General features: G+C 41.5%; 2 protein-coding genes across 2 annotated transcripts; both read left to right on the forward strand.

The window, feature by feature from the left end:
* The first annotated feature begins 31,540 nt into the window (after nt 1-31,540).
* Nucleotides 31,541-33,804, forward strand: LOC134088157 (uncharacterized). Its single transcript, XM_062542083.1, has 6 exons — nt 31,541-31,589; nt 31,726-31,912; nt 32,309-32,430; nt 32,607-32,835; nt 33,307-33,453; nt 33,537-33,804. The coding sequence occupies exons 1-6, from the start codon at nt 31,545-31,547 to the stop codon at nt 33,791-33,793; spliced, it is 987 nt and encodes a 328-aa protein (XP_062398067.1). The 5' UTR covers nt 31,541-31,544; the 3' UTR covers nt 33,794-33,804.
* Nucleotides 33,805-42,998: 9,194 nt separating this feature from the next.
* Nucleotides 42,999-45,990, forward strand: LOC134086958 (uncharacterized). The gene is made up of 4 exons (XM_062540154.1): nt 42,999-43,114; nt 43,583-44,518; nt 44,728-44,761; nt 45,685-45,990. Exons 1-4 carry the CDS (start codon nt 42,999-43,001, stop codon nt 45,988-45,990), a joined length of 1,392 nt encoding a protein of 463 aa, XP_062396138.1.
* The last annotated feature ends 26,099 nt before the right edge of the window (nt 45,991-72,089 follow it).

Here is a 72,089-nt window from a genome sequence, read left to right on the forward strand (position 1 = left end):
AGAACAAAACAGGGCAGCAGATATGCTCACAAGAGGCCCCCAATCACTAGCCTGGCACCGCCTTCCAACGTACTTCCCCTCAATTTTCATTTCCCATCAGTAAGTCGTCTGGGTCTGCGGTATATTCATGGGCTAGTTTGAGAATGACATAGACCAAGATCAAGACCAAACGTTAGCGATTGGTTATGGCATATCCAGTGTGGCTCTGGGCAGATTCAATAGTTTTACCCGCATTCAAGGAAGTCAATGCTTGGCAATTGAGAGTGGCCAGACTCTCTGTACAATATGAAATATGTACCAGAGTTTGGTACCCTATCATCAGGAGTGGCGTCTTCACCCACAGGTGGTGGAGGGGGTGTGACCGAGCTCGGAAAAGCTCATGTTGATCTCTTTGCCTTGCGTGAGATGATACACTCTGTGAAGTGGTTTTCCCTGACCGAGAAGCTCTGCTGGGAGTGAATGCTCTGGCACATGAATGGCCGAGGGCTTTCTGTATGCTTTCCCCCCATGGCGAACCGTGGAGGGACCTGCTGTCCTAGGTGAGCATGGTGATTTGGCACCCAACTCCGGAGAGATGGCAGGTAACTGCACTAGCCAACAATTCTATGACCAAAGAAACCATTAATTTTCATGTGAAGCACGAGGGTCAGTGTTTGTGGCCCTGCCTTGAGGCTTTTTGAGTTTCAGCTTTGAAACTCACACTTATGTTCAACTTCACACAAACTAGAATACATTTGTCACTGTCTGAAGCTCGGGCAACAGATACAGATCAAATAGAAGTGGTCAGACAGTACTGACAGGACCAGCAAGAGCAAAAATAAACTACAAAACACAAAGACCAGAAGATGTTTGAGTATATAAATTAAAGTCAGAGTCCAATAGCAAAGGAAACCTCAGAGGTTGGCAAAACGGCATGCCTGATATAAAGCTGAAAATCACCACCTCAGAATGAGATAATATGGGTATTTATACATTTTCTGACTCCAGAGAGTCATGCCAGTATTTCAGCGTACGCATTTTGTATCTCTGATGCTCCCTGATGCCACATGATTAAAAGAAAAACTATGATTAGGCAGAAATGGCAGGAAAATGTGTGCAATTAAAAGTTTGAAGAGCTCCAGGGTCGGCTGTATTTGTCCAAAGTGTTGACTAAAGGATTTGAATGAAAGCTCAGATTGTCCTCTTTAAAATTATACCTAACATTATAAAATCAGTCTTTAACAAAGGCCAATAGCAAGATAGACACCTGCATCAAAACATTTATTTTTTTTCCAATGGGTTGGGTAACTATAACAGCTGATAACACTAATTTAGCTGTGACTCCAGAAGGGTTATTATCATAAAAAACTGACATGTATCTTTTCAAAAAGTATAAGCAACCTTTGCCACCTTCAGTGGTAGGCTACCGACATCTCATGTGGCCCATGGACTAATTATGACATGAAATCCATATTTGGTGGCCATTTTGAATTATTTTTAACATTATCTTATATTTTAAAGTTTAAAGACCTTCTATGTGAAAGTGTGCTCATATTTACATGTATTATGGTAAAATGTGTTGTTGAATTTTATGTTTCTGGCAGCTTTTAATCCATTTTCCCATTACGAAATCCATATTTGGCGGCCATTTTGGAAAATGGCTGCCATGACCCCCAGGGGTCAAATTGTGAGCGCCTACGGTCCTAAATCTGATCAGACCCCCTTTGTGAGCCTACGTACCAAATTTCATGCTTTTATCGCAAAGTGATCGATTCTGGTGAAAATCCGCGCTTAGCCGCCCCACTATCTAGCCTAGAGGTTTTCCACAATAATTAGCCTATATGAGAGTATGGTGGATGTAATGAAATCAGCTGTTTATTATAATTCAGTGTAAACACAACTATTTAAAAAAACAATTTTCAAAGGTAAAAAAGACACTATAAATATATCGAGCTAAGACTTTTGAAGTTTGAACCTTGAAAACAACGGTGTTGGCTCCATAAGTAAAAAGAACATTTACAAATGTTATGTAGTTTTAGGCCTACTACAAATTAGAAAAAAGTCAGACTAAATGGGTAATTTAGTGAGTGTCTCTTTTTATGCAAATTAAGTTGAATGGCCTTTTTGAATGGGCCTGGTGAGAGGACTGAAATCCTACCCAGTAAAATGAAAACTGTTGATTTTTCGGTGATATTTTTTCCAGTGTTGACTAGTGTTAATTAGTGTAACTTACGGAGTTAAATGAATATGCATACCCACAGTGTAATTAAAACTCGCAACCTCTAGTGTTTTAAGTGGGAGTGCATGTACGCGCACTGGGCTGGAGTTATTGAAACATCCGGTCCTTCAGTTTTTTTAAAAGAAGACGGACGCCATTGAAGTTCAGCGCGGGATATGAAAAGGTAAAGTAATTTCTCCCCACTACTTGTGAAAGCTAGCATGAAAACTACGACAAATACACAATTAAGTAATGTAACATCACAAGTACTGTATGTGTTTTCATACCAACGTGTTTTACCTACTAAGAAATATTAGTTCGCTAGCTGGAAAATTGTTTGTAAACTAGCCAACAAGCTAACATTAACTTCAGTGGGTTATAACCTAACCAATTTGAAATGGTCACGTTTGTGTTCTTTTGTAGTACTTGGGACACTATAAGCTGACATTATTATAATATTGTAGTCGACGACGACACCTTCCCGTAATTCGAAAGGTTTAAATTTTAATAGCAGCCACCGACTGTGGTAGTAGCTAACATGCTAACGTAACCGCTAGCTGGTTACCGTTAGCGGTTACGTTAGCATGTTAGCTAGCTGCTATTACCACAGTCGGTGGCTGCTATTAAAATTTCAACCTCCTTTCAATTACGGGAAGGTTTGGTCGTCGACTAATTATAAGTCTGTCGACAAATTGATGTTTAACTTAAATCAACACTACTTGTATTTAATTCGCGTTATACGTTTTAGCTGGTAGCTAACGCTAGCTGTGACCACGAGGGCATTTTTGTAGGCATTTGTAGCACACAGGTAACGGCCAGCCTGGGGTGCGTTTCTAGAAAGCGTCGTTTGCTAACTTGCGTCGCAATCTTGGGAGTTCGCTCCGTCGTTCTTGAATTTGGTGTTTCTAGAAAAGGTAGTTCAAACTCTCAATCGCAAACAAGGACGCAAAGTTTGGTCGTTTGAACTACTGCCCCTGGGCAGTCGCACCTGTGTCGTACCTTGGGAGTTCCAGGCAAGGGGGCAGCGAACGTTCTGAGAGTGTAGACAGTATGGCGGCCGCCATGCTAACGAGAAGACCGTGGCTAGCTGGCCATTCCATTGAATCCTATGGGGCGTAAGCGCCACTTTGACATCAAATAACGTTACAGCTGAACCGTTTTAAGCCTTTATATGAACATTTTCTATTGTCGGGGTACATACTACATTGTGAAATTGACATAATAATCTCGTAACTGTCTTATCGGCGGAGTAATTAACGTTTTTCGAAAGTCAATGCTAAAGTGTTAAAGGCGCATGCGTCCAGCGAGAGTAAAGCGTCGCCATAGGTCAGACTCGGTCAGACTACGTGCCTACGTCACATGTACGACATCTGAGCCTGCGCAGGAGACCTATGACGGAATAAGAAGACCTAAAAAAAACGTTGAAATTTGCTTCCTCGGTCTCTGCTGCCGTCTACGTGATAGCTCTGTCCATATCTTTTACTGTCTATGGTTCCAGGTGGTGATGTCGTCAGTGGGCTACCGCCGTTCATTCCGACATACCAGCACTCCGACATTGACGTCCAATTGTCGTAGTGGAGGCATGTCTCTTTATGGGAAAAAGTCCCACAACTCCGACATTTTTTTTTGTCATGGTCGCAGTGGCGGTATTTAACTTTTTTTTCAAACAACTTGCCATTCCGACATGAGGTCATTAATAGGCTATTAATGTCATAACTATATCCAATTGTGTAAAATAATAAAGATTCACATTTAAAATGTCATTGTGAAGACTTCTTGATATGGTTACGTGTCTGTTGCGTGCGCGACTGGGGAAGTGAAAGCAGACATGGCAAGTTTTCGTCTCATTATTCGCGGACTAAGTGGAGCCAAATTAAGTTATTATTTTGCTGTCACTTCGTCTGTTTGATGGCCTAGAAGGTTATATTTGGTATCTATGGATAGCTCTAGCTCTCCTCTTTTATCTGACATGCAAGCCTTATCTTTTTGACCACGGTTTCATGAGTAAATCAAACAGCGGTAGCCGAAGCTATATGATTCTTATTTGTTTGTCACTTCGTCTGTTTCTATAACACAAAAGGATCGATGTGTATGGTAGCAATGGAAAGCTCTGTTTCTCCTCTTTCATTTGATATGCGTGTTAGGCCTATGTCTGTGCGATGCCTGGTCCCGGATTAATTCAAGCGAGAGCAGTGGCTGCGTGGGTGAACGCAGAGCAATATAGACTGTAAATATGATATACTTTGATTTAAATTCATGATTTTATTTTATTTTCATACTTGATCGTACAGTAGCCTACAGGATTTTTTTCCAAGCAGGCCAAAACTGTGTGCTGATTGAAGGGATTGTTTTCTCCTCCAGTAAACAGGCTATAAGTTGCCTGTGCAGACATTGTTTCTATTCTCTCATCGTAGCCTATCAAACATACCATGTTTATCAAGAAACAAATGCCCCTTATGAGGAGAAAACGTAGGCTAGGCTAGCCTATATCAGATAAGGAGTGGAGTGCCTATCTATCCGCTGGACCCTTCTCTATCTATCTGCTGCCTCTTCAGAACCATGGACAGCTGTCTGAATATGTAATGGAGGGCATTCACAATATGCGTAATGCAACATAGGAGTACAATGAAAACGTATGCGGGATACCATTATGAGTGCTTGTTAATTAATGTTTAAGTCTAGCCTACTGCCGGGAGAAAAACATATATTTTCTGCTAGGCTAGGCCTACTCGAAATAAGTCAAACCTGCTTGCTTCGTCTCTCCTCACTCAGCGAGTCACGTCACTTTCACTTCTTGCAGCCTATATGAACTTTTTTTTCTATATGGATAGATGTAGGCCTATTCAAAGCTATCCATAACTTTTTTATGTGACTAAGCTGCAAAATAGGCCATATTATGACAAACGTTGTAGGCTAATAGGCTATACCTGCTATAGCAGGGGGTGCGCTGCGCAACCCTCAGCCCCTCTCAGCACCCTTCCCGCGCCATTGCCTACGTGCTTCTCAGGATGTTGGAATTTGATAGGCTTAATCGTCGAAATGGCAGTACTAAAATGTGTCGGATTGGCAGCATGTCGGAATAACACCATGTCTGAATAACGGCATGTCGGACGAAAGGGATGTCGGACTGGCAGGATGTCGGACTGCCGACATGTAACCTCGTCAGTGCAAGATCGCCTGACCAAAAATCACAAGCGCCCAACCAAAAATCACTAAGTTGTTGTTTTCTCGTGACTCAATGATTGCGCTATACTGTAGGCTAATATAAATTAAAATACCGTTGGGCTCATTCTTGCTACGTGTGTTACCTTGCGTTCATTTGCGTGTTGGTTTGCGTTTTGGTAGGTTACTGTTATGATATTTACAAACCCTCGGATCAAGCACACCGTTCAATAGTATAGTGGTTAAGGCAGGTGGCTTATCATCACAACATCGTAGGTTCTTTTCCCATATGCATCACATATGCTTTTGTTTCTGACTAGTGAAACGTGGAAATTACCCTAATAAGTAATGTCGTGGAACTAGTAAACTGATGTCGTGTTCCTGGCCACTCGATGTAAAGCAATTAAATATATTTAGGGTCTAACCTATTGTTGTGTGTGGTATGCCTGCTCTTACTCAAAAGTGACATGGAGAGGTAAGATGCGAACTTGGGCCGCGCGCGCAATGGACTGACATGCAACAGCTGAACCACCAGACACATATTTAGTATTGTGATCATTTGTAATTAGTCTAGGCCATATATATTTTGTACATATATTTTTTAGATATTTCACACAAATAAGTACATATAGCCTATTGGACAGCTTAAGCAGCTATGTGCTTGCATAGGTTTACGTTTTTTCCTGATAGCAATGATAATGCCAGCATGAATCACTTTGGGTTTAAATTAGACACATAGAGGGTGCCTCTCAACATCCCTCCTCGATCCTCGGTCCTCTATCCCATTGTTGCCGCCCCATCATTCAGTGAGGACGAGGATCGAGGAAGGAAAGGAGGATTTATAAAAGACAAGTGATAGGCATCCAGTGACAGAGAATTTCTAGTGGGTGGGGTATTATACGTTGACACTTTTTCCACCAATGAAATGTGCCGTTGCATCCTCAACTACGTTGTTGGAACAACGGTGTTCGAACAACGGAGGTAGTGAATTGCGACACAAGTACGATGCTTTCTGGAAACAGGTGTAACACTGTCGTTGTTTGATCGCAAGTTGCGTCGCACCACGGTGGTTCAACAACGCCGTTGCTAACTCTTCTAGAAACGCACCCCAGGTTGGTTAGGTGCAGTGTACATTCTCAGTATGCCACTGATATTAGGTAGCAGCTAAGTTTCTGTTGGTTTTATTTGGGTTTGATCAACTTATTGAGGGTGCAGGTAAGTCAAAGATCTTAGAAGTAAGTTAGCCAGCTGAGACTAATTTCAGATTTTGTAGAAATATGCAAGCTTAAGCATGCAAGCGCAGAAGGATATTAAGTCCATCAGTCATACAACTGAGCTGAGCAGACATGTTAATTCTGTTTTTCTTATGGATAGTTGTAGTGTGTAGACTATAGTACTGCCTAATGAAATTATCTGACTTAATACCAGTCAAGTTGCTTTAAATCAGTAGCGACTACTGTATGTCAACATACAGTGGGTACGGGTTGAGAATGCACCTTCTCCCGCGGGACTCCCGAAGAGATCCCGCAGGCCGTCAAGCCGATTTTTTTCGAGGCTAAGGCAATGTACCCAAACAACCACCAGGTGGCAGAAAGTTTCATCCCGCATTTCAAAATGATGAAGACCGCATATCCGTCAATAGTCGACTCCTTAATCTCATTTAATCATTACAATGAAGGTGATGACTGGCGAAATTATTCAAACGACGTTTCAATGAACCATTGTTGAAATGAATGAAAATGGTTATAGAAAATCGCCTACAGCCTAACGCCGACACAGCTGATTCTGTGATTGATTCTAAGCTGTTTTGATGTAGGGGATGGGTAAACTGGCGCGCTACAAACATGTTACCAATCAAATGTAATATTAGTAGGACTAGCCTACTTAGACACTTTAGTCATAGGCAACGTTGCCATGTTAATTTGGGCTAGAAGTGCTTGCTTGTGGTGGCGCTCCTGTCCGCTGCTTCTCCCGAATTGTGTGGCAAATTTGTCAGCAATCAGCTTAAATGTCAAATCATATTTATTTCTCTTTGTCGCCATGGTATTGGGGGAAACGCGGAGAAACGAGACGGTCAGTCCTCGTATTTTTTCTTCGCGTTTCGTTATAAGAAATATATAGGTAATAGTTAGGGCAGCCGTGGTGTACTGGTTAGTGCATCGGGCTTGTAACCGGAGGGTTGCCGATTTGATCCCCGACCAGTCCACCACGGCTGAAGTGTCCTTGAGCAAGGCACCTAGCCCCTCACTGCTCCCCGAGCGCCGCTGGTTGGGCAGGCAGCTCACTGCTCTGGGTTGTGTGATTCACCTCGCTGTGTGTTCACTGTGTGCTGTGTGTTCACTAATTCGGTTAAATTGGGTTAAATGCAGAGAACTGAATTTCCCTCACGGGATCAAAAAAGTATATATTCTATTCTATTCATTGGTTAGTCTTCTTCCGTATTGAACAGATAGGCTACGGGATCTGATCATTTGCTGCGCAATTGACCAAGCAACCGCGGACCGACAGAAATAGAAAGCAAACGTTGCTGCTATCGGGAGGAAATGCTTGCTAATTTTATGTGTTTAAACATAGAGCCATACAATTAGGTGTGTCTGTTATTATGATAATTTTCGAGCATAACTGCTTGTCCATAGCTCAGTGACAGGTGTTAATAGCCTTGCCATAAGCACTGCTGTGGAATGCAGGTGCTTCTTTTATTATGCGATTAGAGCATAAGCGCTTACTCATATAGACTATAACTCAGGGACAGGTGCAAAACCACCAACTGGGATGGATCGAAGGGCAAGCAAGCACTGCCACACAACGTGAAGGCCTTTGTGTTGTCAACACTAAACAGAAAGTTTCCTACGATGGGGAGAAGTGGCCGCAAGGACTGCATCGATAAGATCAACGAATGCCTTCGCAAGCCCCGAAACCCCGGTGATACATTTTCTTTCCTTTAATTCAATAAAAAATGTTTATCTGAAGAACTTTTCCGAGGTTGTCTTGTCTACCAAATCCTAAACTTAAATAGCGTAAACATTTTATCTTATGAAACTCTTAGGGGGAACAGTTAGGCAGCCCTTCCTCCATATCGTAGTAGGCCTATAGGCAATTTATTAGAGGGGTCAAAAAAACTCATAAAGTAGGCTAGCCTGCTACTTTTTCCAGACTAAATGTGTCACGTTAGTGATTGGCTCTTTCAAATGCAAATGAGGTGGATGGGCTTTTGAATGGGCCTGCTGCAGGTGAGAGGACAAATCCTAAGAATTTGTTGTTTTTACAAAGTGCCATTATCATTGGCATATTTTCTTAAAACAATACATAAGTTTAGAGCGAACGTTTCAACTATGTTTGCCATGGTAGACAAAAACACTCAAATAAAACAATAGCCTAAAAAATAACTGTAGTGCGTAATGGACTGGACACGGCTCTATATCCTAAGTAATTTTCGAGGTTCGTCATTTGGTAAAAAGCCAGGTCTATAGAGAGAGAGAGAGAGAGAGAGAGATTCATGCATTCTGCATTACCGTGACCCTATACCTTGGATGTTTTTTTTCTCATTGGAATACAGCAGGACAGGATGCCTTTTATCTATCAAACGCAAAGCTGAGATTGTTGGAAGGACTAGGCTACTCAACAAACTTGTTTTTCGTTTCTGGGAGATCTCGTTATCGTTTTGGATTGTCGGACTTTATACTTATTGTATATAGGCTATAGGATGAACAAAGTCCATGGATTTGCTATATTAAATCCAGTAGCCTAATAATTAGGCTATGTGCCACGTCCGATTTCGCAAGTGGTGTAGTAGGCCTAGGCTACATTTAGGCTAAAAATCGACAGCCGTATGTGAGATCCATTTCATGAAGAGCAATTGTCTTGTGCGATCATGCCCCCTCCCCCACACTCGTCTAACCAGTCTGAGTTCACTACATTATAGCCTACCTATATGTGGCACTGAGGACGACTGCCTGTCCCTCTTCTCTTTCGACAGACACCTGAGCCCGACACTATGTCAATGTAAAAATGTGCGTGAGTGTGCGCTGAACCACGAATTCACATAGGCTATTAACTTTTCTTTTCAGCAGACATCGCAAACATAAAAAAAATCGCAAAACAGAAAATCTTTAATTTTTTAATATAACGACAACTTTTCTCTTGATGAGTTCCGGAGAAGTTCTTCGAGTGGGTTTCGAACCCCGAACGCCGGCGTACGTTGCACATGCTCTAACCAGTTGCGCCACTGCTCGATTGTTAACACTACGATGCTTTATTCGCGCCATGGACTTGAAACGCCCATCAAAAGTTCTGACATGTTAAACTGACGTTAGTTATTAATTCACCACATGATAAAATGCTGTCATATACAGTAGCTTGACGCCCAGCAGCCTATGGTAGTCTATGCCTATCTCTGAATCAACATGAACATGCATACGATACATACGTTGCTAGAAACTTATATTGCGGAGCTAGGCCTCCTGGTCGATGGTTACAATGAATCACCCTCACTGCCCTATCGCGTATCTGACCGTCCATTGTTACAATGTTACAAAATGCGCGATCTTCTCCATGCATGTATCCTACGGTTATAAGTAAAGTGACAAGCATAGGCATGTATTAAAGAGATTTCTGTTAAATATATTTTATTTTCAGTCGTCAAAAGTGGTGAGGACAAAATCTGTGATAACAAGTGCTGGGTACATGTAGGCTACCCAGCGTCGCCGGTTAAAATGAACATGCCTCCGTTTTAAAATAGCCTATAGGCCTACACATTTCTAAGTATTCCTAGCATGTAAATGTAGCCAAAATGTCCATCTTGTCCATCTCTTTCGTCTTCGCCTTGACATTGACAATAATAGCCTATTCACGGAAATGCGGTCTTGTAACCGTAGCCTAATGAATTCATGAATTAATCTAAGGTTGCCTTTCGAGTAGCCTATTTCAGGTTGAATTGAAGGCTATTTCCTTCTGATAGGCCTATAGGTTTCTAAAACCATTTTCATTCATTTCAACAATGGTTTATTGAAACGTCGTTTGATTAATTTCGCCAGTCATCACTTTCATTTTAATGATTAAATGAGACGGATATGCGGAGCATTTCTCTCCCTCTCCATTGACCAAAACGTTGCTCTGGCATCTCTGCTGGACTGACTGAGTTATAGGCTACGTCGAGTGAGAGAGCTGTGAGGTAGGCTGTAAACATTCGAAAACTCTGCAACTGCAATCTAACATGCCGAGCGTCATGTCTCTTTTCTCCGCTTGTCACCAGCGCGGTGTCCTCGGGTTTTTCCATGAGCCGAACCTTCATATTATTAGGGCGGTCTATGTTGCCCCCTTGCGGTTGCAGTTTTCCCGATGCTTCGGGAGTCCCGATGTGCGGGAAAGAAAGGAGCATTCTCAACCCGTACCATCTGTATTTGAACACAAAACACTGCTGTTTATCATGGTGAATGATATTAGAAGTCTGTTCCTAGTTAGTTGATATACTGTTGATAGTCAAATCATTGTGGTTGTTGTATTGATGTAATCATGGATTTTGTTTGTTTTAACAGGGTCGGCACCGTGGACTTAAAAAGTATCTCAAACTGCAGCCTGTTCTTTTGAAAGTTTCATTGAAGGTGAGGCTTTATGTGAAACTTAGCTTAGTATTCAATTTCCTGAACATGCTTTTATTCACCCATTGATGGTAATGACACTGAGATGATACAAAGATTTACACTCACCCTTTTGTTGAATGGAATGAACTCAAATCAGAGAATAGATTTTATTGAATCAGGGTTCCCGCGGGGTCTTAAAAAGTCTTAAAAGCATTGAATTCATGAATTTGGAAATAATACCTTAAAAAGACTTGAAAAAATCTTGAATTTTGATATCTGGGTCTTAAAATTTGCGCAGTGACTTCTCCGTATTGCATTATTGTCAAAAGTTTCATTTGTTAACCACTATTATTTTGATTAGCCTAAATAAAGAGTGGCGGAACCTGTGGAGTGGAGAACGCAACGCCGCCCCGAGACCGAACACATCACTTTGCTACAGCACTAGGCTACAACACACAGACGCATCGCACAAGCAACAAGCCAAGCTGAAGCGCGAAATTAAAGAAAGTCAATGTAGAACACAAGAAAGTTTGACTAACACGTTATGTTGTGTTATGCTTTGCTTGTTAACGTTAGCTACCCATTTCACATTCCGCAGTAGACTTCTCCGTTCTCTAGTGGCCATCATTGAACGTAAAAGCAGAGTCTGCGCGTGTGTAAACTAAGCAAACTGTGCTTGAAGTTAGCTGTGGCAGACTAGCTTACTGGTTTTAATCGTTTTAACCACAAAGCCTATGTATCTTAGACCTGCTAAATTGTTTAGTTAACACCTTCATTTCGCATTTGTCCAGCCGTTCACCTCCGTGAACCTTAATTGTGCCCATGTCATTCAAAACATATTTCTCACCATGAGAAAACGTATGGTGATGGTGTTAAGACTAAGATTATGCGTTGGCATGCTTGATAAGTCTGGCACATAATATTAAGCTGAAATTTTTAGTAGCATTGTGCTGATAGATGGAAAAAAAAACAGAACAGCCTACCATTTATTTTTAGAAGGAGAGGTGTGGGACTTGCCATGTTACTTTGGGAGGAGAGGGAGCCGTTGCAACTTCTTCAGTCAGCATCAATATCAATAGGCCTATGGTTCACTATATTCAATATTGTACATAGTTTAGAGGACTGTAATGGGGCAGGCTAAACCATCAAGTAGGCCTATACTAAATAATGTAGTCAAAGTTATAACTTTATGTTGGAAGTTATAAACAAAAACATATTACTAACTGAAAAAATCCATGGTTCTACGTCGTTGACAAAATTATCATGATAGCCTATATATTTCAGCCATATCTGGTTTAGTCTTGTGTAGACCTAGGCTACTTTGCTCTATTATAAATTAGTTTTCTATAGGCCTTATAGACTACATTGTAATATGTTACAATGTTTGAAATATATGTATTTCAATTCATCATCTCATAAAAGTCATCAGATGTCATCATTTAAGGGGTTATTTTTCAAAATTTTCATCCAGGAGGAGGGGGCCTAGTAAATTCAATTTTGTGATGTACTGTAAATGTACAGTAACCAATGCTATAGTACCTTAACTATACACCAGAGGGAGGGGGCAGGGTATATTTTCCCTTTTTTTGTCCTTAACCAATCACATCCCTCAAAGACTTGAATTTGACCTAGCGTTTCTAGTTGGTCGACACAGCAGACGCTCATCAGAAGACCGTAGTGGGCGGTTGGGAACATACATCTTGATCATTGAATTAAAATAGCAGGGAGCAGATCCAGTCAGTATAGGCCAAAGTGAGAGATTTAAATTTAATTCTGGCCACTAGTTATGACCGCAAATACAGTGGATCTGCGCACAACTTTTGGGTCCAGTAGGTCCGTGAAATAGGTATTCTTTTTTTTATAAATGGTCTTAAAAAGGTCTTAAAAAGCCTTGAATTTGACTTGAAGAAACCTGTAGGAACCCTGTTGAATTCTAAAAGCAACCCCTTAAGATTCCAATGTTGTGTTTTTGCATAATTTGTGCTAGTAGATTCTTCTACTTCAAATTCTTCACTTTTGAGTGGAGTGGTATGGGGTGATATGGACTCTTCAAACAAGGCACATCAATCCACTGGTGCAGGAGGCGAGAACACCTGCCATAGGAGATGCAGCAGAGAAGGCCAAACGAGTGAGTATTTGAAATTAAAATCTCACCAGGTGAAATCCTTGTCCTGTCTCTAAAATGCGGAAGCCTGGCTTCTTGTTCTGTTCACTGTCAAATCAGCGGGCACGTTGTGTCACTAGAGACCAGTGTTGGTAGTAACGGCGTTTAAGTATAACGGCGTTACTAACGGCGTTAATTTGTCAGTAACGAAGTAATCTAATTAATTACTTTTCTCATCGTTGCAACGCCGTTATCGTTACTGAAAATTTAAAGCGTCGCGTTACTACAATTTGGCTGAATGAAGCGCGTTCACTGGATAGGATCATATAGGATGGAATACCCTCCCCTGAGCTAATAAATAAATGTATATTAGCCTAATCACCCTTGACAGACTAGGCATAGCTACCAAGATACTGTACATCAGAGTGGAATCTGGAAATAATTTCATTATAGGCCCACTTCCAACTTCAGGAGGGGAAAAAAGACTTGAATAGGCTACTCACCAAATCCAAGCCATTTCATTTTGCACATATGTAGCAAACTTGCCGCGATAGCTTATAGGCATAATAGTGACAAGTAAATGTGCACTTTCTCTGTCTGTCGGATTTCTATAGTTTCTCACAGGGCTACTTCACTGAAACTGAACGTTATCTTCAAAGGAGGAACCTATACATTTTAAAGATAGCCTATTTTATTTTTGAGGGCTTTTGAAATCGGGGGTTACCTTACAGTAAAATGAATTATTAGCCTATTACACGTCTCTGCTGCATAGCCTACATTTCGTCAGGGCCGTTCAACTGGAGAAGGGGTTGTTCATTTACTCCTGTAGATTGCAAATATAGACTTGGTTGCGACTTCCGAACAGTGTTGTGAGTGCTACTTTGTTAATATTTGGGAAACTGCGAGTAAGGGGCCGCGACCGCACAGCCCTGGCTGATGAAGTGCAGCAAATCGTCAGAAAAAAATTTAAGCTCACAATAATCAGACCGGCCCAAAACGTTAACGGCCCACCGGGAATCCTCCGCATCTCCCGATGGCCACCCCTGGGCTGGGTGGGCGGATGCCATGCGCACGTTCTGACTTCCACCCACTAATTGTACCGAATAATTGTTTTTATTCTTCAATCAGTAAGGCTATAATAAATATGTTTGACGTTAAAGATGTTATAGAACGTAATAGCGTTATAGAACATAAAAATTCACGTCAGTTACTTTGCTGAGTAACTAATTACTTTTACAGTGTGGTAACTGAGTTATTAACGCAAAAAAACGGTCTGGCTCAAAACTCCACCAAATAATGTAATTTTGCTACTACCATAAATAGACCCTAGGTTGTTTGTATTGTGGAGTTAGGTGCTGGTATGTTTTCTGTTTGCAAGTGTATCACTGTTGTTGTTTCTCTTTTATGTGTGAACAGGTGTAACTAACTAAATCCGAATGAACTGGCAATAGAGGCTGTTCTATCAAAAATAACAATTTTATTAATACACATGGATGGCAGAAAATAAACACAATGAAATGACTAATGCGAATGGGTTTGTACTACGCTAGGGAGATCATGGAGGCAAACTATCTCAAGACAGGCAAATCACTCCAAAAGGTTTTTAGCACATCACCAGTATCATGGCTATTCAGCCCACAGCAACAGTAACACACTTTAAGGGCCACAGCAGGCCAAGGTGACTCAATACAAGCACACGTGGACTAACCTACCAGATCCCCGTTATTGTAAGCACAGTACCCACCTACACCTAAAGAAATAAAACAAAATGGCCCATGCACACTATACAAACAATCTTCTTAATTAACCATAAAAGTTGACAATGGGAAAAACAGTGGTTGGCTCCTTCTCTGGTGAGACTAAAAGAGACAAAAGCACATGACTATACAATAAAACATTACAGATAATCACAGATAATATTTTGTATGTTTGCAATGTGTCATGGCAAATCTACCTTTTGTTTGCGGGTAGGACAGTTCCCTTCCCTGGCCACATGCAGGTGACTGGCATCTATGTTTTTTAAGCAGCATGTTAATATGACAGGAGGACCAACCATGCTTTGACAATTTACATTTTAACCATCATTTCATTACTCTTTTCTTTCAATAAAATAGTTATCCAAACTAGCCCAATTCTATCTCCAATATGTTCCCCACATTACACATACATATACACATACATAGTTTAACAAAGAGAAACCTACCAACTCGACTGCAAACAATAGCAGGCCTCAGTTGTTCAAAGCTCAGGTGTACTCAGGAAGAGAGAGAGAGAGGCCCAGGTAAATCCCCACCCCTCTATATAGACACTGTTCCTCCCCTGGGTCCTAGCGCCATGCCCATTACCTTCCCTGTCACATATACCCCGAGTTTTGACAGGTCACCGTCCCGGTGACAAGAACCTCTATATACATAACGTGTGGAATTGTAATTTAAAGCCATGGTCTAAATGATGCATACACTTGTTGGCTGCTCACCTGATCATTATCATCAGTATTATTTCTATTGTGTTGATTGTGCCGAGATGCCGGTTGGGGTAGATGGAATAGGTTGGTGTGGTGGCCTGCATTGGTTCTCTTGGAATGCCTAACCAAGCTAGGGGGGGTAGTGGGGATCTCATGTGGTGGGGACTCTATGAGGGAAGTTATTGGGGAGTCTGGCTGTATTGAAGCTGCTGGGCCTACAGGGGGTGCATGCATAGGCCCCTGAGGAGGTTGAAGGTGATCAGGGTTCAGGGGCTGTATGTTGGCCATAATGACACTGCCCAGTTCACTTTCATCTGTAGACGTCTCATGTTCCTCTTCTTGAGGCGGGCTACACAGCTCTGTTGGAATGGGGGCTGGGATGTGCACCATCTCCGCAGAAGGAATGACTTTAAGCTCTGCCCTGTTAATGTTCTTCACTGGTCCTAGCCCGTCTCGAGGCTGAATTTTGTAGACTCTTCCCATTTCATCAAAACAGTGCACAATCTCATAAACTGTATGGTCCCACATGTCCTGGATTTTATGGCGTCCAGGGGGATGGCTCCTTCGAAAAACGAGAGTTCCTGGTGATAGTATGTTGGTCACATTTGGTGTCACTTGCTTATTTCTTCGCTCAGCGGCTAGTTGAAGGTGATCTCTGGTGTGGTCATAAGCAATCTTCAGCCTATCTTGGTGATCAACGACCCACTCCTGAATGGGCCCTGAAGTCAAGTTGTGGTCCGGAGTGCCCAACAAAAAATCAACAGGCAGCCTGGCTCTCTGCCCAAACATCAGCTCGTATGGAGAGTAATGAGTGGAAGAGTGTTCTGTGGTATTATATGCGAAAAGGATCTGAGGTAGGTACTGTGGCCATTTCCTCTTTTTTTCAGGTGGAAGGCTGCGAAGTAGGTCGTGCAAGGTTCGATTGAACCTTTCACACTGACCGTTGCCTTCTGGATGGTATGGTGTGGTGCGACTCTTCTCAATACCATATATTTTGCATAACTGTTTTATTAAATCTCCTTCAAAATTCCTACCTTGGTCACTATGTACACGTTTGGGGACTCCATACAAGTAAAACCATTTTTCAGTTAGAATTCGAGCTGTGGTGGTGGCTTTCTGATCTGAGGTTGGGTATGCTTGGGTAAATTTGGAGAAAACATCTGTAATAACTAGGACATTCTCTCTCCCATCTCCAGCTTTCTCCAGGACTGTGAAGTCAATGGCCAGGGTCTCCAGTGGTTTTGCTGCAGTGATGTTACCAGGAAATGTTCTCACTTTGGGTTGATTTGCTTTGGCTACCAAACAGCGACCACACTTTTGGCAGTAGTTTTCAATATCTCGCCACATGTTGGGCCAAAAGCATCTCTCCCTCACCAGGTGGGTGGTCCGTTCGACCCCTTGGTGGCCATGATCATCATGAAGATGTTTGAGCACCTCACCCCTAAGACACTCAGGAAGGAGAAGCTGAAAGACCTCTTCAGTTGTTTTTGGTGGCCTAATACGACGGTACAACACTCCATCCCTCACACAGATCTTGTGCCATTGCTGGACCAGTTTGCGAACATCTTTGGGCCCTGCTGTCAGTTCTTGTTTTGAAGGGCGTGTCCCACGTTGCCAATAACGCTTAAATGCTCCTATCACCTGGTCAGCCTCCTGCAGTGCTTGTAGGTCTGCTTTTTCTCGTGCTGGAAGGGCTTGGATTGCCTGGGTGGAGACAAAGTCCGGGGCTGAAGTCTGTGGTCTGTGTGGTTGTTCCCGGATCATACAGGGTACTTCGATGCCAGGGGTCAGTGACTGACTGGACTCATACGTTGGCTGTCTGGATAGCGCATCTGCATTCTTATTCGCAGCACCAGGGCGGTATTTGACTTCAAAGTCAAACGCAGCAAGCTCTGACACCCAGCGTTGTTCCACGGCCCCCAGTCTTGCTGTTTTCAAGTAACTCAGGGGATTATTGTCAGTAAACACAGTACACTTATTCCCAAGCAAATATTCCCTAAACTTATCCGTTACTGCCCATTTAAGGGCCAATAGTTCCAGCTTCCTGGAACTATAATTGGACATGTTCCGTTCTGAGCGTCTGAGGCCCCTGCTGGCAAATGCAATAGGTCGCCGTAGGCCCTCCTGTTCTTGTGACAGTACTGCTCCAAGTCCTGCATGACTTGCATCAATCTCAAGGACAAACGGTTTAGCAAAGTCTGCATAGCCAAGAACTGGAGCACTGACTAGTCGTTCTTTCAGGGACTCAAACCCCCTCTCACATTCCTCATTCCACTTCTCCACAATAGAGCACTTGCCATGTCCTTTGGGCTTGTGTTTGCTTCCCAATACCTCTGCAACAAGACTGTGTAAGGGTGCGGCCAACCTCGAAAATCCCTCCACAAAACGGCGGTAATAAGATGCAAAACCAAGGAATGACTGGAGCTCCTTTGCGGTCGTGGGCCGCCTCCATTGTTGCACCACACTGATCTTATCTGGGTCAGTGGCCACCCCTGCCGCTGAAACTATATGCCCAAGGTACTGGACCTCATGTTGGAAAAAATGGCATTTCTTGAACTTCAGCTTCAGATGGTTTTCCTGCAGGCGGGCCAAGACCAATTCTAACCGCTGTAGGTGGTCTTGAAAGGTAGAGGAAAAGAGAACTATGTCGTCAAGGTATAACAACAGTGATTGGAACGACTGATCCCCAAAAATGCGCTCCATGAGGCGTTGGAAAGTGCTAGGTGAGTTGCACAATCCAAACGGCATCCGATTGAACTCGAAGAGTCCGAATGGCGTGCAGAATGCTGTCTTGGTCTTATCTTTCTCGACGATTGGCACCTGGTTATATCCACTCGCCATATCTAGTGTTGAGAACCACTTTGCCCCACCCAGAGCATCCAGAGACTCTTCTATGCGTGGCAAAGGATATGCGTCTTTCCTTGTTTTTGCATTGAGGAGCCTATAGTCTACACACAGCCGCATACTCCCATCTTTCTTTTGAACGATGACTATTGGAGAAGCGTATGGACTGCAACTGGGCCGAACAATGCCGCTAGATAACAGCTCCTGAATATGGGTCTTGACTTGCTCATACTGCGAAGGGGGCAGTCGCCTATAGCGCTGACGCACAGGAATGTCATCTGTCAAGTGAATCTCGTGTTCCACTAATGTTGCACACCCTAGATCTCCCTCCCCTTGGCTGAAAACACCTAAATACTTTGTCAGCAATGCCCTCCCTTGTTGCTCTTGCTCTGATGAGAGTGTGGGCCATGAGGCATTAGAAAAGTCAAAAGCTGGACCACCATCAACAGTGATGGACTGTACCACTGCCACTCTGCTTCCATCCTCATCGGCCAGAGTAACTGAGCATGTAGGAGATGTAGTATGAACTACATGGATTGTGCCCAATGGGGTGCTTGGTTTAAGCCACGCATCCTGTAGGCCAACATTGACGACCGGTATCTCCACTAGACCCCTGGTCACCGTCAGCAGGGCTTTTGAGACAAGTAGTCCAGGAGGCAGGCAGCTTCCATCTTCAAGAGGTTCCAAGATCACTGAGGGAAGAGTAGAGGTCGCAGAACTTGGACACACGATTGAAACAAACTTCATTGAGCCTGCTGGAACACGGATGGGCCGCCCTTGAATCCTAGCCTTCCCCAGATACCCTTGTTCATGAAGTAACTTTATGGAATGGCATTCTGACAATGCACCTTTCCAGCCTGGGCCGGCAGAGTTCACTCGAGAGGACTGGAAGAAGTCAGGACCAAGCTGAACAAACAGTTCGTGGTAGCAACGTCGGATGATGTTCATCCCCAGCAAGCCAGGCACCAGTGATCTTTGTTTCTTAACCTGGTGGTCTTCTGGAGTCTTTACGACCAGCACCCCCATCTGGGGAAGTGTCTTACTCAGGACATGCACGTCAAGTTCCAAGTAGCCTATGTAGGGAATTCCAAGCCCATTGGCGGCCTTTAACTGCAGCCAGTTACACTGTTGCAGTTTCTCATGGCCTTGAGACTGAAAATGTTCAAGAAAGAATTCTTCTGTAATTGTGGAGACCATAGATCCCGTGTCAAGTAAGCAAGACACTGTGGTACCCCCCATGCTAACTTCCACTATTGGACATTCCCCTATCAGTTCAGGTGTACAGTCATTGTGATTGCTTGAGCCTAAGAGGTGCCCTCCTGGTGTCTGGCTCCCCGCACCAGAGGGCGCTAGTTTTCCTGTGGCCAAGTAGGGGCGGCTATGGCATCCTGTGTTTGTACAGTGACTTGGGGTCCTGAGCTGTGAGAGGACCCTGCAGTGGGTTGCATCTGAACTCTACAGAACCGTGCTATGTGTCCCCCCTTGTTGCACCTCAAACAAATGGGTCTACCATCTGCCTGGAACCGATAGGGTTTTGAGTCTCTCCCATCTCTTGATGAATTTTGTGGGTGTGAATTTGAATTTTGGATACCTATATGTTTCATAATTGTGTCTAACTGTGCCTGCTGCTTCTTAAGACACTCTTTGAGTTCTGCTAACTCACCATGTTGTGGTACAGTGATGGCATTTGACTCAACAACGTCCACCCTCCCAGAATCGATATATGAATGGCATGAAAAAGCACGAGCCCTTTGCCTATTTGCATTTCGTCCCTCCTCCGCCCACCTGATGGCAACACTACGGAGTGTAGTAAAAGAAACCCCAGGGTCTTGGCTAATATTCCGTTTGAGCTCTCTACGCAACATATCATCATGTACATGTTCTGTAAATTGATCACGTAAAATCTGGTCTGAGTTAAGAATACCACCAGGAGTTTTACGAATGACTATATCCATGAGTGACTTTAACACATGAGAGAAGTCCCTCAATGATTCCCCTTCCTTTTGACTACGTTGAAAAAACTGGAGTTGTGCAGCAACGTAAGACTGGGAACAGCTATAATTTTCAGTGAGAATAGCAAATATCTTCTCTGTGCTGTTTCTGTCTGGTAGGCTATGAAAATCCAACTCTGCTTTCGCACCACCCTCTAGCTGATCATACAGAAAAAGGACCTGTTCAGCTTGGGACATTTGTCTAACTGCGAGACACCTACGGGCCTCTTCAATCCACTTTTCCACAGTTATCAAATCAACAGACAATTTACCAGAAAATTTTGGACATTTGCGTTCTCTAGGAACATACACAAATTGAGTTAGTGGTGGAGGGGGAGCAGCAGGAGTATCTGGGCTGTCACCGGCTGAATTGGAAGGCCCGCCTCGGCCCACCTGTGATTTCAAACGTTCGTTTTCAGCCTGAAGCTGCCGTACCTGATCCATCACGGCTTGAATGTCGTCCATATCTTAACCTAATGTTGACTGTAGTGGCTGAAACGGCAGTTGGGGGTCACCAAGGCTGAATCTCTGCTGATCTTGATTGCAGTGGCCACCACTGTTTTTCCCACAAGCCTAAATTATAACAATCACAACACAGAACAGGGCCAAACAAAAAACAAGGAAAACACAGCAAGTGAACAACCTCTGTAGATACCCTGCTCGCAGCGCCAATTGTGAACAGGTGTAACTAACTAAATCCGAATGAACTGGCAATAGAGGCTGTTCTATCAAAAATAACAATTTTATTAATACACATGGATGGCAGAAAATAAACACAATGAAATGACTAATGCGAATGGGTTTGTACTACGCTAGGGAGATCATGGAGGCAAACTATCTCAAGACAGGCAAATCACTCCAAAAGGTTTTTAGCACATCACCAGTATCATGGCTATTCAGCCCACAGCAACAGTAACACACTTTAAGGGCCACAGCAGGCCAAGGTGACTCAATACAAGCACACGTGGACTAACCTACCAGATCCCCGTTATTGTAAGCACAGTACCCACCTACACCTAAAGAAATAAAACAAAATGGCCCATGCACACTATACAAACAATCTTCTTAATTAACCATAAAAGTTGACAATGGGAAAAACAGTGGTTGGCTCCTTCTCTGGTGAGACTAAAAGAGACAAAAGCACATGACTATACAATAAAACATTACAGATAATCACAGATAATATTTTGTATGTTTGCAATGTGTCATGGCAAATCTACCTTTTGTTTGCGGGTAGGACAGTTCCCTTCCCTGGCCACATGCAGGTGACTGGCATCTATGTTTTTTAAGCAGCATGTTAATATGACAGGAGGACCAACCATGCTTTGACAATTTACATTTTAACCATCATTTCATTACTCTTTTCTTTCAATAAAATGGTTATCCAAACTAGCCCAATTCTATCTCCAATATGTTCCCCACATTACACATACATATACACATACATAGTTTAACAAAGAGAAACCTACCAACTCGACTGCAAACAATAGCAGGCCTCAGTTGTTCAAAGCTCAGGTGTACTCAGGAAGAGAGAGAGAGAGGCCCAGGTAAATCCCCACCCCTCTATATAGACACTGTTCCTCCCCTGGGTCCTAGCGCCATGCCCATTACCTTCCCTGTCACATATGTATAGATGGTCCAGGAGGTTCTGGAAAAGAGTTCAGGGGGAGAGGAAATAATGAAGGATTATAGAAGATCAAGCACCTTGATTCACTGCACAAGAAGACTTCTTGTGAATATTCCATCAGCCACATGATTGAAATGCATGGGTAGGTTTTGTTTTGAATAAATTAATGTAACTAACCGTTCCCTGTCAGCACACATACGTCTCCAAGATGCCTGGAAAAGTTCTGATCAGCTTAATTACATTGCGTTTTGAGTCTTGACAGTGAAATAGCGCCAACATTTGTAAGATCAAAATAAGACGATTCTAAATGGAACGTGATGTAATTAACAGGCATGCAAACTCCTCACCTTTCGGCGAAATTCGCCGTTTTGAATAAAAAATAGGTGACTTACATGATTCGTGCAGATCCGATGAGAAAATATTTAGGGGGGGGGGGGGGGGGGGGGGGTTACTGAGTTTAAAAATCATGCGCAGACGCTAACTCATCTGAGGTGTTTCCAGAGCCGCATTTAAAACGTGTCTGATCAGCAAGGGATGCGTGAATGTAGCCCTTATGCGTTTAATAAACATTAGTGGAAGCTAATTTTTGACAAAGACGCAACGAACAGAACGCGCACGCCAATATATAGCCTCCCTGTTGTGAGCGCAGATAGATGCGTCTCAGGTGGAATAGTGATTCTGGACAGATGGAGGGATTTCACAGGTGGGCTAGTTGAAACTTTCAACTTCTATTAGAGAAAGACGCTGAGTGAAGCAACGGGCATAGGTTGTTTTCTTCTAATGTTATGAAAGTCAGCGAAATTAGACAAAAATGTAGACATAACGAGTTATTTTGATGAAGAATACTTGCAGTTTGAACCATCTAGATCGGCAAAAGGTGAAGCAAATAGGCAGACTTTATCAGTATATCAAAGGCTAATGTGACAGTTGAATTTAATGCTCATAAACTGGTCTGGTTTGTTTTGTCCGGAGACGTAGTTGATTGACATGCTAATGCTGTCTTTAAGAAACGTGGGCCCTTACTCGAAGCACACTGCGCATAGACTTTACGCAAAGCCTACGCAAAAGATCTGCAACTCAAATGATTCGCTATATAACGTAGCCAAAGAAAGTTGCGACTGCTTCAGACCACACGTAACGCACGTAACCGTTTGAGTGTGTGTGACTTGCGACAAGTTTCAGTTACACCCGGATCATTACGAGTTCGTAAGCCATGCGTAACGTAAATTTACATTTGATTGTCGAGTTACAGGACCCTGATCAGTATACTAGTCTGTGCCTACAGGTAGCCTACAGTTTAACATGTAATATGAAGACAGTTCACATAACTTTATTGGTTGGTTAAACACACTAGCACAATATAAACCACAAGTAGCCTAGGCTGCATATTAAAACATTTAAAAACAATTTGAAAAAATAAAGCCTATCTACCCTATTTTATATAATAATATTAGGCCTAGTTTGAAATAGTGTGTCTCAAGCAAGTTTATTGATTATCTGGTTTGGTCCAACAAATATTCAGACTTATAGTTTAAAGAGACACTTCACCGATTAGCAGCTTTGTATCTTTAGAAAACCAGTCATGTTTTTGAATGGTCGTGCATCATTCCCTCATTTTGCCTTGAGATGGGAGAAATACGGATTTCAGTGAAACCCATGAATAGGACTTCCTACTTTCAATGATATAAAATGATGATTTTTACATCATTGAAAGCAGGAAGTCCAACATTGAAATCAGTATTTCTCCCATCTCAAGGCAAAATGAGGGAATAATGCAGGACCATTCAAAAACATGACTAGTTTTCTAAAGATACAAAGCTTAATGTTAATCCGTGAAGTGTCCCTGTGTCCATTAGGCCTATGAAATCATCAGAAAAGAAAGCGGGTCCCTCACACTTTGGAAGATTTTTTTTTTTTTCGCGGGGGGTGGGGGGGGTCGGAGAAGAGTCTCACCTTTTTCACCCCTGACCAGTTTGCATGCCTGAATTAAGTTTTTCAGATCTCAGATTTCAGGCGTCTTAGAGACCTATGTCTGCTGACAGGGTTTGGTTTGATCAAACTATTGACTTATTCTAGGGGTAGCACGATTCTCCAGATCCTCGATTTTCGATCTTTTTTTTCCAACACGTGTGTGTGTGTGTGTGTGTGTCTTGGCATATACAGTACCCTCCAGAATTATTGGCACCCTTGGTAAAAGTTGACTAAAAATAGGTTTTAAAAAATCATCTTTAGGTGATTTATTGTACTCTCACAATGAGAACAATGAGGAAAAATACACCCTGCAAGGGAAGCAAATTTATTCTGAGAAAAAGGAAAATCTCATGAAGAAATAAATGTTTTTAACAAAAACACGTCACTCACAATTATTGGCACCCCTACTTGTAATACCTTCTTAAACCTCCCTTTGTCAATAAAACAGCATGTAATATTCTTCTCTGACACCCCATAAAGATTGAGAATACAAAGTAAGGGATTTAAGACCATTCATCTTTACAAAACCTCCCCAGATCGTCCAGATTGCTAGGTCCACACTTGTGCTTTCTTCTCGTTGACTCATCCCACTGTTTTTCTATGGAGTTTAGATCAGGGGACTGCTATGGCAATGTCTGAAGCTTGATTTTGTGTTCAGTAAACCATATTTGTTTTGATCTGTGCATTTGTTTTGGTTCATTGACCTGATGAATGATCCAATCATGACCAACTTTTAGGGCCTTGGCAGAGATTGTTTGATTTCCTTTGAAAATGTTCAGGTTTTTCTTGGTGTTCATGATGCCATGCACCTTAATTAGGTTCCCAAGGCCTTTGGGAATTAAAACAGCCCCACAATAGCACAGCCCTTCCACCATAATTCTGATTAGGCATGGGGTTCTTTTTAGTATAGTCATTCTTCTATGTACGCCAAAGACACCTTAAGTGTTTTTAGCAGAAGAGCATCATTTTATTTTCATCTGACAATAGACCACACTCCCAGACATGTCATGGTACCATTCAGTAACTCCTGCCATTTACATTGCTCATTAAATGACTCTACTGGCTTTAACCTGACATGCTGTCTAAATAATCTATTAGCAGTGAGGTCACTTTTGAAGATTTTTGGGGGGGACTTGGTGACCCCAAGATGATAGCTTTGTCTGTAACTCTCAACAGTGGTTCTTATGGATTTTTTTGCCTATCATACCATCCTCCATACTGTGCGTGGGAGCAAAATAGCCATGGGTCTTTGTCCAAGCATGTTTGTCACATTTCCAGATGATTAGAACCTTTTAGTCATCATTTTAACTGGAAATATAGGCATTTTCAACAAAATACCTAGTTTCCATAGACATTCTCTTACTTACAAATGTCAACACAATTTCTTTTTATTTCAATTTAGTGTATTCTCTTGTCTCTCCAATGTTGAAAAATGACTAGAGGATATAGCCTCTGAGTGACTTCATTTTCATACCATAGTGAAAAAGAACGTCATGAACTACTTCTGAAAGTTCACAGACACTCTGATTTACTTTAAAACGTTGCATTTACATAGGAAAATGCTCCTGTTAAATGTTGTACATAATATGTTTCAGGGGTGCCAATAATTGTGAGCAAGCTGTTTTTGTTAAAAATATTTATTTCTTTATGAGATTTTCCTTTTTCTCAGAATAAATTTGCTTGCCTTGCAGGGTATATTTTTCCCCATTGTTTTCATTGTGGGAGTACAATAAATCACCTAAAGATTATTTTTTATACCTATTTTTAGTCAACTTTTACCAAGGGTGCCAATAATTCTGGAGGGTACTGTATGCTGGACTTGAGATTTGGGGTGTGGCTACATTACATTGTCGATTCTTCCTTTAAAGGAGAATTCCGGTGTGAAATTGACCTTAACTGTACCGAAACATGTTGCGGAGTACTCACTTGTGTTGAAGACGCACCTTCGCTCACCCCCCAGCATTCCGAACTCCGCTGTTTTCAGCCGAGCTTGCAGTTGGCTTGAATCTATTAGATTGGGCATAACTACCCTATGCAGCTAAATCGCTATTTTTAAATCATTAAAACGGTTCCAAGTAACTCCACACTGCATTGGTAGACTTCTGAGGGTCCTGACATTTAAAACGAGATACTGAGAACTTTGGAAATGCTCAGGAAGTTTATTAAAAAAGACTGTTTACAAGCAGTACCTTCATAGAATCTCTCCGCTGGGCGCCATCTTGTAATCAAGTCGCGATAAGCCGATTGACGAGCACGAACGAACAGGAAGGACAGGGGAACATAAGACAGTACTGCATTTTTATTAACTATTAATAATATTAACTCATTGGCTGCCAGCCATTTTCAGTGCAGAGCGCTCCATACTGCCAGACGTTTTACAGCATTTTGACTGTTTTTCTAAGATCCACCGAACAGTGAGTTTTATGACTATGTAAACACACAAGCTACCAAATGAAAGAGTAGTCTCTCTTCTTTTACCAGGAAAAAACGGTTTGTTTTTTAGTAATCGTCAGTAGAACATGGGTTAGTTTTGCTAAAAACATTTTGACCAAAAAAAATGAGAAAACGATCTTTTTGTGAAAATCAACTTTTTAACATTAGCGTTTCAGTAGTATGTCAACCGCGATTGCACTGTTATCTTGTCAGTCTCGTCAAGGTTGCTAGGGACTATGATGGTCGCTATAGACTCTGAACAGGATGGTAGACTTAGCAAGCTAGCATCAGCAAAGTTGTTGTTAGTCTATATAGCAATATCCAATGTAAATGGCTCATACCGTTCACGTGTTTTCCATCCTTGATGTAAGAAGTAAGCATATTTATTTGCTGGACCACGTGCAAACTAGATCCACTGGTCAATCTTGATTGTGTTTTCTTGCTGTTTGTCTCAGCATGTGCACTCTGGAGGCAGATACTAATGATCCAAATGGCACTGCTGCCATCTAGCAGTTCGGATCGCTAGTACAGTGAGTCAGATCGTTCCCCACCCCTGAGCCCTCCCCATTGAAAAATGCAATTGACGTCTATAGACGTCAATGGTAGTCAACGTATGGGTCTAAATTGACGTTTAAAGACGTCAATGGCAGTTAATGAGTTAAGATTAGGGTCGGGTACCGAAACGGTTCCGACATAAACGGTAGTAATGACCGAGTAAGCATGGGAATGTCGGTGCCTGCTAGCAGCTACCGTTCGGTTGGCATGATATTTTGAAGCGTGCTACTTTAAGGCAGGTTTAGACTTGCCGCAGACAAGAAAATTATCGCTGCAGCATTACCGAAAATTATAGCAGTCTCGAGTAGCCTATAGTTATTGTCTGATACATTAAAAACAAATCATTCAAGACTGCTCATTGCCTGTAGCCTATGTTTAGGGGGAAATGTGTGTAGCATAGCCTACTAGCGCAAATTTATAATGGCCTAACCTCATTTTCATTCATTGTTGACATGGAGGCTCACGCAGCTCCGGGATGAAAATGCCGCTAAAAAGCACAACGAGTGCACAAGTTGCAGCCGTGCCCGTGAGGACAGGGAGCTGCACATTTTTAAAAACGAACGTTTAGGGGTGTTTTAAGGACAGAATAGACCATGCACAAAGTGAGCAATGTTAAGCTACACAGAGCTCCATTCTAAAGCTGCCAAATTCCACAAACAGGCTCAATCGTCAAAATTTCGGTGTCAAACACTCGTTTTCATGCTAGGCAAAACAGAAAACGGGCGTAAAGTGTAAAATACCGAATTATTCCTTCAAGTGTAAGGCTGAACTTGTGCTTTGTTAAATTATATTCCTCCCACAGATGTACAGTATATCTGAGATATATGTCTGTCTGTCTCATGTGATATGTCTATATTAGGGATGGCGAAAACTACTAATTTTCTTGACCGACCACCGAGCCTCATTAGCCGGTTGAAACCGGTTAACCGATTCGTTTAAAATATTCTACGCTATTTGAAATAACAGCCACGCAGTTTTGCAACTCTGTCGCATCTCTCTGTCCCCCGCTCACACACACAGCCCCGGCGGCGGCGCCGCACTTTCACTCACGTCACTGTTTTTAAAATCCCCTAGAGCGCGAAACATGAGTCCCGCAAACCAAGGAGCTTGTAAATAAGTGGAGGACAAATGGCTCCTTCGTTTCGAAATGGTTTGGGTACAAGGTGATCGCGTTGCAAATAAAGGCGTTTGTCTAGCGTTAGAAGCTCATTTGAAACTGAAATTGCCGCGGCTCACTTAAGAAAATGACAGCTCCGAGGAGACGCCGCTATAGTTTGAGGAAGTAGGCCTACTAACAATAATAAAGAAAGATGATCATCATTACCTTATCTGTTACCATTGCTGACCCTTCCTGACCCTTCCTGAAATGTAGATGTAATGTGTTTCCAAATTTAAGCCCATCTTATGCGGAAAGTTGCTGCAACACGATAAAAACCAATGGATAAATCGGGCACCTCCAGATTGCACAAGACGCACCGGCCAAGGCATGCGTGCGAATGTTTTTATTGGTTTATTAAGTAGCCTACAAGCAGGCGAGTTATTACAAATTGAGTGTGAGGGATAATTTGTTAACTTCACGCAAAAAAGACCTTGGAATGAGATGGCTAGCTGTAGTAGCGTTTAGTCCACTGTCTATAATAATAGCCTAATTTAGAGATCGTTTTTTTTTTTTTTTTTAACCGACTAGCGACAACTTTGATCGGCTAACGTGGATACGGTCAACCATCGGTCAAACAGTCACCGGTTAACATCCCTAGTCTATATATCTAATTATTATGGTTTCTATTTGCCCTGAAAAAGGTCTGTCATATAGGCATGATTTTACGTTCAAAAATGAAAACTTGTATTGCCTGCCATTAAAGCTGTTTAACTTTGTTTTATCTTTTTCTCTGTGTTTTTTGTACTGTTTCTCCCTTTCAGATCCAGGCCAGGTCAGAGAGCTTCAGACACTACTGGAGCCCATTGGAGAGAGGCATTATGACGGCACAACATCTACATTAGGCCAGCAGGTGCTCTTTCCTGGGAGTGGCGTATTAAAAAGGCAAAAAGGTTGACGGAATCCTAAGTAAGTTTTCCAAAAATGAAGCTCTGTGTGTTTTCTGGCCAGGATGTAAGGGATAATAAACTCCATGCTGTGTGTATATAGGAAATTATTGCACATTCAAAGTGGTGCAATAGAATTGTACTGTAATACCCAAATAAAAGTGTTAAACTCTTCAATATTGAGGGTAATTTTTGTATTCATTCTCAATTTGTTCTCGTATTTCTCAAGTATGGCTCAGATATCATTCTCAAATATAGCTTCAGTGAGACATTTAAAAGAAACAATCAGTACATGGAAGACACACTTAAGACAATGGTAAGATCTCTTTTAGGGCTCATACTGCTCAGATTTATTTAATTGAAGTCTCAGATTCATCTCATGTTATTCTCTTTAATTGTCCTTCAAAATAACCAAGATGTATTGAGATCAGGGGCATACAATTATGAGATCTCCTCTGTTTATCCCACTTCTCAAGTATTGCTCAACTGATTTTCTCAACTACCTCTTAGTGATGTCTCGTCTCTTTTAAAGGGGAAATGAACTTTAGACATTCTAGCCTGTTATCACAGGTAATTTATTTCTATTATACATTTTACTTGAGAAAAAAAACGAATTTTGCATGATTTCGATTCATTAGATTAGATAGTGTGTTGAAGCATAATTTACGGAACTATTTTGATGGACTCATTTAACCAGAATGCACTGCGCGTATCTGAGTCATTAGCTCCACCCACTAAACCACCTAACGACGCAGCCTTCACCTTCTTTTGCCGCCCTCAACTTGCTTTCAAATCTGCTCTCAAACTTGCCCTCAAATTTGCTGTCAAATCTCAGCCTTCGCCTTCTTTTGCCGCTCTCTCTCTCAAAAAAATGACGAGAATCTGTGCCATATGTGGATGTAAGGACAACAAATTAAGGCCACCGGGAGTTAGTTTTTACAGTTTACCTCGCGACCCTCAACTCTGCACCCAGTGGCTAACGGCAATACATTTTCCCATCGACACACCGCCATCAGAGTACGCAAAATTTAGAATATGCAGCCAACATTTTCGTACGGAGGATTTCGAGTATTGTTTTTCAGCCCAGTTTTTGGGAAGTGCCTTGTCACAGGCCAAAAAATTGAAGCCAGGTGCGTTACCAAGGAGCAGCTCAACCTTGACTGGGTCTCCATTCACCTTCGACATCGCTTCGGAAAGTCTATGCGAGGAGCCGGCCACCTCCACGCCTCAGGTAATGTAAAATGGTCAAAATGTCGAAAACATAATTTGCCGTAGTCGTTGCTTATTTTGTGTAACTACGGTAAACATACTACGTGGGGAAACAAGTTATTATCATGTTATTACTTTGAACACGAGCAAAACAAGCTAACGCTCGCTCATCCTGTAAAGATGTCGCCTAGCTTTTGACATAGCTAGCAGCTAACCTAAGCTAGGGTGCTAGCTCTAGTCTAGGTACGACCCTGACTAGGTACTGATGTGACCAGACGTCCCCGGTTTTCGTTGCCTGTCTCCGGGAAAACATGTCCCTGTTTTTAAGATAAAACTTGTATGTATTTCAATCAGATTGGTAGTCAAACTGTAAATGTCTACGTTTTTCCACCTTTTTTTTGTCTTGGACATCTGGTCACCTTATAGAATACAAGAAAGTGTTGAAGGTGGACATTAATAGCAAAAAAGTCATAAAGCTTGGTTGACTTGCAATGGTATTATTCAGTCATACCAAATCCAAAACAGAACTACACTTGATATTCAGTACATTCACACTACTCATGTAACGTGTTATGGAATGAAATACAATTATTTAAATTCATAGCCTTCTTTTAACAATACAAATATTTTTGGACAGGCAATATCATGTCATTGACCCAGATGTTTGTATATTTATTTGTTTGCCATGTAGGTGTTTACTGTGTTGTCTTTCTGCAGCAGAGAACCACTGGACCTTCAAAAAACCCAGCAGTGTTACTTGAAATAGATATGGATACCAGCTTTTCCAGCATCGAGACTTTAGAAGCCACGCAAACTACCTACAAGCCAGACACCGACTGTACCTCTTCCGCCAGCAGTGTCACAGACGAGGACACAGCACAGATGAGCTGGCAGGAGAAAAAGGTTTTGGTCTCGGAGTCTAAAGTACTCGAACTTTTCAAGTTCTGTCAAACCTGTGGCACCTACATGGAAAAAAAAGAGGTGTTCTATGTTGGTTCCCAGATGAGGGTCAAGTGGGAGTGTGCGGAAGGTCACAGTGGAACTTGGACATCATGTCCCTCTGAACGTGGAATGCCACAGTCAAACCTCCTCCTTGCTGCTGCCATACTTTTTACTGGAAGCACATTTACCAAGTTGGAAGAGATGGCCAAACTCATCAATCTTCAGTTCTTTAGCAACAGCACATTCTACGACATACAAAACTCCTACTTGCATCCAGTGATTCAGGCTGAATTTGAACTACAGAAAAGCATTGTAATGGCCAAGTTGCTCATGGAGCAGCAAGATGGAAAAATGCCACACCTTTGTTCTGATGGCCGCTCAGACAGCCCTGGGTTCAATGCAAAATTCACAACATACACTTTCATGGCTGACCCCAGCAGGGAAATTGTCCATTCAGAGTTGGTCCAGGTACGTCACATGAATCAAAATTCAATCAATAATAATAATAATATTAATAATAATAATAATAAAATGCTGATTAAGTATATTATGTGTATATGCTCAAACTTCATGTCATTTCTATCTCTTATTATGCCCCTTTTAGGTGACCGAGACCACAAGTTCTGGGGCTATGGAGACTGTTGCCCTCAGGCGCGGATTGGACCATTTGCTTGACAGTGGCCTACATTTGGAGGTCTTGGCGACTGATCGTTCCACGAGTGTCAAGAAAATAATGCGCGAGGAATATGAAGAGATTGATCATCAATTTGATATTTGGCACACTGCGAAGAGTGAGTACAATCTGCCACTATAAGTTAAGAGCTTGTCATGGGTATGTCAGTATGGGTGTTAACCCCATTCCTGGTTAAAATCATGACATGAGATGTACAGTACAGTACAGTACAGTACACAACAATTTAATCACTGACTGTAGACCAGTACTTTCACTACCAGCATGAGTGCATAGTGTTAAACAATGTGTTGGAGTGGACATGTAGACAAAGGTACTTGTCACTTAGCATCAGGTTATAACAACTTTTCAGTGTTATGGAACACCTAGCCCTTTCATGAGTTCACATGTCCACTCAAACACATTGTTTGACATTATGCGCTTACCCTGGTTGGGAAACTACCCAAATGTTGGTTGCAAGTGGTCATGCTCATAACATTGTTTTGTGTCTACCCAGATATCCAAAGCAAATTGATATCGAAGTCCAAGAAGAGGAGATGTGCAGCATTGAAACCTTGGATCCGCTCAATCCGGAACCATCTCTGGTACTCTACTGCCAGAGCAGGAGGAAATGTTGAGGTATGTAGACCACTTTATGGTCTTCTGTACTCTTCATTTCGCTCCTCAACAGTCTCACTATGGAACTGTCACCCAGTCTTAGTAATCTCCTTAGTCCCTTCTCATTGGCAAGACTAAACTGTATGTGGTGTTTGGTCACGTTCTTGAAAATGTTTTGTTATATTTATTCTTATAAGAAATTGAAGTCGACGTGGAATTCAATTCTGCACCACATAATCGATGAACATACATGGACTGAAGGTGGGACTGAGCATAGCTGTCAACACCCACCTCTAACCGATGAAGACCGGGAGAAAAAAATGTGGCTGTGTAAGGACAGTGAGGCATATCAGGAGCTGGCTAGCATAGTCCTCAACACAACACTCCAGAAGGATCTAGGAAACATGGGGCGTTTCAAACACACAGGTCAGTTTTTTGTCAGAATTTTGTCACGGTCATTCGATAGTCTAGCATCCCCCCTCACTTGTCTAAGGGGTGAGACCATCCCTTATATCACCCCTTATAAACATTGCCGTAGCAGGCTTTGCTATTTTAAGGTTTTATACAGTAATTTGATGCAGTGAATGGGAGATATGTATAATGATGAGTGAGATTGTAAGAAATTCAACCTGTAATTTTGGATTGATATGCAACATCCTAAATGATCTATTCTAGGCTGTGGGCCAAAGGGGTCCCCAATGCTATGGACAGCACTAATGTATTTCTGTTGTACTGAAAAGTAATGGTTAACATTATGCTATGCTGTCATCCTACTGCTAAAGGTCCATCTGATAGACTTTGCTTTTAAAAAATCTCTTTCAAGGATGAGTCAGGGCACCCTTTTAATTGTTGATAGTAAAGATAATCTAATATATTACATCTCTGCTTAACAACCAGGTGCCTTGGAAGTATTTCACAGTTCCCTCTTGAAGTATGCTCCAAAGAGACAGTGCTTTTCCTATCAGAGTATGAAGCAGAGAACAAACTTGGCCATCATGCATCACAATGAGAACCTGACTCAGAAACCAAAGCTGGACTCAGAAGGTCAGTGATAGAATTGCATGTGTGTGAAGCAATATATATTAAACAGACTATAATTGCTCAAATAATCCTTGCATATCTTACAGGAAAACCTGTGATCATTCAAGAATGGAGCAAGCGTTCAAAAGAATGGGTCACAAGACAGAGGTATCAGCAAAACACGGTCAACTTCAGAACCAGGTTGATGCAGTTGCTGTTGGAGAGGCGGAATGATCCTACTGTCATCTTCAGGGACACATCGTCAACTCTTCTTAGACCTGACCTGCCTGCTAACATAGGAACACTCCCCAAACCATCCAAAGATGATGCTGCCCGGAAACACAAGAGTCGTTTTGCTAAATGAGTGACTCATTAACCACCAGTGTCAGTGACTATATTGCAAGCCTCTTGTAATAAAAGTCTTGCTCTTTAGATGGTTTTGTCTCATTCAGTCTGTTCATACATCAGTGGCCTGTGCCATTACTTTCACATCAGCTAATATTTGTATATAAACTTTATGGTGTGGCCATTTAATACATATTTATTGAACTGTCTCTATGTTTCAGATATGCTTACAGAAGTGTAAATGGCTTAGGCTTACAATCACTTGTCCTAGATATTATCTGTCCACATTTTCTAATGATTGTATGTAGCACAAATCTAAAGGTGAATGTGAATTCCTTCAAATTAGAGCTGCGTTGTCAGAACAAAGGTTAGGTGGTAATTTCACGTGTGGACTAATCTGAAGTTTGCTGTGGCAGAATGTGTGTCACCATTACTTGAAGGGCTAAAAATGACCAGACATGTACAATTATTAGACTGCATTTTTTGATCGAACTCCTGATGCAAGAAATAACTTGGCTATGGGTATTCAGGTAAGTATAAAAAACGCAGGGTTCAAGTACAAAATAAATCTTTATTAACAACAACCGAACTTTACATTCGTTGAGCAGTCTACTCGATTCCCTCTGCTGCCTCTCTCACCTCGAGGAACCCGGTGTATTGGCCGTCAGGGGACGCATACCGCTGCCTTACAGCATCGATGAGACAGGCGGGGAGTACTGCTCGGTTGTGCTTCCCCAAACGCTCGCCTCTGAGCACCCATTCCAGCAGGATTCGGTAGCCAACCAAACGAAACTGGGTAGAAGAAAATGGCTACATTATTATACGGCTACATTATTCCATTTCATGTAAAAAATGACACCGTAGCCCTGTAACCGCCTCTGTTTCTTCTTATGTTTTTTTTTTTTTCCGAATCCTTAGTTTGTATGGAAATTAAGTGACATAATGTTAGAGACTAGAGAACGATAGCTAGTCTTTCCTCTGGAGGCTCAGCAAATCGTTTGCAGCTACAGGTCAACGAGCAGACATAACAGAAAGATATGATTGACTTACTTGTCTGTTTGACATTTGTCCTCCTGGGCCCTGTGATCGTCTCTGTTTCTTCCAATTTATTCTGTCCAAGTGGAAAAAAGTTTCCAGGACCCCTCTATCCAGATGAGCGTGAAAGCTGCTGTGCTGGGTTAGGCAAGACAGCTCGGATACCTCTGTCAGCAAAAATTGACCGCGGATCCATTCCCGACAACACAGTGACTCCACTTCTGTTGGTTGTGGTGGGCAATTTTGACAGGAACACCACCAACTGCTGTCAACTCGAGGACGGTCGGCCGCAACGATGGCGTTACCATCCGGAGCTGCCTGCTGTTGTTCCCTCCGTTGCCTTACTTCAGCGGGAGAATATTCCGGCTCAAATAAATAGCCTTCAAATGGGTCAGCATTAAGCTCCTCAGCAACCAAAAAATCGCTATAGGTATCGTCCATTACTTTCGTGAGGCTCACCTTCTTTGGTTAGCAGCAGCAGTCCTTCTAACGTTAGCCTAGTAGCTGCCGCTGTCAACCAAAGAACGATACTGTCAATCATCTCGCTCAAGACCCGCCCCCCATTCAGAACATTCAGAACGTTCATAACTTGTAGTCGTGCATTTTTATTCCGGTGATTTGATGACGCGTCAAATCACCGTTACTGTAGCAGTTAAATTCTTTTATTTTTTATATGGAGTTAGTACATTTGATGGCAGCACAATCAACTATATTCATGTGATGAAATATAGTGTTGGAGCATAGTGTTGTTTTTGGGTTCATTTCCCCTTTAAGCTTACCTCTTGCTCCTAAGGGACCCTTAGGAGAAGTAATCCAGAAACAAATGATCACAGAATGATATGAATATGAGAATCTCAAACTGATCTCAGGAGATGAGATTGAACAGCAGATGAGCAACACATTTTTCCTATGGGCAATTTCCCCATAGACTTAACATTGCTCATTATGACATCACGGCAGCAATTAGAATGTTACCCCAGCTGGTCAGCCACCTGGGGCCGGTTGCACCAACATGCTTACGCCCGGTCTTAAGCTACGTCGGTCCTAACTCAGCGTTCTAAGTCCAACCTGATAGATACGCCAGTTGCACCATCTAGGCGTAAGCATTCTTTTCGCTAAGACCGGGCGTAGATCTTACGCCTACTCAGTAGTAGGCGTAAGTTCTTAAGACCAACATTTGAGCACTTCTCACAGTCGTTTCTACAGCGCAAACTACATTGTTATTATTCCCATATTCGCTTGTTGGTCAGCTAGCATTCGTTTTAGGTTGACACTTCGCTACGCCAGCCTGGCAATCATTTAGAGGGGCTTTCGGTATCATTCACGAATTAAAAACCTTTATTAACAGCTTATTGTACATTCCTAATAGGGATAACCATAGGCTACACTTGGAGACATTTGAAGATGCATAGGTAGGCTATCTAGCCCGCCCTACAATTACGTTTAGTGCATAAAAATAAACCGTGTAAGCTAACGTTACATTTAATCAATATTATCAATAAAGAAAGGCACAGGCTACAGATTAAAAAGAAATCTCCGGTTTTTCACGTCAGCTCGCGCCCCACCTGGCATGTCTCTGCGCCCCACTAGTGGGGCGCGCCCCACAGTTTGAGAAACGCTGATTTAACCATTGTAACTACTCAACTATTTAACTGTTCAACCATTCCAACTGTCAGTTATCAACTATGCCTCCAGTCAACTACACGAAACCTCCATGTACCTAGCAACCAACATAGCAACCATTAAAATTAAGCGTTTATGACCGTTTCCATAGCAACCAACATGATTATACTGCAGAAACTTATTGTTTCCTGATAGTGGCCACCATGGATACCCTAGCAACAAATGTTTCAAAATAAAAGTCCTCACTAGCAAGTTAGCTAGTTAGCATGGTTAGCATAGTTAACATTGTTAACATTTTTAGCATAACTGCAAAAAAACATCAACTAAGTTAGCTAATCAACCTGGTTAGCATTGTTAGCATAGTTAGCATTTTTAACATTATTTCTAGAAATCATCAGTTAAGTTAGCTAATCAACCTAGTTAGCATTGTTAGTTTAAGTTAGCATTGTTAGCATAGTTAGCATTGCTAGCATAGTTAGCATTTTTAACATAACTGCTAGAAATCATTAGCTAAGTAAGCTAATCAACCTGGTTAGCACTGTGAGCATAGTTAGCATAGTTAACATTTTTACCATTACTGCATGAAATCAGTAGCTAAGTTAACCAATCAACCTGGTTATCATTGTTACCATAGTTAACATTTTAACATGAATAGTAATCATTAGTTAAGTTAGAACTGGGAATGTTTCAGCTTTAAACTGTCTACCTTCACACTATCAACTCTCTGTAAACTATGCAACCACCATGTTTACCCTAGCTACACCTTAGTAACCATATCTACATTATCTATCTATTTTTGCATTTCATGCACTGGTAATTCCTTGGAATTGCATTTCTAGTTTGTATTGTTATTTATTTGTATGTCGCTTTGGACAAAGGCGTCTGCTAAATAACCATAACCATAACCATAACCATAACCATAACCATAAACTGTCTACCTTCACACTATCAACTCTCTGTAAACTATGCAACCACCATGTTTACCCTAGCTACACCTTAAGCCTACCTTACATTGCCAGACTTTGCAAAGATTTGGAAAAGATTTTTGAAAGACTACAGTCTCAGACCCTCTCACATCTAAAGGCTGGCTTACATTGCACGATTTTGGTCTGTTTTAACAGTCGGCGACTAAATTTCCAAAATCGGGCGGAAATCTTGGGAGTTGTACTGAAATCGCAGCGCACTCCCGTCATCTAAATCGTTTAGTGTAAGGTGCCAATCTTAGCGGTTTTAAGTCCGTCGGAGGCAGTCTTTTTCTAGTTTTGCCGTTACGACAATATCAAACATGTTTGATATTATCGGAAGTCTTTTCAGTCGTGGCTCATGCAAATAGTGACGTGAACATTAAAAACCAATAGTAACCTTGCGCGAACATGAAACAGGAAGGGGCAAAATAGGCGACAGCTGTAGCCTTTATGATTATTTGTTATTTCATTTCTTATAATTTATTAGTCGGTTGTTCTACGTGACAGAACAGCTCTATATCTGTTAGTGATGTCACACATCAAACAATGCTGCAGAAACGCGAAAAAAATACTTTGATATGAGTAGGCTATCATGTGATTTCCTGTGAATGATGACGTGTAGCCTATTGCACGATGGAAATAATTTGAAGGAATCTAGCAGCAGTCTTGTAAATAGTGACCCACAGTCTTTGCAAAATCCTAATCTGAGACTGGCCTGTGACTAGACTGTGACTAAAACCTCAATGAATTGTCTTTAGATGTGAGAGGGTCTGAGACTGTAGTTTTTCAAAAATCTTTTCCAAATCTTTGCAAAGTCTGGCAATGTAAGGTAGGCTTAAAGACAATTCATTGAGTTTTTAGTCACAGACTAGTCACAGGCCAGTCTCAGATTAGGATTTTGCAAAGACTGTGGTCACTATTTACAAGACTGCTGCTAGATTCCTTCAAATTATTTCCATCGTGCACTAGGCTATACGTCATCATCAACAGGAACTCACGTGATAGGCTACTCATATCAAAGTATTTCTTTCGCGTTTCTGCAGCATTGTTTGATAGTGTGACATCACTAACAGATATAGAGTTGTTCTGTCACGTAGAATAGCCGACTAATAAATTATAAGAAATGAAATAACAAATAATCATACAGGCTACAGCTGTCGCCTATTTTGCCCCTTCCGTTTTCGTGTTCGTCGACCGAGGTCACTATTGGTTTTTAATGTTCACGTCACTATTTGCATGAGCCACGACTGAAAAGACTTACGATAATATCAAACATGTTTGATATTGTCGTAACGGCAAAACTAGAAAAAGACTGACTCCGACGGACTTAAAACCGCTAAGATTGGCACCTTACACTAAACGATTTAGATGACGGGAGCGCGCCGAGATTCTAGTACAACGATTTTGGAAAAGTAGTCGGCGACTGTTAAAACAGACCAAAATCGTGCAATGTAAGCCAGCCTTTAGTAACCATATTGAGGAAGCGGTCTCTCAACTGCTTCAGCGAAGCCGTCCAACAACATGCCCTTTGGATCCTGTCCCGTCTACGCTCCTGCAGTCTACAGCACCCGCTATTATACCGGCAGTCACACATGTATTTAATACTTCACTCAGTTCTGGAATAGTTCCTTCTTCTTTTAAACAGGCAAGAATTACGCCTTTGCTGAAGAAAAGTACACTTAATTCAACTGATGTGAAGAACTACAGACCTGTCTCCCTTCTTCCTTTCTTGTCAAAGGTTTTGGAGAAAGTGGTCTTCAAGCAAATGTGTGACTTCCTCTATCAGAATAACCTACTAGACCCTATGCAGTCTGGTTTCAAGAGTGGTCATTCTACTGAAACTGCTCTTCTATCTGTGACTGAAGCATTGAGAGTAGCTAAGTCCTCTGCTCAGTCATCAGTGTTAATTCTGTTAGATTTATCTGCAGCCTTTGATACGGTTAACCATGACATTCTCCTTTCTACACTATATGAACTGGGAATTTCTGGGAAAGCTCTTGACTGGTTCAAGTCTTACCTTAAAGGGCGTTCTTTTAGCGTGTCTTGGCAGGGACAGATATCAAAGTCTCATGACCTCACTACAGGAGTCCCCCAAGGATCAGTATTAGGGCCCCTCCTTTTCTCTATTTACACCACTTCTTTAGGTGGGATTATTCGCTCTCATGGATTTGAATATCATTGCTATGCGGACGACACTCAACTTTTCCTATCCTTCCCACCTGAGGACTCTAGTGTTTCCCATCGGATCTCTGCATGCCTGAAGGACATTTCAATCTGGATGAAGGATCAGCACCTTCAGCTTAATCTTTCCAAAACTGAGCTCTTGGTGTTTCCAGCAAAAACAGCTATTCCCCAACAGATCAATATCCAGCTTGATTCATCCTCACTGACTCCAACCAGATCGGCACGTAACTTGGGTGTCATAATTGATGACCAACTTACTTTCTCTGAGCATGTTGCCTCAATTGCAAAGTCATGTCGGTATACCCTGTACAACATTAGGAAGATCAGACCTTATCTGACACAAGATTCCACTCAGCTTCTTGTACAGGCAATGGTTATCTCCAAGCTGGACTACTGTAATTCTCTGTTAGCTGGCCTACCTGCTTGTGTATTAAGACCACTACAGTTGATTCAGAATGCTGCAGCACGACTGGTCTTCAATCAGCCAAAGAGGACACATGTAACCCCTCTCCTAGTTACTCTCCACTGGCTCCCTATAGTAGCCAGAATTAAATTTAAATCTCTCACTCTGGCCTATAGGACACTGACTGGATCTGCTCCCAGCTACTTCAGTTCTTTAATCACGATGTACATTCCCAACCGCCCATTGCGATCTTCTGAGGAGCGTCTGTTATGTCGACCAACCATACATGCTAGGTCAAATTGTAGATCCTATTCTTCAGTGGTTCCGTGTTGGTGGAATGAGTTGCCCAGTGCTCTCCGTTCCAGCAACAGCTTTGGATCTTTTAAGAGGGGTCTTAAGGCATATTTATTTAATATGCACTTAGTCCTTTGAGTTTGTGATGTGTTATGGTTTGTATAATAGTATTGTTTTGTTATAATTTGTCTATTGATAGAATTTGAAATTTATTTTGCTATTGTCCTTAAATTTAGCCATACCATGCTTTAGTTATTATTATTATATATAATTAACTGAGTGACTTATTTGATTGCTATTCTCATTTCACTGTTTTATTTCTCATTAGGTTAGTGCTTAAAATTATTGTTTTACTGATAATATTACTATTCTCCCTAGTTTGTAATTGTTCACTGTTAATTTAATTTGTATTGTTATTTATTTGTATGTCGCTTTGGACAAAGGCGTCTGCTAAATAACCATAGCCATAGCCATAGCCATATCTACATTATCTATCTATTTTTGCATTTTCATGCACTGGTAATTCCTTGGAATTGCATTTCTAGTTATTACAGTGCATGAAAATGCACTGTACTGTTCTTCCTCGGTCTTCTTCTTATTATTATTATGACCGCCGCTAGCGTAGCTAGCGAAGCGGTCATATAGTTGTTGTCAAAGTTTTTTTTTTTTTTTTTTTTTTTTTTTCTTTTTTCCCGTCATTTTTCGTCAACGATTCCCGGGACACCGTAACACCGGAGCGCATGAAACTTGGTGGGCATGTAGCCCCAGTAGAGTTCTATGGAAAATTTTCGTTTCGTCCCCGGGGGTCACTCCACCCCCGCGCTGCCCCCGCCCGAAGCCCAAAAATGACAGTTTTTCCTACATAACTACCTGAACCGTGGCACCGAGGATGACAAAATGTTTATGGTATGTTGTTCTCTAGAGCTTGCATCAACTTAGCTTATAACCAGTCATTTGTGATTTGCCCCCCCATCGTAAAAATTGAAAATGCAATGTAATATTGCTTTAATTGCCCCTATCTTCAGATGAGATGTTATGAACTGCACCAAATTTCATGTGTATGATTAACCTGACACCCTCTGGGAGTATGCCAAGTTTTGTGGAATTTCATCCATGGGGGGCTATAAAATAAATGGATTTATGTGTACATAAATCTGGTTTACGCCAGAACTTCGGCATATGAAATCCTTGGGCCGACGCTTGGAGCGGCTGTCAAAAAAAGACTGGTCTTACTGTGCATAAAGACATGTACTCTGAACACGTACATGAGTATAAAAATGCTCTCTGTGCTGCAAAAAGATCATACTATGCAAAGATAATCAGTCAAGGAAACACCAGGACCCTCTTTTCCACTGTTACTGGTCTTCTTAAGCCACCTGATAACATCACCCATCAAGAACTCTCTGATGAACGCTGCTCAGCCTTCTTGAACTTTTTTGATACCAAAATTGAGGCAATCCATCAGCAATTAGAATGTTCAATCAATCAGCTGAACCATCCATACTCACAGTGCACCCTGGGCTCATCTTACAACAATGAACTCTGTGAATTCAGTCTCCCTACTGAAAGTGCCATCTGTGGCCTCATCAAAAAGTGCAATTCCTCCACCTGTCAGCTGGACCCTCTTCCAACAAGCCTGGTTAAGAGTTGCCTGCCATCTATTGCTCCGATGATTACATCAATTCTGACCACCTCTCTTCTCTCTGGCACTGTACCATCTGCCTTTAAAACAGCTATTGTCAGACCAACGCTGAAAAAACCTGGATTGGATTCTAACAACTTCAACAACTACAGGCCTATATCTAACTTGCCCTTTCTCTCCAAAGTGCTTGAGAAAATAGTGGCGACTCAACTCCAGGATCACCTGAAGGACAATGATCTCTTTGAGCCATTCCAATCTGGATTTCGTCCTATGCACAGTACTGAAACGGCCATGGTTATGATTACTAATGATCTCCTCTGTGCAGCTGATGATGGACTTATTTCCATTCTGATTCTCCTTGATCTCAGCGCAGCCTTTGATACCATCTCTCACCATGTTCTACTGGAACGTTTAGCTAATATCGGAGTGCGTGGCAGTGCTCACCAGTGGTTCACCTCCTATCTCTCTGGTAGGACACAGTGCGTACAAATGATGAGCTGCAAGTCTGAGAGTACTGCTGTGACAAGAGGGGTGCCCCAGGGATCTGTGTTGGGCCCTCTGTTGTTCATTATCTACCTTCTTCCACTTGGCACTATCCTCAGGAAACATGATGTTCAATTTCACTGCTATGCTGATGACACCCAGCTTTACTTTTCAGTGAAACCTACTGCCACCCTTCCGCCAGCTGCACTTACTGCCTGCCTCCATGACATCAACGTGTGGATGACACAAAATTACCTGAAGCTGAATAGCAGTAACGGTGCAATCACACGCTTGCGTCCGCTTGCGTCCGCCAACGTATAACAGTAGGCGTGTCTGACGGACGTGCCGTCACAGTGGCAGCAGCCAATTATATTCGTTCCCGCTGACACAACAACATTTCGAGAAAATGGCAGATGACAGCTTGACTCTTGTTCTACTTGTCTATGCGTTGTATTATGCATTGCATAAACACCGAGTTCGTCCACGTCGATATTGGGTCCACCCTATATTGAGGAGACGCAGGCAGCGAGGGGAGTTCCACGGGCTCGTCCAGGAACTTCGTTTTCATGGCTGTTTGTTTGAGCAATATTTCCGGATGACGAGGGACCACTTCGATGAGCTGCTCGGGAAAGTTGGCCCTCTCATCACGCGAGCCGACACAGGGATGAGGTTGGCAATCGGACCTGCTGAGCGGCTCGCTATCTGCCTCCGGTAAGATATCTATTTATCTATGCAGTGCATGAAATGCTCGATATGTTCATGAAATGTTTAATGTGTTCATAACGAATTAGATGGATATGGTGATAACCAGCATGAGTGAGTGTGTTTTGTTTGTGCACCACTAAATCTAAAGCTAAAGCTAGTTGTTGTTTATTCATTCATTCATTGTGTAGGCTACTGTATAAATTGTCCTCTGAAAACATACTGCCATTAATGATAAAAACAGGTGGTAACAAACGTGAGTGGACAGCACAACAAACATGTCCAAACATGTCCTAATTATGTTCTAATTATGTCCAAACTCAATGTTTTAACTAGACCAGCCTATCACGTTTATAGTGTTGTCCCATGAAAAGATATAACCCAATATTTGAATATTTGAATAATATAATATGTACTCATCTTTATGATATACTGTTTGCACGCAATATAATGGAATATATCTTACCCCCCCTCCAGTTATCTGGCTACTGGTGACTCCTACAGGACCATTGCTTTCAGTTACCGGGTTGGCCGGTCGACTGTGTCTGGCATCATCTGGGAGGTTGCCAGGGCCATCTGGACTGCCCTGATTGAGGAGACCATGCCTGTACCAACCACGGAGGACTGGAGGGAAATTGCAGCTGTGTTCCAGGAGCGCTGGCAGTTCCCAAATTGCATCGGGGCTATCGACGGAAAGCATGTGGTGCTGCAGTCTCCAGCGAATTCGGGGTCTTTGTTCTTTAATTACAAGTCCACCTACTCCCTGGTACTCCTGGCGGTTGTTGATGCCAACTACCTGTTCCGTGTAGTCGACGTAGGAGGCTATGGCAGGAGCAGTGACAGTGGCACTCTGCGCAACTCTGCTTTTGGTGAGGGCCTGCGAGATGGCACACTTGGCATTCCGGTAGATGCCATCATCACTGGGGCAGAAGAGCGTGGCCCACTCCCATTCGTGTTTGTCGGAGATGAAGCCTTCCCCTTGACAACAAACCTGCTGCGTCCATTTCCTGGTCGTCAAGTGCCACTGCAGAGGAGAGTTTATAACTATCGCCTCAGCCGGGCAAGGTTGGTGGTTGAATGCGCTTTTGGCATCCTCTCTGCTAGGTGGCGCATGTATCGCCGTGTCATCGCCACCAGCCCTGAGGTAGCAGAGGCATGTGTCAAGGCCACATGTGTGTTGCACAACTTCCTCCGGATCAAGAGTCTTGAGAAGGAGAGGAGAAGAGGCACACAGCGCGAGCCAGAAGATCTTGATGACCCCGACTCTGCTCCTCCTGTGGCACCTGTGGACCTTGGGCCCCCGGAATCTCTGCGCAACGCCCCAAGATTAGGCTCAAACAACGCCAGCCGTAGAGCCATCGAGTTGCGCGAGACGTTCTGCTCCTACTTCAATGAGGAGGGGACCGTCTACTGGCAGCCAACAGCCTAATGGGCTAACCAAAGGCTCTTCTAAGAGCCACTAAACACAACAGCTCTTTTAAGAGCTACCTATATTGTCTTTAAAAGCAAAGATTTCAAAAGCATATAATGTTAATTTCATATAAAAAGACTACTCCAAATGTGTTATTTAAGCAATGTGATCTTATTATGTAATGTTTACCATTTTTCTCAATCTCTTATAGGTGTGCCACTGAGTCGGACTGCAGTGCACTTTTGGTATCGAAGAAACAAGAGGGAGGACCCTGATATGCACTTCACACATTTCACCCCTGACCCATCCTAGACACAATACCACTCACACACACCCCTTCCTTTTTGGACATGATTCTTATATATTTTCAGGGGACAACACTATAGAAATAAATCTCAATGTCAATGTACAACTTGTACCCCCCTCCCCCCCCCCCCCCCCCCCCCCCATGCATAATAAGGAACTGATCATTTCACAGCATTCTTTACATTAGTAATCATTACTAATCATACAGTATGCATATGACAAAGTTCTTGTGTCATTGTATGATTTGGTGACCTCTGTGACAATTGTTTGTTTGTATGTTAACTTTTTCCTAAATGCATACTTATTTTTTTAGTGTGATTAATACTAATACCAATAATGATAATGTTCTGTAATATTTCATTCACATTTTGCTACTGATGCTTAGAAAAACAATTACTTACTGAATACACAATAGACAAAAAGTAGACAAAAAAGTGATATAATTTCAATAAATGTATTTATTTATTTCATTTGGTTTATGGGTATTCATTTGGTTTATGTGTGTATATAGTGTATGTAGTGTAAATTTAATGTGTTGACGAAATGTGCACTAAGCTTCCTCTGCTGCTTGAAACACCAACTCATGAATTTTAAAACAAAGCCGTGCCCTGCTTCCCTGAGGGAGCCTGCGGATAGACGGGAGTAGGCTTCGCAAGAGGACCTCCTCCTCGTCTTCTGCTGGAGGCGGCGGTGGCGGCGGTGGCGGCGGCGGCGGCGGCGGCGGCGGCGGTGGTGCCACTGGACGATTAGCAAGGGGCCTGATTGCTGCCAGGAGCCCCCTCTCAAACGGGGTCATCTTCCGCTTCCTGCCCCTCTCCTCAAAACCCTCCTCCTCACCCTCTCCTTCACCCTCTCCTTCAAGCGGCTGGCTAGCTGGCTGGGACCTGGCTGCTGGCGGCCGGGGCCTGGCTGGCTGGCTGGCTTGGACCGACCTGGCAGAGATCGGGCTGCTGGTGGCGGATACCGGGCTGCTGCTAGTGGCGGAGACCTGGCTGCTGCTGGTGGCTGGGGTCAGGCTGCTGCTGGTGGCTGGGATCTGGGTGACTGCGACCTGGCTGGCTGGGATCTGGGTGACTGCGACCTGGCTGGCTGGGATCTGGGTGACTGCGACCTGGGTGACTGCGACCTGGCTGGCTGGGACCTGGCTGGCTGGGAGCTGGCTGGCTAGGACCTGGCTGGCTGGGAGCTGGCTGGGACCTGGACTGCTCTCTCTTGCCTCTGTCTCTGCCTGTTGCTGAGGAGGAGGGCGGGGCAGAGGTCTCCGGAGGAGATTACCTGACGTTTCACGGTCAGTGACGAATGGGGTTAAAAAACCCATCACTGCCATGAAACGCCATGGCCGACCCTCCGAAGACCCTGCCCCGCTTCTCCTCATTTCTTTCTCTTTGTTTTTCTCTCTTTTAAATCTGTCCCTCAAGGTCCTCCATCTAGTCTTGCAGGTCTCCTCTATTAGAAAATACAACACTTGTAATGTTTTTATACTGATACTGATGTACTGATATACTGATATACTATATATTGATACTGTTATGGATGCTTTTTTCTAAACTAAACTAAAATACCGAAACCTAATTGAAGACATGTAATGCTAAAAGGCTAACATTTCTGTCTCTTGCTTACAGTCAATTCATAAATATTGAAAATAAAAGATTGAAAAGGAATACTTACCATCTCCTCCCAACTCCTCAGCCACCTCCCTCCACGCCCTTGCTCTCAAATTTTGGTCTCTGTATATGAACAACGACTGGTCATACAACACCGGTCGGCTGCACACAGCCACGATAAGTTTCTCCTCCATTTTGAGAAATTCAACTTTGAAAATGTATTCCCGCGTTTTCAGCACATTTCCATAAACACGTAGTGATTGGTTTGTGTCAGTGTTCGAAAATTTGCATACACTGAATTTCATTGGCTGGCGCTTCCGCGATCCGTCAAAAGTTAAACATTTCTCAACTTTTCAGCGGAGGCAACGTATCTCAGGCAACGCATCGGACCCACAATTCAGTGCGGCATGAAATGAAGTCCAGCGAATGTAAAGTGAATGGGAAACCAACGGACGCACGTTGGCGGACGCAAGCGTGTGACTGCCCCGTAAGACTGAGTTGCTACTGGTTGGCTCCAAATCAGCTCTTACTAAGATGGAACCTATCACCATCTGTGTAGATGGCAGCACCATCCCTTGTTCCAAACAGGTCAAGAGCCTTGGTGTCATACTGGACAATACCATCTCGTTCAATGCACACATTAACACCATATCAAGAAATGCCTTTTTCCATCTAAGGAACATTGCACGGCTCCGCCCAGCACTCACCCAGCAGAGTGCAGAAGTCCTAGTCAATGCGTATGTGACTTCCCGCCTGGACTACTGCAACTCAATCTTGTCTGGAATTCCAAATAAGCTACTTCACCGGCTCCAACTCATCCAGAACTCTGCAGCGCGGATTATAACATGCTCCAAATCCACCAGCCATATAACACCATCGCTCATGCAGCTGCACTGGCTTCCAGTTGCCTTCAGAATAAATTTCAAGGTCCTGCTCCTGGCATACAAGTCCCTAAACAACAGCGCCCCTACCTACCTCACTGACCTACTGGAAGTGTACACTCCTGCCCGCCCTCTGAGATCCTCCTCAGCAGGCCTGCTACGTGTCCCTGATGTGAACCTCTGCACTCTGGGAGAGAGGGCTTTCAGCTACATTGCCCCCAAGCTATGGAATTCATTGCCAGACTACATCAGACACTCTGACTCAATCACTGTCTTTAAAAGTAGACTGAAAACATTTTTCTTCAAAAAAGCTTATGGACTGGCTAACTGACTTTAACATTTAACATTTTTCTTTTCTTTTTATTTCTATGTGATGATTTTGCAACCCTGTAAAGTGACCTTGGGTGTCTTGAAAGGCGCTTTAAATAAAATGTATTATTATTATTATTATTATTATTACATTCAGGACTGTATACCCATCGGCCAGTAGATGGTGGTATTATCTGGAGTCTAAATCCCCCCCTGGGGATTTCAAAAACTGTTCCAAACATCTCAATCTCTGCTAGTTTTTGTCCTAGAAACATATAAGTGACACCATTAGAAACCTTTAATCAACTAGTTTCCAAATATGTTTTAAAAGAGAATGGTTGCTCTGGGTGCAACAAACATGCAGGAACACACACACACACACACACACACACACACACACACACACACATAAATACACACACACACACACATACCTACACACACACGCACCACTACATACACACATGTACATAAAACATTATACAAACACATGCACAAACACGCCCACACGCATGCACACATACACCCTTACACACACACACACACACCTACATTTTGTGAGACCACCGCAGCTGAGAAGTGAATGTGTGTGTGATGTACTATAGCCTGTGTGTGTGGGTGCGTTTCTGTGTGCCCATCTGTGTGTTTGCATGTGTGTATATGTGTGTATGTGCATGCTCTGTGTGTGTTCTCTTCTCTCTCTCTCTCTCTCTCTCTCTCTCTCTCTCTCTCTCTCTCTCTCTGTGTCTGTGTTATCTGTGTGTATTCTGTGTGTGTTCTCTCTTTCTCTCTCTCTCTCTCTGGGTGTGCCTGTGTGTGTGTGTTTGTGTGTGTGTGTGTGTGTGTGTGTGTGTGTGTGTGTGTGTGTGTGTGTGTGTGCGAGTGTGTGTTTGTGTGCGTGTGTGAGTGTGTGCCTGTGTATGTGTGTTTGTGTGTGTGTGTGTGTGCACACGTGCGCATGTGCATGTGTGTGTGTGTGTGTGTGTTATCTGATATTGGAGTGACAGTGACGGCAGAGAACACAGTGAACATATACTCAGAGACACATTAAACACACACACAAGCAGACACACACTCACACTAGACAGAGAAGCACTCATACACAAAAGCAAGCGCACACATGCACACACTCATTTACATACATAAAAGTTGCAGTAGGGATGGAGTAGGTGATGGAAACACAAGCGTGATTGATATTTGCGGAGAGAATGTGCAGGACTGAGCGGCGGTCATATTGTGTATCGCTTTGCGGTACATCTAGTTCTTCTTCTAACGCACGCAATTCAGCTTCAATCGCTTAACGTAGAAACTCCATTCAAATTTTGACGCGTAGGTCTTACTTACGCGATGTGGGCTTTGTATTTTTCAACTTTGTAACTTTTATACTTTTTAAACTATTAGTTAAAAACTATTACAATTTCCCCCATAGACTTAACATGGCTCATTATGACATCACGGCAGCAATTAGAATGTTACCCCAGCTGGTCAGCCACCTGGGCACCAACTGTCAGTTTCTCTCAGGCTTTACAATCTCTCTGAAGACTACATATTCTGTTCCCCTGTATCCTCTGCGCACAACAGTATCAAAATACGTCCTCCTAATTCCATTCAACTCTATATCCATTCATCTTCTTTAAACCATTCACTCATCCACCCATTCTAAACAGTCTGCCTATCAACATCAATTAGACGCTCTACATTCAACTTTTAAACAATCTACTCTGTCTCAGGCTGGCTCTCTTAAGACTAGCACTAGCCAGTTAAATTGATTACACCTGTATCTGTATCCACTACTCTCAGTAGAGAGCTGTGTCTCTCCATTCTACAAGAATATAAGGCACATTCCATCCAACATTCTATCCATTCATCTTCTTCAGACCATTCACTCATCCACCCATTAAACTGTCTATCAACATCTATTAAACAACCTGTCTATCAACATCCATTAAACTCTCTGTCTATCAACATTAATTAGACTATCTACATTTAACTTTTACATTATTTACTGTCTCAGGCTTTAAGAGTACTCTGGCTCTCAGAGAGCTGTATCAGTGTCTCTCTTAACAAGAATATAAGGCACATTCCATCCAACCTTCTATCCATTCATCTTCTTCAGACCATTCACTCATCCACCCATTAAACTGTCAATCAATATCTATTAAACAATCTGCCTATCAACATCCATTAAACATTCTGTCTATCAACATTAATTAGACTATCTACATACAACTTTTAAAGTATTTACTGTGGGTCCCTCTCAAGCAGCGTTTATATGTCCTCCCTCGCTCCTCGATCCTCAATGATCTACATAAAGAAAGATAGAAGAAGGGCTAGACTATCCCATTGTTGCCGCTCCATCATTCTTTATGTAGATCAGTGAGGAGCGAGAGAGGACGCGTAAACGCTATATGAGAGGCACCTTCTGTCTCAGGCTTTAAGCATACAATCTCATTAAGACTACAGATCCTGTTTCACTACTTCCTCTGTCCACAACTGTTTCAAAATAAAGGTCCTCACTGCAATAATACACTATTAAATCATTTAACCACTGAAACTACTCAACTATTGAACTGTTCAACCATTCCAACTGTCAGTTATCATCCACTATGCCTCCAGTCAACTACATGAAACCTCCATGTACCTAGCAACCAACATAGCCACCATTAAAATGAAGTGTTTATGACTGTTTCCATAGCAACCAACATGATTATACTGCAGTAACTTCTTGTTTCCTGATAGTGGCCACCATGGATACCCTAGCAACAAATGTTTCAAAATAAAAGTCCTCACTAGCAAGTTAGCTAGTTAGCATGGTTAGCATTGTTAGCATAGTTAGCATTTTTAGCATAACTGCAAAAAATCATCAACTAAGTTAGCTAATCAACCTGGTTAGCATTGTTAGCAAATTTAGCATTGTTAGCATAGTTGGCATTTTTAGCATTACTGCTAGAAATCATCGGTTAAGTTAGCTAATCAACCTGGTTAGCATTGTTAGTAAAGTTAGCATTGCTAGCATAATAAACATTTTTAGCGTAACTGTTAGAAATCATTAGCTAATTTAGCTAATCAACATTTTAACATGAATAGAAATCATTAGTTAAGTTAGAACTGGAACGTTTCATCTTTAAACTGTCTACCTTCACACTATCAACTCTCTGTAAACTATGCAACCACCATGTTTACCCTAGCTACACCTTAGTAACCATATCTACATTATCTATCTATTTTTGCATTTTCATGCACTGGTAATTCCTTGGAATTGCAATTCTAGTTATTATTCCACTACTTCTAACGCACGCAATTCAGCTTGAACCGTTTAACGTAGAAACTTCATTCAAACGTTGTTGCGTAGGTCTTGCTTATGCCAGGTGTGCTTTGTTTTTTTCAACTTTGTAACTTTTATACTTTTTAAACTATTAGTTTAAAACTTACAATTTCCCCATAGACTTAACATTGCTCATTATGACATCACGGCAGCAATTAGAATGTTACGCCAGGTGGCCAGTCCAGGTGCAGCAGCTCTCTCTCTCTCTCAGGCTCTTGAGACTACATTTTCTGTTCCCCTGTATCAACTGTATCAACATAAGTCTTCCTAATTCCATCCAACTTTCTATCCATTCATCTTCTTCAAACCATTCACTCATCCACCCATTCTAAACAGTCTGCCTATCAACATCAATTAGACGATCTACATTCAACTTTTAAACAATCTACTCTGTCACAGGCTTACACTCTGGCTCTCTTAAGACTAGCCAGTTGAATTGATTACACCTGTATCTGTATCCACTACTCCCAGTAGAGAGCTGTGTCTCTCCACTCTACAAGAATATAAGGCACATTCCATCCAACTTTCTATCCATTCATCTTCTTCAGACCATTCACTCATCCACCCATTAAACTGTCTATCAACATCTATTAAACAATCTGCCTATCAACATCCATTAAACTCTCTGTCTATCAACATTAATTAGACTATCTACATTCACCTTTTAAACAATCTACTCTGTCTCAGGCTTACACTCTGGCTCTCTTAAGACTAGCCAGTTAAATTGATTACACCTGTATCTGTATCCACTACTCTCAGTAGAGAGCTGTGTCTCTCCACTCTACAAGAATATAAGGCACATTCCATCCAACTTTCTATCCATTCATCTTCTTCAGACCATTCACTCATCCACCCATTAAACTGTCTATCAACAGTGATGATTGATTACACCTGTATCAACTACTCTCAGAGAGCTGTATCAGTGACAGTGTCTCTCTTAACAAGAATATAAGGCACATTCCATCCAACCTTCTTTCCATTCATCTTCTTCAGACCATTCACTCATCCACCCATTAAACTGTCAATCAATATCTATTAAACTTTCTGCCTATCAACATCCATGAAACATTCTGTCTATCAACATTAATTAGACTATCTACATACAACTTTTAAAGTATTTACTGTGGGTGCCTCTCAAGCAGCGTTTATATGTCCTCCCTCGCTCCTCGATCCTCAATGATCTACATAAAGAAAGATAGAAGAAGGGCTAGACTATCCCATTGTTGCCGCTCCATCATTCTTTATGTAGATCAGTGAGGATCGAGGAGCGAGAGAGGACGCGTAAACGCTATATGAGAGGCACCTTCTGTCTCAGGCTTTAAGCATACAATCTCATTAAGACTACAGATCCTGTTTCACTACTTCCTCTGTCCACAACTGTTTCAAAATAAAGGTCCTCACTGCAATAATACACTATTAAATCATTTAACCATTGTAACTACTCAACTATTTAACTGTTCAACCATTCCAACTGTCAGTTATCAACTATGCTTCCAGTCAACTACACGAAAACTCCATGTACCTAGCAACCAACATATCAACCATTAAAATTAAGCGTTTATGACCGTTTCCATAGCAACCAACATGATTATACTGCAGTAACTTATTGTTTCCTGATAGTGGCCACCATGGATACCCTAGCAACACATGTTTCAAAATAAAAGTCCTCGCTAGCAAGTTAGCTAGTTAGCATGGTTAGCATAGTTAACATTGTTAACATTTTTAGCATAACTGCAAAAAAAACATCAACTTAGTTAGCTAATCAACCTGGTTAGCATTGTTAGCAATTTTAGCATTGTTAGCATAGTTAGCATTTTTAACATTATTTCTAGAAATCATCAGTTAAGTTAGCTAATCAACCTGGTTAGCATTGTTAGTTTAAGTTAGCATTGCTACCATAGTTAGCATTGCTAGTATAGCTAGCATTTTTAACATAACTGCTAGAAATCATTAGCTAAGTTAGCTAATCAACCTGGTTAGCACTGTGAGCATAGTTATTATAGTTAACATTTTTACCATTACTGCATGAAATCAGTATTTTAACATGAATAGTAATCATTAGTTAAGTTAGAACTGGGAATGTTTCAGCTTTAAACTGTCTACCTTCACACTATCAACTCTTTGTAAACTATGCAACCACCATGTTTACCCTAGCTACACCTTAGTAACCATATCTACATTATCTATCTATTTTTGCATTTCATGCACTGGTAATTCCTTGGAATTGCATTTCTAGTTCTTATTATAGTGCATGAAAATGCACTACATTGTTCTTCCTAGGTTTCTTATTACAGTGCATGAAAATGCACTGTACTGTTCTTCCTCGGTCTTCTTCTTCTTCTTCTTCTTCTTCTTATAATTATTACAGTGCATGAAAATGCACTGTACTGTTATTCCAAGTCTTCTTATTACAGTGCATGAAAATGCACTGTACTGTTCTTCCTAGGCTTCAACTTCTTATTAGAGTGCATGAAAATGCACTCTACTGTTATCCGACATCTTCTTATTATTATTAGAGTGCATGAAAATGCACTCTACTGTTATCCGATTTATTCTTATTATTGATATTTTTCTTCTAACGCTTTTTGTGCGTCTAATTGAGCTTCAACCGTTTGACGTAGAAACTTCATTCAAACTGCGCTGCGTAGGTCTTACTTAGGACACTTCAGCTATATATTTTTCAACTTTTTAACTTTTACACTTTTTGAACTATTAAATAAAAACTATTAAAAATTCCCCATAGACTTAACATTGGATTATGACATCATAATAGGGCAATTAGAATGTTATGCCAGGTGGCCAGCCCCACCTGCAGCAGCTCTGTCTCTCTCAGGCTTGAAGCATACAATCTCTCTGTGAAGACTACATATCCTAAACTATTTCCTCTGTCCACAACTGTTTCAAAATAAAAGTCCTCACTGCAATAATACACTATTAAATCATTTAACCATTGAAACTACTCAACTATTTAACTGTTCAACCATTCAAACTGTCAGTTATCATCAACTATGCCTCCAGTCAACTATATGAAACCTCCATGGACCTAGCAACCAACATGGCAACCATTAAAATTAAGCGTTTATGACAGTTTCCATAGCAACCAACATGATTTTACTACAGTAACTTCTTTATTCCTGATAGTGGCCACCATAGATACCCTATCAACAAATGTTTCAAAATAAAAGTCCTCACTAGCAAGGTAGCTAGTTAGCATATTAGCATTGTTAGCATTTTTAGCATAACTGCTAGAAATGATTAGCTAAGTTAGCTAATCAACCTGGTTAGCATTGTTAGCATTTTTAACATAACTGTTAGAAATGATTAGCTAAGTTAGCTAATCAACCTGGTTAACATTGTTAGCATAGTAAGCATTGTTAGCATTTTTAGCAGAACTGCTAGAAATCCTTAGTTCAGTTAGAACTGTAATGTTTAAGCTTTAAACTGTCTACCTTCACACTATCAGCTTTCTTTAACCGATGCAACCACCATGTTTACCTTAGCTACACCTTAGTAACTATATCTACATTATCTACTGTATCTATACATTTTGCATTTTCATGCACTCGTAATTTCCCTGGAATTACATTCTCTAGTTATCGATATTATTCTTCTTCCAACGCTTTTTGTGCGTGCAATTCAGCTTCAACCGTTTAACGTAGAAACTTCATTCAAACTGCGCTGCGTAGGTCTTACTTAGGTGACTTCAGCTATTTTTTTTTCAACTTTGAAAACTTTATCGTTGAATTTATATTAATTTTTTAAAACATTTTTTCTCCCATAGACTTAACATTACATTATGACATCATAATAGGGCAATTAGAATCTTATGCCAGGTGGCTAGAGCCACCTGGAGCAGCAGCTCTCTCTCTCTCAGGCTTTAAGCATACAAACTCATTAAGACTACAGATCCTGTTTCACTACTTCCTCTGTCCACAACTGTTTCAAAATAAAAGTCCTCACTGCAATAGTACACTATTAAATCATTTAACCATTGAAACTACTCAACTATTTAACTGTTCAACCATTCAAACTGTCAGTTATCATCAACTATGCCTCCAGTCAACTATATGAAACCTCCATGTACCTAGCAACCAACATAGCAACCATTAAAATGAAGCGTTTATGACCGTTTCCATAGCAACCAACATGATTATACTGCAGTAACTTCTTTATTCCTGATAGTGGCCACCATGGATACCCTAGCAACACCTTAGTAACCATATCTACATGATTTATCTGTACATTTTTGCATTTTCATGCACTCGTAATTTCCTAGGAATTACATTCTCTAGTTACAGTGCATGAAAATGCACTGTACTGTTCTTCCAAAACTTCTTCTTCTTCTTCTTCTTCTTATTATTATTCCGCTGATCAAATTCATTTTTTCTATTCAGCTTGAACCGTTTAACCTAGAAACTTCATTCAAACGTTGCAACGTAGGTCTTCAATAGGGGCATGCTGCTAAGTATTTTTCAACTTTGTAACTTTTATACTTTTTAAACTAAAAATTAAAAACTATTAAAAATTTCCCCATAGACTTAACATTGGCCTCTATGACATCACAGTCGGATCGTTAAGCAATTAGAATCTTATGCCAGGTGGCCAGCCCCACCTGCAGCAGCTCTCTCTCTCTCTCAGGCTTTAAGAATACAATCTCTCTGTGAAGACTACATATCCTGTTAACTGTTTCCTCTTTCCACAACTGTTTCAAAATAAAAGTTCTCACTGCAATAATACACTATTAAATCATTTAACCATTGAAACTACTCAACTATTTAACTGTTCAACCATTCCAACTGTCAGTTATCATCAACTATGCCTCCAGTCAACTACATGAGACCTCCATGTACCTAGCAACCAACATAGCAACCATTAAAATCAAGCGTTTATGACCGTTTCCATAGCAACCAACATGATTTTACTACAGTAACTTCTTTATTCCCGATAGTGGCAGCCATGGATACCCTATCAACGAATGTTTCAAAATAGAAGTCCTCAGTAGCAAGTTAGCTAGTTAGCATGGTTAGCATAGTTAGCATTGTTAGCATATTTAGCATTTTTAACATAGCTGCTAGAAATGATTAGCTAAGTTAGCTAATCAACCTAGTTAGCATGGTTAGCATAGTTAGCATTGTTAGCATTTTTAGCATAGCTGCTAGAAATGATTAGCTAAGTTAGCTAATCAACCTGGTTAACATTGTTAACATAGTTAACATTGTTATTATTGTTAGCATTTTTACCATAACTGTTATAAATCATTAGCTAAGTAAACCAATCAACCTGGTTATCATTGTTAACATAGTTAGATAACATTTTAACATACCTTTTAGAAATCATTAGTTAAGTTACAACTGGAATGTTTAAGCTTTAAACTGTCTAACTTCACACATCAACTGTCTTTAAACTATGCAACCACCATGTTTACCCTAGCTACACCTTAGTAACCATATCTACATTATCTATCTATATATTTTTGCATTTTCATGCACTGGTAATTACTTGGAATTGCATTTCTAGTTATTTTTATTTTTCCTCTAACGTTTTTGTGCGTTCAATTCAGCTTCAACCGTTTAACGTAGAAACTTCATTCAAACTGTGCTGCGTAGGTCTTACTTAGGTGACTTCAGCTTTGTATTTTTCAACTTTAAAAACTTTATCGTTGAATTTATATTAATTTTTTAAAACATTTTTTCTCCCATAGACTTAACATTGGATTATGACATCATAATAGGGCAATTAGAATCTTATGCCAGGTGGCCAGCCCCACCTGCAGCAGCTCTCTCTCTCTCAGGCTTTAAGCATACAATCTCTCTGAAGACTACACATATCCTGTTAAACTGTTTCCTCTGTCCACAACTGTTTCAAAATAAAAGTCCTCACTGCAATAATACACTATTAAATCATTTAACCATTGAAACTACTCAACTATTTAACTGTTCAACCATTCCAACTGTCAGTTATCATCAACTATGCCTCCAGTCAACTACATGAAACCTCCATGTACCTAGCAACCAACATAGCAACCATTAAAATTAAGCGTTTATGACCGTTTCCATAGCAACCAACATGATTTTACTACAGTAACTTCTTTATTCCTGATAGTGGCCACCATAGATACCCTATCAACAAATGTTTCAAAATAAAAGTCCTCACTAGCAAGTTAGCTAGTTAGCATGGTTAACATTGTTAGCATAGTTAGCATTTTTAGCATAACTGCTAGAAATGGTCAGCTAAATTAGCTAATCAACCTGGTTAGCATTGTTAGCATAGTTAGCATTGTTAGCATAGTTAGCATTGTTAGCATTTTTAGCATAACTGCTAGAAATCATTAGTTCAGTTAGAACTGTAATGTTTAAGCTTTAAACTGTCTACCTTCACACTATCAGCTTTCTTTAAACTATGCAACCACCATGTTTACCCTAGCTACAGCTTAGTAACTATATCTACATTATCTACTGTATCTATACATTTTTGCATTTTCATGCACTCGTAATTTCCCTGGAATTACATTCTCTAGTTATTCTTCTTCTAACGCACGCAATTCAGCTTCAACCGCTTAACGTAGAAACTCCATTCAAACTATGTCGCGTAGGTCTTACTTACGCGATGTGTGCTTTGTATTTTTCAACTTTGTAACTTTTATACTTTTTAAACTATTAGTTAAAAACTATTACAATTTCCCCCATAGACTTAACATTGCTCATTATGACATCACGGCAGCAATTAGAATCTTACGCCAGGTGGCCGGCCACCTGGGCACCAACTGTCAGTTTCTCTGGCTTTAAGCATACAGTCTCTTAGAAGACTACATATCCTGTTAACTGTTTCCTCTGTCCACAACTGTTTCAAAATAAAAGTCCTCACTGCAATAATACACTATTAAATCATTTAACCATTGAAACTACTCAACTATTGAACTGTTCAACCATTCCAACTGTCAGTTATCATCCACTATGCCTCCAGTCAACTACATGAAACCTCCATGTACCTAGCAACCAACATAGCAACCATTAAAATTAAGTGTTTATGACCGTTTCCATAGCAACCAACATGATTATACTGCAGTAACTTCTTGTTTCCTGATAGTGGCCACCATGGATACCCTAGCAACGAATGTTTCAAAATAAAAGTCCTCACTAGCAAGTTAGCTAGTTAGAATGGTTAGCATAGTTAGCATCGTTAGCATTTTTTAGCATAACTGCAAAAAATCATCAACTAAGTTATCTAATCAACCTGGTTAGCATTGTTAGCACATTTGGCTATGGCTATGGCTATGGCTATGGTTATTTAGCAGACGCCTTTGTCCAAAGCGACATACAAATAAATAACAATACAAATTAAATTAACAGTGAACAATTACAAACTAGGGAGAATAGTAATATTATCAGTAAAACAATAATTTTAAGCACTAACCTAATGAGCAATAAAACAGTGAAATGAGAATAGCAATCAAATAAGTCACTCAGTTAATTATATATAATAATAATAATAATAACTAAAGCATGGTATGGCTAAATTTAAGGACAATAGCAAAATAAATTTCAAATTCTATCAATAGACAAATTATAACAAAACAATACTATTATACAAACCATAACACATCACAAACTCAAAGGACTAAGTGCATATTAAATAAATATGCCTTAAGACCCCTCTTAAAAGATCCAAAGCTGTTGCTGGAACGGAGAGCACTGGGCAACTCATTCCACCAACACGGAACCACTGAAGAATAGGATCTACAATTTGACCTAGCATGTATGGTTGGTCGACATAACAGACGCTCCTCAGAAGATCGCAATGGGCGGTTGGGAATGTACATCGTGATTAAAGAACTGAAGTAGCTGGGAGCAGATCCAGTCAGTGTCCTATAGGCCAGAGTGAGAGATTTAAATTTAATTCTGGCTACTATAGGGAGCCAGTGGAGAGTAACTAGGAGAGGGGTTACATGTGTCCTCTTTGGCTGATTGAAGACCAGTCGTGCTGCAGCATTCTGAATCAACTGTAGTGGTCTTAAAACACAAGCAGGTAGGCCAGCTAACAGAGAATTACAGTAGTCCAGCTTGGAGATAACCAACATTTAGCATAACATTTAGCATTGTTAGCATAGTTAGCATTTTAACATTACTGCTAGAAATCATCGGTTAAGTTAGCTAATCAACCTGGTTAGCATTGTTAGTAAAGTTATCATTGCTAGCATAATTAGCATTTTTAGCGTAACTGCTAGAAATCATTACCTAAGTTAGCTAATCAACATTTTAACATGAATAGAAATCATTAGTTAAGTTAGAGCTGGAATGTTTCATCTTTAAACTGTCTACCTTCACACTATCAACTCTCTGTAAACTATGCAACCACCATGTTTACCCTAGCTACACCTTAGTAACCATATCTACATTATCTATCTATTTTTGCATTTTCATGCACTGGTAATTCCTTGGAATTGCATTTCTAGTTAAACTTCTTCTTCTAACGCAGCCAATTCAGCTTTAACCGTTTAACGTAGAAACTTCATTCAAACGTTGTTGCGTAGGTCTTGCTCATGCCATGTCTGCTTTGTATTTTTCAACTTTGTAACTTTTATACTTTTTAAACAATGAATTAAAAAACGATTTCCCCATAGATTTAACATTGAGCTATTTCCCCATAGACTTAACATTGCTCATTGTGACATCACGGCAGCAATTAGAATCTTAGGCCAGGTGGCCGGCCACCTGGGCACCAACTGTCAGTTTCTCTGGCTTTAAAAATACAATCTCTCTGAAGACTACATATTCTGTTCCCCTGTATCCTCTGCGCACAACAGTATCAAAATAAGTTCTCCTAATTCCATCCAACTTTATATCCATTTATCTTCTTCAAACCATTCACTCATCCACCCATTCTAAACAGTCTGCCTATCAACATCAATAAGACGCTCTACATTCAACTTTTAAACAATCTACTCTGTCTCAGGCTGGCTCTCTTAAGACTAGCCAGTTAAATTGATTACACCTGTATCTGTATCCACTACTCTCAGTAGAGAGCTGTGTCTCTCCATTCTACAAGAATATAAGGCACATTCCATCCAACATTCTATCCATTCATCTTCTTCAGACCATTCACTCATCCACCCATTAAACTGTCTATCAACATCTATTAAACAATCTGTCTATCAACATCCATTAAACTCTCTGTCTATCAACATTAATTAGACTATCTACATTCAACTTTTAAATTATTTACTCTGTCTCAGACTAGCCAGTTAAATTGATTACACCTGTATCAACTACTCTCAGAGAGCTGTATCAGTGTCTCTCTTAACAAGAATATAAGGCACATTCCATCCAACCTTCTATCCATTCATCTTCTTCAGACCATTCACTCCTCCACCCATTAAACTGTCAATCAATATCTATTAAACAATCTGCCTATCAACATCCATTAAACATTCTGTCTATCAACATTAATTAGACTATCTACATACAACTTTTTAAGTATTTACTGTGGGTCCCTCTCAAGCAGCGTTTATATGTCCTCCCTCGCTCCTCGATCCTCAATGATCTACATAAAGAAAGATAGAAGAAGGGCTAGACTATCCCATTGTTGCCGCTCCATCATTCTTTATGTAGATCAGTGAGGAGCGAGAGAGGACGCGTAAACGCTATATGAGAGGCACCTTCTGTCTCAGGCTTTAAGCATACAATCTCATTAAGACTACAGATCCTGTTTCACTACTTCCTCTGTCCACAACTGTTTCAAAATAAAGGTCCTCACTGCAATAATACATTATTAAATCATTTAACCACTGAAACTACTCAACTATTGAACTGTTCAACCATTCCAACTGTCAGTTATCATCCACTATGCCTCCAGTCAACTACATGAAACCTCCATGTACCTAGCAACCAACATAGCAACCATTAAAATTAAGTGTTTATGACCGTTTCCATAGCAACCAACATGATTATACTGCAGTAACTTCTTGTTTCCTGATAGTGGCCACCATGGATACCCTAGCAACAAATGTTTCAAAATAAAAGTCCTCACTAGCAAGTTAGCTAGTTAGCATTGTTAGCATAGTTAGCATTTTTAGTATAACTGCAAAAAATCATCAACTAAGTTAGCTAATCAACCTGGTTAGCATTGTTAGCAAATTTAGCATTGTTAGCATAGTTAGCATTTTTAACATTACTGCTAGAAATCATCGGTTAAGTTAGCTAATCAACCTGGTTAGCATTGTTAGTAAAGTTAGCATTGCTAGCATAATAAGCATTTTTAGCGTAACTGCTAGAAATCATTAGCTAAGTTAGCTAATCAACATTTTAACATGAATAGAAATCATTAGTTAAGTTAGAACTGGAACGTTTCATCTTTAAAACGTCTACCTTCACACTATCAACTCTCTGTAAACTATGCAACCACCATGTTTACCCTAGCTACACCTTAGTAACCATATCTACATTATCTATCTATTTTTGCATTTTCATGCACTGGTAATTCCTTGGAATTGCATTTCTAGTTCTTCTTCTAACGCACGCTATTCAGCTTCAACCGCTTAACGTAGAAACTCCATTCAAATTTTGTCGCGTAGGTCTTACTTACGTGATGTGGGCTTTGTATTTTTCAACTTTGTAACTTTTATACTTTTTAAACTATTAGTTAAAAACTATTACAATTTCCCCCATAGACTTAACATTGCTCATTATGACATCACTGCAGCAATTAGAATCTTACGCCAGGTGGCCGGCCACCTGGGCACCAACTGTCAGTTTCTCTGGCTTTAAGCATACAGTCTCTCAGAAGACTACATATCCTGTTAACTGTTTCCTCTGTCCACAACTGTTTCAAAATAAAAGTCCTCACTGCAATAATACACTATTAAATCATATAACCATTGAAACTACTCAACTATTGAACTGTTCAACCATTCCAACTGTCAGTTATCATCCACTATGCCTCCAGTCAACTACATGAAACCTCCATGTACCTAGCAACCAACATAGCAACCATTAAAATTAAGTGTTTATGACCGTTTCCATAGCAACCAACATGATTATACTGCAGTAACTTCTTGTTTCTTGATAGTGGCCACCATGGATACCCTAGCAACAAATGTTTCAAAATAAAAGTCCTCACTAGCAAGTTAGCTAGTTAGCATGGTTAGCATAGTTAGCATTGTTAGCATAGTTAGCATTTTTAGCATAACTGCAAAAAATCATCACCTAAGTTAGCTAATCAACCTGGTTAGCATTGTTAGCAAATGTAGCATTGTTAGCATAGTTAGCATTTTTAGCATTACTGCTAGAAATCATCGGTTAAGTTAGCTAATCAACCTGGTTAGCATTGTTAGTAAAGTTAGCATTGCTAGCATAATTAACATTTTTAACGTAACTGCTAGAAATCATTAGCTAAGTTAGCTAATCAACATTTTAACATGAATATAAATCATTAGTTAAGTTAGAACTGGAATGTTTCATCTTTAAACTGTCTACCTTCACAATATCAACACTCTGTAAACTATGCAACCACCATGTTTACCCTAGCTACACCTCAGTAACCATATCTACATTATCTATCTATTTTTGCATTTTCATGCACTGGTAATTCCTTGGAATTGCATTTCTAGTTACAGTGCATGAAAATGCACTGTACTGTTCTTCCTAGGCTTTTTCTTATACTTCTTCTTCTAATGCACGCAATTCAGCTTCAACCGCTTAACGTAGAAACACCATTCAAATTTTGTCGCGTAGGTCTTACTTACGCGATGTGGGCTTTGTATTTTTCAACTTTGTAACTTTTATACTTTTTAAACTATGAATTAAAAAACGATTTCCCCATAGATTTAACATTGAGCTATTTCCCCATAGACTTAACATTGCTCATTATGACATCACAGCAGCAATTAGAATCTTACGCCAGGTGGCCAGTCCAGGTGCAGCAGCTCTCTCTCTCTCTCTCAGGCTTTAATATACACTGGCTCTCTTGAGACTACATTTTCTGTTCCCCTGTATCAACTGTATCAACATAAGTCCTCCTAATTCCATCCAACTTTATATCCATTCATCTTCTTCAAACCATTCACTCATCCACCCATTCTAAACAGTCTGCCTATCAACATCAATTAGACGCTCTACATCAGGGGTCGGCAATTAAGTTTGGCCTCGGGCCAGATATTTTCCGAGCCATTACATAGCGGGCCACAAGTTCACAACCAAAACAATGGGTAATTAGGGCCCGAGCACCGAGGTGCGGCCACTGAAAGTGGCTGCACCGTAGGTGCAAGGCCCTATTGTTTTTGCTCAGATTATTATTAGGGCCCGAGCACCGAGGTGCGGCCACTGAAAGTGGCTGCACCGGAGGTGCAAGGCCCTATTGTTTTTGCTCAGATTATTCTTATTATTAGGGCCCGAGCACCGAGGTGCGGCCACTGAAAGTGGCTGCACCGTAGGTGCAAAGCCCTATTGTTTTTGCTCAGATTATTATTCTTATTATAGTATTTTCCTCTTACCGGACATGTTTTGCCCTTTTCACCAACTTGGCATGCTCTAAAACTCTTGAAATTTTGCAGCCACCTGTGGAATTGATGCCTCTACTGAGAGACAGACCTCTGGCCTAGGGTGTGGCTCAGGGACTCTATAGCGCCACCTAGCGCGCTGTCTGTTGTGGTTGACACATACATTCACGGAAATTAACCAAATTTGGTGGACATGTGTGATGTATGAATCTGAACAAGTTTTACATTTGAACTATATAGTGAATCTGAAAAGAATTTGAGTTATGATTATGATTATGATTTTTGCACATCACGTACTTTGAAACACTTCTCCTAGACGGTTTATCGAAATCATGTCTGATAAGCACTAAAATGATCTTGAGGGGTTGCCCGAGAGGAATTGCGACCAGATTTTTGAATTTTTGAAGTATATTGAAATGGCGAAGGTTTGAATTATGGCCTTTTATTAAGAAACAGGAAGTTGGTGTTATAGGCAGAAAAAAGGTTTTGAATTGGATATAATTTGGCAGCTACATGTGGAATTGCTTCTGCTAGTCAGAGACAGAGATCTGGCCTAAGGTGTGGCTTTGGGACTCTATAGCGCCACCTAGCAGCACGTTATCTGTTGTGGTTGACACAAACATTCACGAAAATGAACCAAATTTGGTGGACTTGTGTGTTATTGCTATGGCTAGTCAGAGACAGAGCTTTGGCCTAAGGTGTGGCTTCGGGACTCTATAGCGCCACCTAGCAGCGCGTTGTCTGTTGTGGCTGACACAAACATTCACGAAAATGAACCAAATTTGGTGGGCTTGTGCGTTATTACTATCGTTAGTCAGAGACAGAGCTCTGGCCTAGGGTGTGGCTTAGGGACTCTATAGCGCCACCTAGTGCGTTGTCTATTGTGGTTGACTCATATATTCATGAAAATGAACCAAATTTAGTGGGCTTGTGTGTTATTGCTACCACTAGTCAGAGACAGAGCTCTGGCCTAGAGTGTGGCTTAGGGACTCTAGAGCACCACCTAGCGCATTTTCTGTTGTGGTTGACACATACATTCACGAAAATGAACCAAATTTGGTGGACATGTATGTTATTGCTATAGCTATTCAGAGACAGCGCTCTGGCCAAGGTTGTCTTAGGGACTGTATAGCGCCACCTAGCGCAGTGTCTGTTGTGGTTGACACAAACATTCACGAAAATGAACCAAATTTGGTGGGCTTGTGCGTTATTGCTATCGATAGTCAGAGATAGAGCTCTGGCCTAGGGTGTGGCTTAGGGACTCTATAGCGCTACCTAGCGTGTTGTCTGTTGTGGCTGACACATACATTCAGGAAAATTGACCAAATTTGGTGGGCATGTGTGTTGCTCATGCACATGCCCACCAACACGTACATGTTGCTTTGTTAGATTCCGAAATATCACAGGTCTCCGCACCGCAGGTGCTCGGGCCCGCCATCGCCGCTTGCGGCTATATTTATAGTATAATTCTCTTACCAGTAACATTTTTCACCAACTTGGCATGCTCTAAAACTCTTGCAATTTAGCTGGCATATGTAGAATTGCATTTGATACTCAGACACAGAGCTGTGGCCTAGGGTGTGGCTCAGGGACTCTATAGCGCCACCTAGCGCGCCGTCTACTGTGGTTGACACATACATTCACTAAAATGAACCAAATTTGGTGGACATGTGTGTTGTATTATTCTGAACAAGTTTTACATGTAAACTATATAGTGAATCTTAGAGGAATTTGAGTTATGATTATGATTATGATTTTTGCACATCACGTATTTTGAAATACTTCTCCTAGACGGTTTATCGAAATCATGTCATATCAGCACTAAAATGATCTTGAGGGGTTGCCCGAGAGGAATTGCGACCAGATTTTTGAATTTTTGAAGTATATTGAAATGGCGAAGGTTTGAATTAAGGCGTTTTATTAAGAAACAGGAAGTTGGTGTTATAGGCAGAAAAAAGGTTAGGAATTGTATGTAATTTGGCAGCTACATGTGGAATTGCTTCTGCTAGTCAGAGACAGGGCTCTGGCCTAAGGTGTGGCTTTGGGACTCTATAGCGCCACCTAGCAGCATGTTATCTGTTGTGGTTGACACAAACATTCACGAAAATGAACCAAATTTGGTGGACTTGTGTGTTATTGCTACTACTAGTCAGAGACAGATCTTTGGCCTAGGGTGTGGCTTAGGAACTCTATAGCGCCACCTAGCACATAGTCTGTTGTGGTTGACACATACATTGATGAAAATGAACCAAATTTGGTGTGCTTGTGTGTTATTGCTATCGCTAGTCAGAGACAGAGCTCTGGCCTAAGGTGTGGCTTCGGGACTCTATAGCGCCACCTAGCAGCATGTTATCTGTTGTGGTTGACACAAACATTCACGAAAATGAACCAAATTTGGTGGACTTGTGTCTTATTGCTATGGCTAGTCAGAGACAGAGCTTTGGCCTAGGGTGTGGCATAGGGACTATATAGCGCCACCTAGTGCGTTGTCTGTTGTGGTTGACACAAACATTCACGAAAATGAACCAAATTTGGTGGACTTGTGTGTTATTCCTATCGGTAGTCAGAGACAGAGCTTTGGCCTAGGGTGTGGCTTAAGGACTCTATAGCACCACCTAGCGCATTGTCTGTTGTGGTTGACACAAACATTCACGAAAATTAACCAAATTTGGTGGGCTCGTGTGTTATTGTTTTTGCTAGTTAGAGACAGAGCTCTGGACTAGGGTGTGGCTTAAGGACTCTATAGCGCCACCTAGCACATTGTCTGTTGTGGTTGACAGAATCATTCACAAAAATGAACCAAATTTGGTGGGCATGTGTTTTGTTATAGCTATTCAGAGACAGAGCTCTGGCCGAGGGTGTGGCTTAGGGACTCTATAGCGCCACCTAGTGTGTTACCTGTTGTGGTTGACATACATTCACGAAAATGAATCAAATTTGGTGAGCTTGTTTGTTATTACTGCCGCTAGTCAGAAACAGAGCTCTGGCCTAGGGTGTGGCTTAGGGACTATAGCGCCACCTAGCAGATTGTGTGTTTTTGTTGACGCATACATTCAGGAAAATGAACCAAATTTTGTGGGCATGTGTGTTATTGCTATAGCTATTCAGAGACAGCGCTTTGGCCAAGGGTGTCTTAGAGACTGTATAGCGCCACCTAGCGCATTGTCTGTTGTGGTTGACACACTCATTCACGAAAATGAACCAAATTTGGTGGGCTTGTGCGTTATTGCTATCGATAGTCACACATAGAGCTCTGGCCTAGGGTGTGGCTTAGGGACTCTATAGCGCCACCTAGCGTGTTGTCTGTTGTGGTTGACACATACATGCTGGAAAATTGACCAAATTTGGTGGGCATGTGTGTTGCTCATGCACATGCCCACCAACACGCACATGTTGCTTTTTTGATTCCGAAATTTCACAGGTCTCCCCACCGCAGGTGCTCGGGCCCGCCATCGCCGCTTGCGGCTATATTTATTATTAGGGCCCGAGCACCGAGGTGCGGCCACTGAAAGTGGCTGCACCGGAGGTGCAAGGCCCTATTGTTTTTGCTCAGATTATTCTTATTATTAGGGCCCGAGCACCGAGGTGCGGCCACTGAAAGTGGCTGCACCGTAGGTGCAAGGCCCTATTGTTTTTGCTCAGATTATTATTATTATTATTATAGTGGAATTCTTACGCTCCATGTTTGCCCTTTTTTCACCAACTTGGCATGCTTTAAAACTCTTGAAATTTGGCAGGTACGTGTGGAATTGGTAACGCTACTCAGAACCAGAGCTCTGGCCTAGGGTGTGGCTCAAGGACAGTATAGCGCCACCTAGCGCGGTTTCTGTTGTGTTTGACACATACATGCACGAAAATGAACCAAATTTGGTGGGCATCTGTGTTGTATTAATCTGAACCACTTTTACATTTAAACAATATAGTAAATCTTAGAAGAATTTGAGTTATGATTATGATTATGATTTTTGCACATCACATATTTTGAAACACTTCTCCTAGACGGTTTATCGAAATCATGTCATATAAGCACTAAAATGATCTTGAGGGGTTGCCTGAGAGGAATTGCGACCAGATTTTTGAATTTCAAAAGTATATCGAAATGGCGAAGGTTTGAATTATGGCGTTTTATTCAGAAACAGGAAGTTGGTGTTATAGGCAGAAAAAAGGTTTTGAATTGGATGTAATTTGGCAGCTATATGTGGAATTGCTTCTGCTAGTCAGAGACAGAGCTCTGGCCTAGGGTGTGGCTTTGGGACTCTATAGCGCCACCTAGCAGCACGTTATCTGTTGTGGTTGACACAAACATTCACGAAAATGAACCAAATTTGGTGGGCATGTGTGTTATTGCTATTGCTAGTCAGAGACAGAGCTCTAGCCAAGGGTGTGGCTTAGGGACTCTATAGCGCCACCTAGCAGCACGTTATCTGTTGTGGTTGACACAAACATTCATGAAAATGAACCAAATCTGGTGGGCATGTGTGTTATTGGTATTGCTAGTCAGAGACAGAGCTCTAGCCAAGGGTGTGGCTTAGGGACTCTATAGCGCCACCTAGCAATCCATTATCTGTTGTGGTTGACACAAACATTCACGAAAATGAAACAAATTTGGTGGGCTTGTGTGTTATTGCTATTGCTAGTCAGAGACAGAGCTCTAGCCAAGGGTGTGGCTTAGGGACACTATAGCGCCACCTAGCATATAGGCTGTTGTAGTTGTCACATACATTCACGAAAATTAATCAAATGTGGTGGGCTTGTGTGTTATTGCTACCTCTAGTCAGAGACCGAGCTCTGGCCTCAGGTGTGGCTCAGGGACTCTATAGCGCCACCTAACGCATTGTCTGTTGTGGTTGATACATTCACGAAAATGAACCACATTTGGTGGGCATGTGTGTTAATGCTATTGCTAGTCAGGGATAGAGCTCTGGCCTAGGGTGTGGCTTAGGGACTCTATAGCGCCACCTAGCACATTGTCTATTATGGTTGACACGTTCACGAAAATGAACCACATTTGGTGGGCATGTGTGCTATTGCTACTGTCTGTCAGGGATAGAGCTCTGGCCTAGGGTGAGGCTTAGGGACTCTATAGCGCCACCTAGCACATTGTCTATTATTGTTGACACATACATACACGACAATTAGGTACGCTTGTGTGTTATTGCTGCCACTAGTCAGGGACAGAGCTATGGCCTTGGGTGTGGCTTTGGGACTCTATAGCGCCACCTAGTGTGTTGTCTGTTGTGGTTGACACATACATTCAGGAAAATTGACCAAATTTGGTGGGCATGTGTGTTGCTCATGCACATGCCCACCAACACGCACATGTTGCTTTGTTAGATTCCGGAATGTCACAGGTCTCCGCACCGCAGGTGCTCGGGCCCGCCATCGCCGCTTGCGGCTATATTTATAGTATAATTCTCTTACCAGTAACATTTTTCACCAACTTGGCATGCTCTAAAACTCTTGCAATTTAGCTGGCATATGTAGAATTGCATTTGATACTCAGACACAGAGCTGTGGCCTAGGGTGTGGCTCAGGGACTCTATAGCGCCACCTAGCGCGCCGTCTACTGTGGTTGACACATACATTCACTAAAATGAACCAAATTTGGTGGACATGTGTGTTGTATTATTCTGAACAAGTTTTACATGTAAACTATATAGTGAATCTTAGAGGAATTTGAGTTATGATTATGATTATGATTTTTGCACATCACGTATTTTGAAATACTTCTCCTAGACGGTTTATCGAAATCATGTCATATCAGCACTAAAATGATCTTGAGGGGTTGCCCGAGAGGAATTGCGACCAGATTTTTGAATTTTTGAAGTATATTGAAATGGCGAAGGTTTGAATTAAGGCGTTTTATTAAGAAACAGGAAGTTGGTGTTATAGGCAGAAAAAAGGTTAGGAATTGTATGTAATTTGGCAGCTACATGTGGAATTGCTTCTGCTAGTCAGAGACAGGGCTCTGGCCTAAGGTGTGGCTTTGGGACTCTATAGCGCCACCTAGCAGCATGTTATCTGTTGTGGTTGACACAAACATTCACGAAAATGAACCAAATTTGGTGGACTTGTGTGTTATTGCTACTACTAGTCAGAGACAGATCTTTGGCCTAGGGTGTGGCTTAGGAACTCTATAGCGCCACCTAGCACATAGTCTGTTGTGGTTGACACATACATTGATGAAAATGAACCAAATTTGGTGTGCTTGTGTGTTATTGCTATCGCTAGTCAGAGACAGAGCTCTGGCCTAAGGTGTGGCTTCGGGACTCTATAGCGCCACCTAGCAGCATGTTATCTGTTGTGGTTGACACAAACATTCACGAAAATGAACCAAATTTGGTGGACTTGTGTCTTATTGCTATGGCTAGTCAGAGACAGAGCTTTGGCCTAGGGTGTGGCATAGGGACTATATAGCGCCACCTAGTGCGTTGTCTGTTGTGGTTGACACAAACATTCACGAAAATGAACCAAATTTGGTGGACTTGTGTGTTATTCCTATCGGTAGTCAGAGACAGAGCTTTGGCCTAGGGTGTGGCTTAAGGACTCTATAGCACCACCTAGCGCATTGTCTGTTGTGGTTGACACAAACATTCACGAAAATTAACCAAATTTGGTGGGCTCGTGTGTTATTGTTTTTGCTAGTTAGAGACAGAGCTCTGGACTAGGGTGTGGCTTAAGGACTCTATAGCGCCACCTAGCACATTGTCTGTTGTGGTTGACAGAATCATTCACAAAAATGAACCAAATTTGGTGGGCATGTGTTTTGTTATAGCTATTCAGAGACAGAGCTCTGGCCGAGGGTGTGGCTTAAGGACTCTATAGCGCCACCTAGTGTGTTACCTGTTGTGGTTGACATACATTCACGAAAATGAATCAAATTTGGTGAGCTTGTTTGTTATTACTGCCGCTAGTCAGAAACAGAGCTCTGGCCTAGGGTGTGGCTTAGGGACTATAGCGCCACCTAGCAGATTGTGTGTTTTTGTTGACGCATACATTCAGGAAAATGAACCAAATTTTGTGGGCATGTGTGTTATTGCTATAGCTATTCAGAGACAGCGCTTTGGCCAAGGGTGTCTTAGAGACTGTATAGCGCCACCTAGCGCATTGTCTGTTGTGGTTGACACACTCATTCACGAAAATGAACCAAATTTGGTGGGCTTGTGCGTTATTGCTATCGATAGTCACACATAGAGCTCTGGCCTAGGGTGTGGCTTAGGGACTCTATAGCGCCACCTAGCGTGTTGTCTGTTGTGGTTGACACATACATGCTGGAAAATTGACCAAATTTGGTGGGCATGTGTGTTGCTCATGCACATGCCCACCAACACGCACATGTTGCTTTTTTGATTCCGAAATTTCACAGGTCTCCGCACCGCAGGTGCTCGGGCCCGCCATCGCCGCTTGCGGCTATATTTATTATTAGGGCCCGAGCACCGAGGTGCGGCCACTGAAAGTGGCTGCACCGTAGGTGCAAGGCCCTATTGCTTCTGCTCAGATTATTATTATTATTATTATTATTATTATTATGTCTGTGGAATCCTCTTACAGGTCATGTTTGGCCTTTTTTCACCAACTTGGCATGCTCTAAAACTCTTGAAATTTAGCAGTAAGATGTGGAATTGGTAACGCTACTCAGAGACAAAGCTCTGGCCAAGGGTGTGGCTCAGGGACTCTATAGCGCCACCTACCGCGCTGTCTGTTGTGGTTGACACGTGCATGCTCGAAAATGAACCAAATTTGGTAGGCAGATGTGTTGCATGAATCTGAACAACTTTTACATTTACACTACATAGTGAATCTTAAACAAATTTGAGTTATGATTATGATTATGATTTTTGCACATCATGTATTTTGAAACACTTCTCCTAGACGGTTTATCGAAATCATGTCATATCAGCACAAAAATGATCTTGAGGGGTTGCCCGAGGGGAATTGCGACCAGATTTTTGAATTTCAAAAGTATATTGAAATGGCGAAGGTTTGAATTATGGCGTTTTATTAAGAAACAGGAAGTTGGTGTTATAGGCAGAAAAAAGGCTATGAATTGGATGTAATTTGGCAGCTACATGTGGAATTGCTTCTGCTAGTCAGAGACAGAGCTCTGGCCTAAGGTGTGGCTTTGGGACTCTATAGCGCCACCTAGCAGCACGTTATCTGTTGTGGTTGACACAAACATTCACAAAAATGAACCAAATTTGGTGGACTTGTGTGTTATTGCTATGGCTAGTCAGAGACAGAGCTTTGGCATAGGGTGTGGCGTAGGGACTCTATAGCGCCACCAACTGCGTTGTCTGTTGTGGTTGACACAAACATTCACGAAAATTAACCAAATTTGGTGGGCTTGTGTGTTATTGCTATCGGTAGTCAAAGACAGAGCTCTGGCCTTGGGTGTGGCTTAGGGACTGTATAGCGCCACCTAGTGCGTTGTCTGTTGTGGTTGACACAAACATTCACGAAAATGAACCAAATTTGGTGGACTTGTGTGTTATTGCTATGGCTAGTCAGAGACAGAGCTTTGGCATAGGGTGTAGCGTAGGGACTCTATAGCGCCACCTAGTGTGTTGTCTCTTGTGGTTGACACAAACATTCACCAAAATGAACAAAATTTGGTGGGCATGTGTGTTATTGCTAAAGTTATTCAGAGACAGAGCT

Source organism: Sardina pilchardus, chromosome 7 (genome assembly GCF_963854185.1).
Source record: "Sardina pilchardus chromosome 7, fSarPil1.1, whole genome shotgun sequence".
NCBI lineage: Eukaryota > Metazoa > Chordata > Actinopteri > Clupeiformes > Clupeidae > Sardina > Sardina pilchardus.

Coding starts and splice junctions, on each gene's coding strand:
- LOC134088157 (XM_062542083.1), top strand. CDS start 31,545: ATGGCTGACCCCAGCAGGGAAATTGTCCATTCAGAGTTGGTCCAG. Junction 31,913..32,308: donor TATTTGGCACACTGCGAAGA/GTGAGTACAATC, acceptor GTGTCTACCCAG/ATATCCAAAGCAAATTGATA. Junction 32,836..33,306: donor GGGGCGTTTCAAACACACAG/GTCAGTTTTTTG, acceptor CTTAACAACCAG/GTGCCTTGGAAGTATTTCAC.
- LOC134086958 (XM_062540154.1), top strand. CDS start 42,999: ATGACGAGGGACCACTTCGATGAGCTGCTCGGGAAAGTTGGCCCTCTC. Junction 44,519..44,727: donor GAGGAGGGGACCGTCTACTG/GCAGCCAACAGC, acceptor AATCTCTTATAG/GTGTGCCACTGAGTCGGACT. Junction 44,762..45,684: donor CGGACTGCAGTGCACTTTTG/GTATCGAAGAAA, acceptor CTCTCCTTCAAG/CGGCTGGCTAGCTGGCTGGG.